General features: G+C 44.3%; 2 protein-coding genes and 3 pseudogenes across 5 annotated transcripts; 3 read left to right on the top strand and 2 right to left on the bottom strand.

The window, feature by feature from the left end:
• Positions 1–7,588: 7,588 nt before the first annotated feature.
• Positions 7,589–8,080, bottom strand: LOC308434184 (proline-rich protein 13-like; annotated as a pseudogene). Its single transcript has one exon. The product of its transcript is annotated as a proline-rich protein 13-like (transcript).
• A 1,583-nt stretch (positions 8,081–9,663) lies between these two features.
• Positions 9,664–20,047, top strand: LOC308433931 (glutathione S-transferase A2-like; the record flags this gene model as incomplete). Its single annotated transcript, XM_080934082.1, has 6 exons — positions 9,664–9,754; positions 11,123–11,174; positions 12,123–12,255; positions 16,893–17,034; positions 18,999–19,130; positions 19,925–20,047. The coding sequence occupies exons 1-6, from the start codon at positions 9,668–9,670 to the stop codon at positions 20,045–20,047; spliced, it is 669 nt and encodes a 222-aa protein (XP_080790208.1). The 5' UTR covers positions 9,664–9,667.
• Positions 12,882–13,871, top strand: LOC308434141 (deleted in azoospermia-like; annotated as a pseudogene). The gene is made up of 2 exons: positions 12,882–12,944; positions 13,003–13,871. The product of its transcript is annotated as a deleted in azoospermia-like (transcript).
• A 13,559-nt stretch (positions 20,048–33,606) lies between the features above and the next one.
• Positions 33,607–34,098, bottom strand: LOC308434183 (proline-rich protein 13-like; annotated as a pseudogene). The gene has a single exon. The product of its transcript is annotated as a proline-rich protein 13-like (transcript).
• A 1,585-nt stretch (positions 34,099–35,683) lies between these two features.
• LOC308434584 (glutathione S-transferase A2-like) lies at positions 35,684–46,909 on the top strand (the record flags this gene model as incomplete). Its single annotated transcript, XM_080934900.1, has 6 exons — positions 35,684–35,770; positions 37,140–37,191; positions 38,128–38,260; positions 40,075–40,216; positions 45,871–46,002; positions 46,787–46,909. 6 exons carry the CDS (start codon positions 35,684–35,686, stop codon positions 46,907–46,909), a joined length of 669 nt encoding a protein of 222 aa, XP_080791026.1.
• Positions 46,910–53,202: the final 6,293 nt, after the last annotated feature.

Here is a 53,202-nt window from a genome sequence, read left to right as displayed (position 1 = left end):
GCATTGTTTGGCCTGGAGACTGGTAGGAGCCTGAGCCCTTTGAGATTAAGCTGGACAAACATGGTCTAATTTCTCCCAAACTCCCAGAGCATCCCTAATGCAGCATCTCTTAGGAAGGTAGACAAGACATCAGCCCTGTCTGGGTGAACTCCACACAAGTCCCCTTTTCTCTCAAGGTCTAGGATTGCTTTTCCTGTGTTAACTGCTTGCTTCCTTCCTTAGGAATACTGCTGACTCAGCACACTTTTCCTTCCCAGATTTGAGGCATCATCTATTAAAGGACTTTGCCTTTACCTACAATGTTTATATTATCCTTGAAGTGACCCTACACGGCTATGTCCTGCAAATCCATGGAACGGCTCGTTATAGGAGGATTGCTGTGTTTCTGATTGTGTCTCAAGCTTGCAATCTCCGGAAGGAACGAAATCGAGGTAAACGGCTTTGTGTACCATGAGACAGGGTATTTTATTTCAGAGGAGAGGAATGCAGGGGAGGGAATGATCTGAAAAAGTTGCTTTTCCAACCTTCTTTGTTTCCCCTAGTTGTTGCATTGCTTAAGGTCCCTGAAATAACGACCACCAAATCTAACAACTCCTAGGTGTGGGTTCTGGTTTCACAGGAAGACTAGCAAGATGCAGCTGGGACAGGAGACAGTGCGTTTGACTCAGATGAGTAAGGTCTGGTCTAGTTAGTGCTTTCCAGGTGTGACGTTGAGTCCCTAGTTAGAGCCCCTCTAGAGGGATGGATTCTATCAACCTGTGTCACAGCCCATCACTTAGATTCACCTGATTGGTCATTTCAGCTGTGAGTCTTGAGGACCAGAAGCTCAAGGTCACCCAGGGAACTGATTTAAAGTTTTTACCAATGTAGGTACACTCTGCATTGACAAAGAAGGTAAAGCTAGAGAGGCAAGGCACAGCAGCCTGTGTTCTAATAAGCTCTTCAGAAGACACTGAAACGGACACAAGTCCAGAATAATTCCTAGAAAATCACCTTTACAAGCATGTACCTGACTAGACATTTTCTCATTAGCCAGAGCCTGGGCCAGAGGTCTGCAAAGTCCTTTCTGGTGGTGCCAGTTGTCCCAGAGTTCCCGGAGGTCCAGGAGTTCCCGGAGGTCCAGGAGGTACATTTAAGGAGGAAGAGGGCTGTTCGGAACCCCATCAGATGTCCTTTGCCATAACTTTAACATAGGGACAGCCTTGCCTGTGGAAAAGCCGGCTTGACCTGGATGCCAAGTTTCGGATCTCTGTGTGCCAAGACAGATAGGCAGGGGTGGGGTTTTTACCAGTGTTCTTAACTCTGTTGTGGTTTTCATTCTTACAATGTCCAGCTTTTAATACGGGGTTTTAAGAATTTTTTTTAATAAAATGTTCGGATGGAATAAAGGACCATGTGTTTGACTTACATGAAGAAAATATAGCCTGTTGGCTTGTTTGATTTACTGGTCTCTCTTGTGGATTTTTAGAGTTGCCTTTCTAAAACACAAATGCTCTCTATCAGGTAAGATGAAGAGGTTAAACAGGTCTTCCCATAGTCCTTTGGAATCTTGTGGAGTTTAGGGTTATGTGTGAGTGTTTTGTTGGTTTGTTTGTTTTTCTGGAGGAGTCAGTCCCTCCTGCCCACTGTGGGAGACCAGGTCCTTACCTGGGCCTGCATCAGAGCAGAGGGTCATGGAGAATGCTGGGAAAGGGGAGAGGAGCCACTGGCATCAGGGTAATTGTGAGGAAAACACCACATGTGAGTTGTGTAGCTTAGGGCTCACTGCTGGCTCTGGCAGGAGTGGTGGGTGAAGATTCAGCCTGAGCCTTTTAGAAGCTGGGTTAGTCTGGGGTGAAGAATTTAAATGAAGACACTTGTGGAACTTGTGGGGATTATCCTCCACCTCCAAATAGAACTGATCGTCTGGGTAGAAAAACCTAGGCATGTTTGGTTGTTTTGTTTGGTATGTTTACTTGTTTGGATTTTGAGTTGGGCCTGGAAATGGAGTGTGGAGGGGGCTGAGGGAATATTGCTTCAGACAAAGCAGCCGAGCAATGTGGCATCTGACAGTCCAGGCACAAATGGAGATAACCTATGGCTTCAAGTCCCAATGACATCAAGAGGGGCAAAATCCAGAGGCTAGGTGGGCTGAGCAGTCTTGACAGGTGCTGAGATCAGGGACAATGATGGAAGACGGGGTGATTGTGTTCAAATATCCTCTTCTCTCCCTGTGTGGTCTGGAGGTACTTTTGTGGGCCCTAGAATTTAGAGTAAAATATGCCTAGTAATTAGAGATCTAGTTTAGCTTCATAATTAATAAGCATATATAAAATGTGTACTAGGGCTCTTGTTGTAAGCCAGTCAGGTATGAAGTTTACTCTCCTGATTCTAGGCTCTCCCGCTGGTACTTTGTTTAGGCACCACAGTGGCTTGCTAACTTGCTTTTTCTTTTTTTTCCATACAGGGTTTCTCTCTGTACCATTGGCCTCCTGTACTTTGCTCTGTAGACCAGGCTGGCCTCATTCTCATAGAGATCCTTCTGCCTCTGCCTCCTTAGTGTGGGGATTACAGGTGTGCTCCACCACTGCCTGGCCAATGGCTGGCTTTTCATGTCTGAGAAAGAGGCTTACTCATTTAACTTTAAGTAAAAATTAAATCATGAACTCTTGACACTGTCTTCAGAGATAAAAATCTTAGTTCATGGCTACAGTTCCTGCCTCTGGATGGAAGAGGACAGAAGACTTTGATCTCTCAACCAGCCTGGGCTACTCTTGGAGGATCCTGCTTTCAAATACAAAACAAAATGGTGAAGTAGTTGTGAGCAGTAGTTAGATATAGATGTGCATACTCATCCACATATGTTGCCACACGTGGGTTAGCAAAGTCTAGGCATTGGAAAGTGAACAAGAGGGGTGTATTGGAGAGTTTGGAACGAGAGAAAAGAAAACTAATATAATTTTATTATAATCTCAAAAATAGTAGAAAAAATTTAGTAGCTGGAAGATTTCAGAGTGGTTTTGGGAACATGGGAGCTTACTTTTCTGATTTTCCAAGTTCTGAACGATCTCCATGAGACTGGTTCTCTGATCACTTCCTTGGTCTTCCATCTCTATTCCTCTGTTAATGACCTGGACTTTGACAGGTTCTCACAGAGGCAGAAGAGGGCATTAATTCTCCTGAGCTAGAATTATAGTTGGGATCCTCCCGGGAATCAACTTCTTATTCTCCAGCAATCTCTCTGCCTCTCATCTACACTCATTTACTTATGTATGTTTCCTCTGGGAGCAGGATTTTGCTGGGCATTTTTGGTGTCTTGAAACTCCTTCTGTAGATCAGATTGTCCTTGAATTGTCTTCTGCTTCCCCAGTGCTGAGATCACAGGCATGTGCCCCTGTTGTGCAGCAGTTTCCTTCCATCTGGAGAGATCGCTCAGCAGTGAAGGCACTTGTCCTAGCAGAGGGCTCAGGTTCATTTTCCAGCGTCCACATGGTGTAACCTCAGTTTCAGTATCTGAAGCCTGCCTCTGACCTCTGTGTGCACCAGACACATGCTGGTCTTCATGCATACATGCAGGAAAACCACTGGTTTTGAAGTAGTTTTATATGAATTAAAAAAAGAAGAAAGGAAGAAAACGAAAGAAAGAAAGGGAATGAAAGAAAAGAAAAAAGGCAGAAGTCTTGAATCTGGAATAAGAAATATAAACCAAGAAAGTAAAGTCACTAGGAAGAATCAAATAGTTATTGCATATAAGGCTGGGAAATCATATGTTGAGGGAGAAAAAGCATTAATTTACTTTATTTTGCATACACACACTAAACATATATACTTATGTAACATACACAGATCACATATAAGCCATGTACATGTTCATACACATATATTTAATCATGTCACCCAGAAATAGCAAGGAGGGCCTGGTTTGGACCAGTTGGTCACTCTTCAGTGTTTGGGCACAGGGTCCTTTGAGAGAGAAGATTCGGGAATCGGAGGAAGGAGACATATATTTGAAATGAGAAAATCTTATACAAGCTATTTCTTATGCCAAAAAATGTTTACTAAAGGATTGTACCCATTGTCTGTGGCACCTTCTTATAAGCAAAGGGGACAGGGGTTTGGGGGCAACATTTGAGATGTAAATAATAAACATACTAATTAACAGAAAAGAAGTAAATCCATGTTGTTTATTGTGTTTAGAAAGAATGAGGACAAGGACAGCAACTTTCATCATAATGGGACAACATCAGCAGGAGGCTAATCACACAATGTTGCACAAAGGAAACAGAAGGGACATTGCAAGAGCACATGGTCTTGGGACTGATAACCCAAGTCTCTTCAAGGGGAATTGCAAATTCCCAGTAACCAAAACCTTAACTCCTTCAAGGCCAGGTCTTCTTCCCAAACTGGCCTCAACAAGTCCTTTCCTCCTCTGCCATAAGCTTACAGCCTGTGACAAGGACTCTTTCATGACAGTGTTCAAGCACAATGCATCTCCTCGGACAAGGCCATGCTGGTCCAAAAGTGTTACCCTGAAAGGCACTATGGCTAGGTTACCATCTGTTTTTAGCAACACAGAACTAGGTTCTTTTCTGTCCTTTCACTGGAGCCTCTGAGAAAGCCTAAGATTAGTCTACTCTTAGCAAGGCCCAAGATACATTCCAAAACATGGCTGACATTCTTCAAAAGCTTAAGCTTTGTTTTTTTCTTTGCACAAATTCTTAAATAACAAAGAGAAATAGCCTCAAAGTGGTGTAATGAAGGGGTCTGGGTGTCTACATTAACTTTCACACTGAGGAACAGCATCTGGAAATTCTATAGCTTTGAACTTGTTTGTCTTTTACACTGTGGGGCTCTACTCCCAAGCTCTTGGGAGCATGCCAGAACCAGCTACACCACCAAGGGGCTCTCCCAGCCCTGTGGAACTTTCCTAGAACCCAAGTAACTTTAAAGAACCCATTTGAAGGACACACTTTGTTTTTTATTGAAGATAAAGTCCAAGAGTTGCACCTAAGAACTTTGACATTATTTTAGTCAAACGGGGACACATCTCTATCCCTAAAATGGAATTGGTCACATGATCATTGTGGCCTCTCTCTGGGCTACACATCTGGCCAGCCGTGGGAACTTAGAACTCTTCTCTCAGGGCTTTGCCCTGTCTGCACAGGGACCTGATGGAGGCAGTGCAGCATGTCCAGAGGGTGAAGAGAAGGAGGTCCAACTGAGGAAACATGAGTGCTGAGCCTGGGCTGCAGAGAAACCCTAACATGCAGGCAGGTTTGAAGAACAGGGACTCAACATGAGCTCTGGCAAATGGCACAGAATGAGCAGGCAGCTGAACTGTCCCTTCCTTCCCAGGCTGGGACAACACCCTCAGCTGTAAGGCAACAGAAGTGCTCACAGCAGGTCTCCTGACTCAGTCCTTGCTGTGACTTAGATCCCCTAGTTCTCTCTGCTGGGTCTGGACATTGCTCTCCTGGGACACTATCCTTTCACCTCGGGTTCCTTTCCTTCTCTGCCATAAGCTTACAGCCTGTGACAAGGACTCTTTCATGAGCAGTGTTCAAGCACAATGCATCTTCTCAGACCAGGCCATGCTGGTCCAGAAGTGTTACCCTGAAAGGCACTATGTTAGGTTACCATCTGTTTTTAGCAAAGGGCCCTTGAAGAGAGAAGAGAAATTATCAGTGTGCATTAAGATAAAAAGAGGCCAGCCCTGCTCACTGTAGGGTAGTCAGGCATGTGACACTCATCCCTGAGGCCAGCCAGATCATTAAGTAATGATTAATAACCAAGACCAATGACCCAACCCTTGTAACTGAAATCACAAATCAGCATGTGGGTGTGTGAGTTATGAACTTGTTGGGGATAAGAGCTCAGTGTCTGAACTTGGCAAGCAGGTTCATTAATTCTCTCTAGCTTGGAAATGACATTACTAATGGTGACAAAGCAACTTTCTCACAGGATTAACTTCAGGGACTCACAGGCTGCACTGAGACCTGTAGCAGGCTGAGAGTGTGGATGGCCATCCAGATAAACTTAAGTGTGAGTTGTAAAATCATTTCTGCCCTTGGGCTCTTGATTTTTAATCAAAACAGGGCAAAGATTAAGACAGATATACTATTGTGAGATTTTAAGGTTTTATGGGTGTCAATGGGAGGTACTGTTCCCTATTGGTCCCCACATCCTGGGTAAGAATTGTCACCTTATCAAAGTAGCTGCACACTCCTCTGGAGCTGCAGTTGGGAGCTGAGTGGAGAAGAGGCCAGGACTCTCACAGGTCAGTACTCTCTTGTATAACCTGGGTAACCTGTTCTCCAGTCTGTGTCACTGGAAGATAGTTCTTCAGTGTTTCCTTTAGTTAGCATGCACTGATTGTATAAAATAACTGGGTTTATTATGCAATTTTCACTCCTGTATAAAATAGACTTTGAACATATTCAATGCCCATAACCATTGATTTACCTGCATTTGGTTCTGGTTCATATGAATTGTTTTGCGTAAACATCCAGTAGCAACCTATTTCCTCTCTATTCCTTCTTTCATTCCTTCTCCTTCCCCTTCATCCCCCTACTTCCCATTTCTTTTTTCCTTTTCTCCTGTCCTTTATTCTTCCCTTCATCTTCTCCTCCTGTCCTGCTCCTCTTACTTCTCCATCTTCTTCTCTATATGTCCCTCCTTCCTGCTTCTCTGTCTGTCCCGCCTTCCTGCTCCTTCAGTGTTACTGGGCCAAATGGTGTGGTTAAGGCATTTGCAAGGGAATCTAAGTTCATGGAACTTAGGACCTTAAGCAGTGGCCTGGTTTGTCCTCTCAGCCAGAATGTAGAACAATAATGTTCTTTTCTTGAATTGCACTTGACAGTCCCACAGAGAACTTGCAGATTCCTTTCATCCACAAACTTAAATTGAGACTCTCTCCCCGGGTCATATTCCTAGCTTGGTTTTCTAGATTCTTTATTCCCACTGCTTTGATAAATCTTTTTGAAAGACCAGCAGGTTTCATACTTAGGATTTCTTACTTTATAACTGTTTTTTTATTTAAATATTCAGCACAACCTGTGTGTTTAATTGTGAGTCTAAGAAAGCAAGTGGGGAAAAAGTGGGACTCTTGATCTATTTTGGAGGATGGACAGCTTTTATGTGACTTAGAGCCATCTGAGACAACACACTGAACTAAGGAATAGGTTGGGATCCTGAAGAGCTCATCAGGTGAAGAACTGTACTTCCCAGCAGCTCCACAGTTACTGTGATCAATAAGGCCTGTGGGAATAGAGTTGGCACTAAATCACTCTTGTGTGCCACCATTACACAAGTGCAGGTCTTTCACTACAAACTGTCATAAACCCAAGTCACAGGTATTACAAAAGAAAGTGGGGAAAGATCACATGGTGCAGATCTTAAAATGGTACTGCACACTTACCACAGAGGTCTCACCATCTTCAAAGACAGTTCCCCACTGGTTCATCAGCTATGGTAATATTAAGGAGGGAGAAGGAAGCTGTGCTAGCCTGTGGCAAAGTCTTCCCATTCTTCCTAGACAGCCAGGTCTGAGCAGTGGGGGTGGGGGTAGGCACAGGTAGAAATGGGGCAGGGAGCAATGGGCTCATTTCCCTCAGCACAAGATGACAGCAAGAGCTTGATGGGAGAGTGGGGCTGGTGAAGGCTGAGGGGAAGAGCTCCAGGCCCTGCCCTCAGTCAGAGACTCACTGCTGGAAGAGGAAGAGGAGGAAGAGTGATTCCCAGGCTTGTAATGTTTGTATGACCTCTTATGAGCTTTCTTCATTTTCTTCCAAGTTTTCTTGTTCATCACTATTTCTGGGCCCATCAGGAGCCTGAGGACTCCCTGGGCACTTGCAAGGAGCAGGTGGTGGGTATTGGGGAGGGGAAGTACTTGAGGGTTTGGTGTCCTAAACACTGATTTTGGTACAGGATAAGGGGGAAAACAGGAAGGGAAAGCTGGGTTGCCCTGGGGAACTCTGGAAGGGCAGGTCCCAGGAGGAAAGGCAGGATTGATAGGTGGTGGACAGGCAGGATCAGAACCTCCCAGGCACACAACATGGGATGGATATGGATTTGGTGCAATTGGATTCCATAAATCCAGAAGTTATTTCAAGCCTTCACCAGATTGCTGGTTCTGCTCCTGTCCCCCTTCCCATCTGAGAATCTTGAACTACTGAGCCTTGGGATAACCAAGGACTGGGGTCTGAACATGACACCATGTTTTTTAGACGAATAGAGAGGTGTGTATAAGGGAATGAATGGGAGACAAGAAAATGGCAATCTTTGGAAACTGTAAATGTTCTATAAATGATACGACTGCAAGAAATCAATCTGTGGAGGAACAAGGCTGATTACAAGTTCCCACAGGCAGAAGCTATGTGGCCAGTCTGGGACTGAGGCTCAAGGCATCCACAATATGGAGAAGGCTAGGAGACTCTTAGGTAGCCTGCAGATCCACATCTGGGAGGTTAAAGAGAGCCACACAGCCCAGCATGGATGTCGGACACAAGGCACATGTCACCAAGAAGGCTGCAAAGGCACCTGATCCAGGTTGTGTGCTGTCTTCAGTGTGGGAGGATAGAGTGAAGGACTTCCCTGAGAGTCTCAGCATCTCAGAGTCACAGTGGACATCCCCCTGATGGAAGTGTCCAGGATAAACTATTGCTCATGGGGAAAGATAAAGAACAGCAAACAGGCAGAAAAGAACAGAAAATGAGCAGCAGGCAGCTGTTAAATGTCCATGAGGAACAGCTGTAATGTGATGTCAGGGAGGCCAGCATCTGATGGTGTGCATGCTGCTGAATCTGGTGATGTGACCCAGCAGGCAGAGGCCACCTTTCTACAGGCACACCCCCCCCCCCACATACACACACAAATAAAAATCGAATTCTTAAAAAAAAAAAAAAAAAAAGACAGACTCAGAAACTTCCTACCCCATCACAATTAAAGACTCTACCTGTGGCTCATTCTGTTGAGTTACATACACTTCCCAGCAGGGACCCAGACTGTCTGCCCACTGTGCAGGAGTTCAGCTGTGCTCACCAGGGCTTCCTCCTCATGGGACTAGACATCAGTCTATTCTCCTGTAAACTTGCAAGAGCAACAGCTCCACACTGAGGAACTTTCTGATTAAACACATTCAATGAGCACCTGCCCAAGATGTGGTGCCCACGGTAGGAAGTTACTTCCTCTATGATGTGAAGTTGATACATCAGTTGCTCTCTTTCTGCAGCAGGCAACACTGTTCAGTCTCACAGCAGGAAACAGAACAGCAGTAAGAGATGGTGCTTTTCCTGAGAACTGGGCATTGTCACAGCCAGGGTGACACAGAGCCAATGGAAGCTTCTGAATGTGGACTCCTGGGAGCATAGAACTGGGGAGGGACTGTACCTCATCCCTTCTGGGGTGGCTCTGCTTTCCATGGCTCAACAGAAAATCAGTGTAGGAACCAGGTACTCTTTATGTCCTCAAGGTGAAGCCTGTGGCCGGCTGAGACAGGTTTGGTGTAACTGCAGGTTGGTTGTCACCAGTGGGGAGACATTAAGGTACAAAGCTCTCTCTAGGCTCTCTGCAGGGCAACCATGGGGGAGGCAGACTGCCCTTCTCTAGTGTGCATCACTAAACAGTGCCCACAGCACAGTTCACCCTGACCCCTCTTTTTCACCCCTAGACACTGAGCCTCATTGCTGCCATGGCGGGGAAGCCAGTGCTTCACCACTTCAATGCCCGGGGCAGAATGGAGTGCATCAGGTGGCTCCTGGCTGCAGCAGGCGTGGAGGTAGGTTGTGCAGTGATCTTCTGCAGCGGGACCTCAGATCCAGTTTAAAATCCTTCTCTAAGTGAGACACACTCACCAGGAGAAGCCTGGGAAGTGTGACATAAACGGCAACTGTCTGGTACTAAAATAAGTGATAATTTTTAAAAGATATAGATACATTTTTACTAATAACTGGAGAGTTCAAACATATTGGAAATATATTTTTGAAGGCTTAGCAAACAGTGAAAGCTATTAACTTATGCAACGATTTTTAAGATATGTAGACATGACAAAGGCAGTTCCTGAGCAAGGAGATATGTTGAAAGACAGCCTGTAACCTTAGGGTGTACTCAGTGTTGGCGCTTATAAACTGAAGACATCAACTTGTAAGAGAACAATCAACAGTTGTGTGGAGGATCTTGAAATAGATGTAGTAAGTTCAAAAAAGCACAGCCTGCAACACTCAAGGATGGCAGAGGTGAACGGAGTATGACTGAGCGTTGGCCAACAATGCCATCCAGGCAGAAGCACTTAAAGAGAAACCCAAGACAGAGGCACAGACAAGGACATAAATTGTTCTTTTCTCCCTGCAGATGAGGTCTCTCTATATAGCCCTGGCTATTCTAGACCTTATTTTGCAGACCAGGATGGGCTTGAACTTACAGAGATCCTGAGTGCTGGGATTAAAGACATGCACTACCATTCCTTGACTGTAACCTGGCTCTTTGTAAGGATAAACTTTGGTAGGATAATACTCATCACGTATATAAAGCACATTGTATGGATGAATCTACTACAATTCCTGAGGTTTCCATGATGTGTTAGGTCTTGTTTACAGCTGAGAAGTACTAAAACAGTTCTCTACCCTTCTTTGGGCAGGGGAAATTATATACTTTATAGATTTTGTTTTTAACAGGGTTTTTCTTTGTAGCTCTGATTATCTGAAACTCTTTTTTACTACTAAAATATTATAAATACAACAAAATAAATCTCAAATTCAAGAAATTTAGATGATAGGGCTGAACAAATGGTGCAGCAGTTAAGAGCACTGACTGCTCTTTGAGGATCCGGAGTTCAATTCCCAGCAACCACATGGTGGCTCACAACCATCTGTGATGGGATCCAATGACCTGGTCTGGAGTGTCTGAAGATTACTACAGTGTACTCACACACACAAAATAAACAAATATCTGTTATAATGAGCAGCCTGGTTGCTCTCAGCCCCTTCTGTTGATGGATCTAATATAAATTTCCAAGGATCCCTGATCAGACTCCTGTGTACCTACTGGAGGTTTTCATTCTGCAGATGAAGTTCCCAGCAGGGATCACTGAGGTTCAGTGTCCACAGTAACAGGATGAGCTAATGAGCTGTTATTGTTCTGCTTCCAGTTTGAGGAGAAGTTCATACAGAGTCCAGAAGATCTGGAGAAGCTGAGAAAAGGTAACGCTGTGTGTCTGTACCAGGTCCCTGGGGGAAGGCTTGTCTGAAGGTGGTGGTGGGTGGAGGGAGGTGGTGGGTGGAGGGAGGTGGTGGGTGGAGGATGGTGGTGGGTGGAGGGTGGTGGTGGGTGGAGGGAGGTGGTGGGTGGAGGGTGGTGGTGGGTGGAGGGTGGTGGTGGGTGGAGGGTGGTGGTGGGTGGAGGGTGGTGGTGGGTGGAGGGTGGTGGTGGGTGGAGGGTGGTGGTGGTGAGAACACTCAGGAGGACAGAGTGGGATGATGTAGACTGTGGAGCTCCCTGAGTGGCCTGACATGGGAACAGTGGGGACAGTGGTGAGGTCAGATGTCTCCAAAGATTTGTCTGGTTCCTTGTGAATGTCTGCATTATTTCTGCATCCTAGTGAGACGATCACTTAGACACACTCACTCCCTGTGTGTTTAACCCACACTGCCCAGCAACCACACAAATGTGGATTAAACCAGGAATTAATCCTGGATGGAGAACCAGCTGGGATGGTTTTCTTTAGCATTTTTATCATAGCTAATGACAAGTTACATATGCAGACTGGGTACCTCGAGGTGGTTCACTACATAGGAAAATGTTTTACAACATCCTGACACCATGAACATAATCAGATTCCAAACACTCTACTTATCTCTGCTACATGGTGGCCCTCGGCTGTCCCTACTCACCTCCTGAATGTACCCAGAAATGTGAACATAAAAACATACATGAGACACAACATGTGTGTGCATAGGAAATGAGGATGAATGAGACATGCTCCAAAGAGGATGAGGAGGGTGAGGCAGAGAGGAAACTGAGGCTGAGATAGAGCAGATTCCCCTTGAAAGACAAACAGCCGCTCTTCTTTCCTCTGCTGGTCCAGACATTCCATGCTTTTCTGCTCTCGGGAAGTGACACTGTCAGACCTTCCTCTTTATCCTTCACAGGGGGGGATTTGATGTTTGACCAAGTGCCCATGGTGGAGATTGACGGCATGAAGCTGGTACAGACCAGAGCCATTCTCAACTACATCGCCACCAAATATGACCTGTATGGGAAGGACGTGAAGGAGAGAGCCCTGTACAGTATATTTCCTGTTACTACCCCAGGGGGCACAAGGGAAGGATCTGGGTCCCTCTTTCAGTGAGGAAGAGAGCGGCAGTGTTTGTGTCTAGGACCAGGCTGGTGCGGGGTACCAACACTTTGGCCAAGTGTGGCAGAGTGTGTGGAGGGAAGGGAGGAGCAGATGGCATGGGGTCAGGTGACTGTGACTACAGCAGAGGATGGTGTCCCCAGCACAGCACAGGGACCCAGCTGCAAACACGTGGGCCATGGTTTCTGAGCACAGTGGTATCATGACCTCAGGGATCAACTTCAGTGACTGGACCTGGGCCACCTGAAGCTTCTTATTCAGGTCTAAAGCAGCCAGGCTGATGGTAGCACCCACACTGGGACCCACTCTGCTGCAGCAGAATCCTTCATTCATGAACCCTGTTTGGGAGTATCACAGGTGCTTCAAGAGCTAAGTGTGGTGGGAGCCAGCAACACTAATGGGGGAGAGATGTGCAGGGCAAACAGAGACTTGGCTTTAATTGTGCTGGGATAGAAATATTCCTAGCAGCATTATTTATAATATTCTAATGGCAGAATTAGTCAGGACCTTCATTCATAGATGAGAGAGGGGTGACCCTCACTAAGGTTGCTTCATGGCTCCGCTGTCTCTGTGGTCCTTGGCTCTTTTTCCAATGCTGCCGCCTAGCTTTTTGCAGGTTGGAGGCCAGGCAGCCACTCCGCTGCTAGCCGCGTGGTGTCTGCTCCACCTTCGAGTTTTTTCCACTGGACCTCCGGCCACCGTCATATCTGCCACACTTTGAGGCTCCAAATTCAGCTGTCTCCAGGGAGACCAGTACTCAGTCTTCATCAGCAACCACCAGTCAAGGATATGTTTTGCCAGAAGGCAAAATCATTCCAAACACCGTGTTTGTTGGTGGAATTGATGTTTGGATGGATGAAACTGAAATCAGGAGTTTCTTTGCCAGATATGGCTCAGTAAAAGAAGTGAAGATAATCATTGATTGAACTGGTGTGTCAAAGGGCTATGGTTTTGTCTCATTTTATAATGACGTTGATGTGCAGAAGATAGTAGAATCACAGATAAATTTCCATGGTAAAATGCTGAAACTGGGCCCTGCAATCAGGAAACAGAATTTATGTACTTATGTGCAGCCACGTCCTTTGATTTTTAATCCTCCTCCTGCACCACAATTTCAGAGTGTTTGGAGTAGTCCAGATGCTGAGACATGCATACAGCCACCAACCATGATGAATCCTATCACTCAGTAAGTTCAGGCATTTCCTCCTTATCCAAGTTCACCAGTTCAGGTCATCACTGGATACCAGCTGCCTGTTTATAATTATCAGGCTTATACAACTGTTAACTACCACTGCAGTGAAGTTGATCCAGGTGCTGACATGTTGCCCAATGAATGCTCAGTTCATGATCTGCTCCAGCCTCTGGAAATGGACCAGAAAAGAAATCTGTGGACCGGAGCAGACAGACAGTGGTCTCTTGTCTTTTTAACCCTGAGAACAGACTGAGAAACTCTCTTGTTACTCAAGATGACTACTTCAAGGATAAAAGAGTACATCACTTTAGAAGAAGTCGGGCAGTGCTTAAATCTGATCATCTCTGCTAACTTTCTCATCTCAGGAGGTTGCTGGTTTTGAATATTAAAAGCAACCGAAAAGTTTCACTATTATAGAAAATTTGGCAAATCACTCAGACTTTCTATAAAAGTTAGATTGCCTAGTTTTATGTTAAATCTGTTCATTAGATGTTAAGATAGAAACTAGTGCTGTGTTCATATAGTTAAAAGAAAAAAGAATTGCAAGGGAAAAAAAGATAAAAAAATAATTGAAAGTAGTTGAAAGGAATAACTTTTAAGATTTACCTTAAGGACTTTTAATTGAAATTGGCATTTTAAGAGTTCAAAAACAAGAAAAGGATTTTATAAGCCTATTTTGAAAGGCCAGAATTTTGACACTGTGACTACAAGCATTTCACTTCTCAACAGGTACCTGGGCAGTACAGTATTTACAGTATTGTACTTTATATTTATATTTGTCTACACTTTTTTCGCCACCAACGCAGAATTTTTAGAACTACATTTTTAATCAGTGGAACTCAATATATAGTTAGCATTATTGGAGTCTTCATTATCTAAACCCAGGAAAACAGATTCTTAACAGTCTAATCAGTGGGTCTTAACATTTATACAAAATATTTTACCCTTTATCTAGAACCCACACATAGGCATATATCCTATTGATTTGGTTGGGATGGTAATTAGGATATCTAAAATTCTGGGTATAATTTTGTTTAAAGAATCCAAGACAAACTAAACTTGACTAGGTGTATAAGCCATTCTTAGTGAGTTAATATTCTTTTTTTTCTTAAAATGCTAAACTCAATGGCTGTCTTAAAATTGTGCAAAATACTTGTATTAAAGAGTGCTGAAAAATTTTTATGCACTTAAAAGTTAATCAGAGTATCTGAAAGAAATTGTTTTTATAAAAACATTCAAAATATTAGTTGTTACAGAGTAAATACATTTTTAGTTTTGTTAGTCTATTGTCTCTTTGTAAAGTAAAATATGTCCAAAACAGTCAAGTAGGCAATTTTGACATTTCTAAACCACAAAATTTGTTTCATAAGTGTATCCCCAAGAATGTGCTAAAGTGAATCTGTTTTTAGATTAGATGGACATTATGCATTGTGACAGCAGAGAACCTTTGTACCCACAGTCTTTTGCAATCTTACTCCCATTCTGTCAGACTTGCTCCTTGGTATAAAGTAGAGAAGAGACAGTTACGAGCAGTTCAGGGGCTAAGCCTTAGGAATATAGCACTGGAATACTACCTTTCTAACCAAAACAATTGGCTAAACATCATCTGACCTGCCAGGGACATGCGTTTTAAAATGCCTTGTTGGTCTATCTTGTTTTAGCCTTTTCCCTCAAACATGGAGATTTATTTACTCAATGGAACCCAATGGTTGATAACACAACTGTCCCAAATGATCTTTAACTCTTAACTTTATATTCTACATTTGAAGTCAAAATTCTTTTATGTCACCAAGTCAGTAAACCAGGAAACTAAGAAGTCTCATGAAATTTGTTTTCTTTACAGTTTGTCCCATTATTTCAGTGTATTTGTAGTGTCTGTCCTTACACGTACCACTCTGTGATTAAATCTCCAACTCACTATGAATGATACCCTAAATTCTGAGGCACAAATGTAATTGTTGCTATATGACTTTAAGGAAAAGTAAGGGAATAAACTTTTGTCTGCTGTTTTGTTGGAGTCAAGTAATTAAGAGAAGGGAGAAAGAAAAGTACTGAACCTTTCAAAATGGAAGATTAATTTTAAACTTAAAAGTGTATTCCTATTACCTATTGTCTTTGCATATATGAATAAAACCTTTTTTTCCAAAAGCAAAAAAAAAAAAAAAAGGGGGGGGGGGCAGAGGTTACAAAGTAGCCAGGCAAATAGATGGTGTTCTGAGGGAAGCAGAACAAAGAAAGAGTCAGCATTGTATTAAGTAAAGGAAGCAGACACAGGTCACATGGTCCATGGGAAATGTTCCTGTCCTTAGCACAGACAAGGAAGTGGAAGGGATGGGGATATAACTCTTCTAGCACTGCAGTATGCTAATATTGTACAATTGCTACAAATGTACTGGAACCCAGAATATTATCTTTCAAGGAACCAAAAACGCTATGGTGTGAAAACGTGACAATGACTATCCCACCCCCAATTATAAAATACAGTTTAGAACCGGGGAAAACATAAGTCCACTGATGTGCTGTGGATTAACAGAATAAAGCAATAGGCAAATTGCCAATTGGCAGTGTGATGATTACCTTTAATCCATGCCAAGCACTCAGGAGGAGGAGGCAGGCAGACTTTATGAGTTCAAGGCCATCCTGATCTCCAGGGACAGCCATGGATACATACATAGTAAAACCCTGCCTTAAAATGACAAGTCTTGACAATGATAATAAGCTCAGAATCTGGCATCAGCATGTGGAAGTCCTGCAGATGTGCTTCCTGAGAAAGAGGTGGAGAAGTTCTCACACTGAGCAAGAGTGACTCTGTGCAGCACAGTGAGACATGAGCAGAGATGCTCTGGCTGCTCAGTCAGGAGCTGTGTTTGAGGGAACAGGGGCTGGAGCTTGTCATCTCTGAGAATAACCCATGTCAGAGAGAGAGAGAGAGACACACACACACACACAGAGACAGACACACACAGAAAGAGAGAAAAGTTGGCCATCTGAGAGTTGCTGTTTTTCTTCTTAGATGCTACCAAGTGTCTCAGGAATGCATATCAGGGTAAGGAAGTCAGTGATAATTTGTCCTTGGGTTGGTCCATGTGTGTGTAACAATTTCTTTTAACTGGGAAGAGTGGAGGGAGGAGGAGAAGCAGTGGTCTAGATGTAATGTATGAGAGAAGACAAATGGAAAAAATTCTTAAAGTTGATCAGGACCAATAGGATGTTCAAGGGGAAAGTTCATATACTTGTTAAATATAAAAGATAATGACCTACAAGAGGCAAATAACTTTGTAGCCACTGTTCAGTGTAAATTTCTCTGGTTTTCAGATTAACATGGAAAACAGGGAACCTTTGAAAAGCCTTGGCAACTTTTTTATCTTTCAGGATTGACATGTATTCAGAGGGTATTTCTGATCTGACAGAAATATTCAATCAAACAAAAAAATCTCCCCCTGACCAAAGAGAAGCCAAGATTTCCTTGGCAAAAGACAGGACCAAAAACCGCTACTTACCTGCCTTTGAAAAGGTAAGTAAACTCTTTGAAGTCTGGGGACATTGAGTTTCAAGGACAAGAGAAAGGCAGAGGCTGGGAGACCAAGACTGCTGCCACACTGGCCTTCACTTCAATGACCATGCTGTGCAGTTCCTGGTCCTGCAGGAAAATGTAAAAAGGGCCTGGAAAAGACACTGCAGGCTCATTCCATCTAGCATCTAGCATGCAACAGGCTTCATGACCACAACCAGAACTGGGCCTGTGAAAGGCTGAGCCACCCAGAGAAGAACATAGTTTCTACAGAAGAAAATGAACTTAGCTTCCAGAGAAATCTGCAGAAAACAGCCAATGGGGAAACATTCTGTCAGGTTACAGAGGGAGGCCTGAGAGCAGCTGCCTGTCAGGAGGACATGATAGAGCTTCAGAGACAGAGGACAAATATCTGAACAAGGACAGTGATGGAGGGCGGAGAGGAGGAGGTGATGAAGAGATGTTGAGGAAACTCACCTGCAGGACTTGGGGTCTCATCTTAGGAGAAAAGTCACACCCACTCAGCAAATGAAGCAATGCACATGGAATGTCTCTAATAGGCTTCTGTTTGGAGGTAAACTGAGAACATATCAGAAGAACGTAAAATTCTGCCAAGTAAATAGTGAGAGACAAGACTATGGTCCTTGAGGAAAAGGGCGTTTTACACATTCCTGAGAGACCTCCTTTTCTGCTCTAGAGAAGGTGGGACTTGGGAGAATGGAGTCCATGAATGGCGAGAACTAAAGTCTCATGGAATAGACAACCTTATCAGACAATTTTTACTCTGAGGTTTACAGTGAGCCATATGAGCAATGTATACAGTCCTGAGAGTAACCACATGTGTGGCCAATTTGAAAGTGACAAAAACATGTTTTTCCATAGGAGCATATATAAAACACAATAGGCAAATGCAATGAATGATCTGAGTTAAACTCACTACTGTCCACTAAATCTGGGAGGGACACAGAAGCGTAATCCAAGAATAATTTCATGGTTTTGAAGAACCTGAGGTCACAGTACTCCTGTCTTGGTTTCTTGCCTTTTCTTCCAAGTGCTCAGAAGTCTCCTCCCTTGACTCCATCCTTGGATAGTGTCTAAGGAGACCTGACTTGACAACCCATTCCTGACCAAGGCAGCACAGTCATTCATCAGGGCCTCCAGGAATGGACTGAGGATTGAAAAGAAAAGACAATTAAACAACATTTTAAAATGACCCCAGCCAGTGTTGAGGCTGAATTAGGGTTATTTTTTCCAGTCTGCTTTTATACCATTGTAGGTACTTTCAAAGAATAGGGTGTCTTCTTAGATCAAAGAAAAAGCAGTTGGAAAAACAAACAAAGCAAAGACAAAGTAATCAAACAAGGCAATAAAGTCCCATTGTCACTGTGTCTAGGGGTTTATCAGGGTGACCAACATAAAAGAAATACAAAATATTCATTGGCTGTATTAGCCAATGTTAAACATCATATCTGAGTTTACTCCCTGTCCTCGAAACCCAATTTAAGTATTCTTGTCAACATTCTTGAAGCTCCCCACACATTTCATGAATTATTACATTTTTTTCATTCATTTGCTGAATGTTGTCAGTGCTGCTTCTGTTCTGTGGAATCAGGGAGGGTTTAGGAACCGCCTGGTCCTAACACACCTGGTTCCTGAAGCCTGTGGTTATGACATTCAAGGGCCTGTGTCATAGGACAGACTTTCCAGCCATCATAGCTGAAATTGTCTCTGATATGAGATTCATGCACTCCATGTACACAGTGAGCTGTGTACTAAGAACACTTGCTTGCTTTTGATTTGAATGTGGTAATTATAATTATTTTATCTATATGTGGACAATGTAAAAGCAGTTCAGTGGATCTTTACTGGAAGCTGAGTAGAGGCCCTGTCCCCTTGAGAGACTTGGGGAGAGCGAGCGCCTCAGCCCACGTGTTTCTGTTCATAATCAGGCTCTTCTAATTTTGCAGGTGTTGAAGAGCCACGGACAAGACTACCTTGTAGGCAACAGGCTGACCAGGGTGGACATCCACCTGCTGGAACTTCTCCTCTATGTTGAAGAGCTTGACGCCAGCCTTCTGACTCCTTTCCCTCTGCTCAAGGTGAGACCACCTCAGAGCAGCAGCCACACACAAGCCTCTGACAATAATAAAATGGTTGGCCTGGGGGCTGAGGTCCACCCTCTGGCCTGGAAACTGAGCTACTAGACCCTCAGGTTGAAGCTTGAAAATAATCTTGTTATGTGTGGAGATTTGAGGATGGTATCACTGGAAAAGTATTTTGTCTTTTGCAATGAGAAAGATGCAGGACCCTGAGGCTCTCTCCTTGACCCTGTGCCTGGCAGGATGCCTCTGGCCTCTTTTTCATCTTCAGTCTGGTGTGGTTTTGTCTCATCTTGGCTCACTCAGTGTCTGAGCAGGGCTTTGTCATGTAAATCCCTTACCTCAGCTCTGTTTCCTGGCCTCTATTCTTGCTTCTACACAGTCCCCCTCATGTTCTCCCTACCCCCACGCCAGTGACCCCAACTTAGTCTCCCAGTGTGAAAACTGGCCAAGTTACTTCTCCTTAGATTGGACATTTCCTGTCTCCATTTGCTCCATTCAGTTTTTCATGTCTTCCTTTTTCTTTTCTTCTCTCTCCTCTCATACCTGAAAGTCAGTGCCACAGAGACAGACCTACAGGACATGTCTAGAGGAGATGGTCATTAGATGTCAAAGGAGCTCTTAAGACAAACTTAAGCTGAGCTGTGGTTTCTGGCTCATGGTTTTTCATGCTTTTCATGACTACACTGGGGCTGTTGCAAGGATGAGGTTGATGGTGTTGTGGAAGGTGCTGAAATTCCTGGGTTGTGCACATGAGGACTACCAACTCTCAAGCTGTGGTTTTTGGTTTGCAGGCTTTCAAGAGCAGAATCAGCAGCCTCCCCAATGTGAAGAAGTTCCTACAGCCTGGCAGCCAGAGAAAGCTTCCTGCAGATGCAAAGAAAATTGAGGAAGCAAGGAAGATTTTCAAGTTTTAGTGAAGTTGCATTGACCAGTTCTTTGTATTCCGGTCTGTGATGTTTCGCAAAAGTGAGAAGCCATTGTTGATCCTGGGCATTTTGGAATAATGAACATGATGAAATACCATATGGAAGTAGTGTTTGAAGTGTGATCTGGGATTCCTGGTTTTGCATCTAAAGAGGAGGGCAAACTAAACTCCCTTCCAGGACAAGCTAGTCTGAATGGTAACCCATCCCAAGCCATCCAGCCAGGCTCCTCCTGCAGGCTCAGGCCCAGGAGTTGTCATCAATCCTGCATTAACCTACAATCCAACTTCTCAGCAGTATTGCCTGTTCATCCTTGAACGTCCTGTATGTCAGAGCTCTCTTGGTGACTCACACTGAATCCCCCCCCCTCCCCCCCAGTGTTTTTCCAGTTTGATCAGGCTCAAGCAAGAATTCATTCTTCACACTATTTTCCTGAATCTGACCCAGAACCCATTAATACCCAGCTAAGCTAGTCCTCCTGCCCCATGCTCAGCCCCAGTTGGGAGCCACATACTTGACATGTCTTGCCTAGTCTGAGCCAAGACCCTTACCCGAGTTGCCTCCACATGCTGCCCCTCCAGTGCAGGCTAAAGCCAGATTCATGAACTCTCTTGGTGTGTCTGTTTCAGTTCCTTCATTACCCAATGCTCCTAAGGCCCAGGCCCAGGCATAAGCAACATCAGCTCACTCTTCTGATGGGTCTGACCTGGGACCCTCACCTAACTCTGCTCCTTCAGGTTCAGGCCTGAGCATCAGCATCCTGCTATCTTGATCAGTGTGAAGGACCCTGTGCCACCTGTTCATTTATCTTTATCATGCTCCGATGCAAGATCTATCCCTGTCCAGGATATAGAGCTATAAAAATATTACAATGTCATATTCGGTACTAATTAGAAATGTAAAATAATACATGCAAAGGTTAAAAAAGGAAACAACATGTACTTTCACTCATGAAAGAGTCAAGGTCTTTCTCTGAAAATCAGCACGGGATTGGAGGGAGAACAGTTGATACATAGCTGGTAATTATTATTCTGATTTTTGTGTAGTGTGCATGACACTTGACTCTCACCCCAGCTTGGGCACTGATGACAAAACAACACAAACTACTAAACTTCCTTACAACACGTTGGTGAACTGCTGCTTGTGTTCTTGGGAGTTTCTATAGGAAGGTGACTCTGCAACGCCTAAGTGGGTCTCAGCCACACCAGCCTGCAGGTGAATGTCCCATCTCCAGAGCAGGGAGAGATTTTTTTCTTTTCTTCTTAAGATTTATTGATTTGCATATGTATGAGTGTTTTGCATGCACATATATGTCTTTCTCGTGTGTGTCTGGTGCCTATGGTCACCAGAATAGGGTGTCAGATCCCCTGGAACTAGAGTCACAGATTTTGATCCATCATGGGTGCTAGAAATCAAAGCTGCATCCTTTGAGAAAGTATCCATTTATCTTAGCAGAAATGCCATGTCTCCAGCCCCTTTCTCGATAAGATTGTTTGTGGGAAGAGTCACCATAAATGTAGGTAACACCTGTTGGTAACAGCCCAGACAGAAGAACACTGAAGAAGGAATCTTGGCTTTTTTTCCTGCTTTGTCCCACTCTTGCTGACAAGTCATGTGCCCTGTGGCTGTGGTATTCCTTCACTGCTATTAAGACCAACTGTATTGTGGTACATTTACACAATGGGGTACTAATCACCTATTAAAAACAATGACTTTATAAAATTTTTAGGCAAATGGATGGAACTAGAAACTATCATCCTGAGTGAGGTAACTCAGTCACAAAAGAACACACATGGTATGCACTCACTGATAAGCAGATACCAGCCCCAGAAAGCTCTGAATACCTGAGAAATATCTCATAGACTTTCTAAAGCCCAAAAAGAAGAAAGGCCAGAATGGGGATGCCTCAGTCCTTCTTAGAAGGGAGAACAAAACACTCATGGGAGGAGGTACAGTGTCAAATAGAAAAGCAGGGATTGGAAAAAAGAACAGAGACTGCTTCACATGGGGAACCACCCTATATGCAGCCACTAAACCCAAGCACTATTGCTGATGCCAAAAAGTGCTTACTGGCAGGAACCAGATAGAGGGAATGGGAGTGGGGTGGGGGTTAGGGGACAACATTAGAAATGTAAATACAGAGAATAGCTAATAAAACAATTTTTAAAAAAAGACTAACTATATTGGGAGTCCAACACAAACTGAAGACAAGTAGCTTTCTAGGAATTTCCCCCTTCCAGTTCCAGACTAGATTGTTAATATATCCAGATTTGTGAACTGAACTTCTGCTTTATTCTTGGTCTCTGAGTATGAGACAATCATTGTTGGAATACCCAGACCACATCCAGTGAGCCAGTCTATTAAATCTCCTTTGAATAAACACACACACACACACACACACACACATACACACACACAAAATCAATCACTTCAGAACATCTTGACTAATATAGAAGAGATGTTTCAATACTGTGGAGATTGTCTTAGGGCTTCCATCACTGTGAAGAGACACCATGACCAAGACAACCTTTACAAAGGACATTTCATTGGGGTTGTCTTGCAGGTTCAAAGGTTCAGTCCATTATCATCATAGTAAGAAGCATGGTAGTGTCCAGGCAGATATGACTTTGGAATAATTCAGGATCTTGATCCAAAGACAGCCTGGAGAGGACTGGGTGGAGCTGAGACATTGGACCTCAAAACCCACCCCCACAGTAACACACTTCCTCCAAAATGGCCACACCTCCCAATAAATAATGCCACTCCTATGGACAAGCATATTCAAACCACCACATTGTTATAAAACAGTGAGTCTTTTAAAATACAGTGTAGGACCAGGGACATAGCTCAGTGGCATGAATTTTTATTCAGGGTGTCATGCAATGTTTAAGGTCTTGGTATCCAGGCAGTGGAGAGCCTTGTAGGAAGCTTCATGAGCTTACTATAAAACCTCATCCTTGCTTGCTCTGGGTTGTTGAACCCCCCAAGGGATTTGAATCAGGGGCAACATGAGGCCCAGGGTCAAGCTACAAAGTACTTAGTTTGGAACACAAGAAGAGTATCTTTACTTCTTCCTGGTAGGGAACTGTTTGCTAGACACATGTTTAAAATCCCAAAGAGTAAGAGAATGTTCCACAAGGGTCCCTCTGAGCTAATGAGGGTTTACAGCCCAATTCTGGAACCAACTGTATCACCGCTGAACCTCTACAACAAGTGAGGACAAAGTATGGCCACCTGGCACCAAGCAATGTGACTTCCAAGTTCCCTTCCAGCAAGTGAAAAGTAGGGTCTGGCCTACTATCAGGCTGAAGATGGTGCATCTCAGATATCTTCCTGAGTCCTGACCACCAGCTCTGTCCTCTAACCTACAAGCCTGGGACACTGGCCTTCACCTCTGGTGACAGTCTTATCATTCCTCCTGGGAGGCTGGTCATGTGACCTACCAGGCATGAAAAAGGAATGGAAGAGTGGTTGACCTATAGGTTGTCAATTCTTACAAGCCACTAGATATCGTCATACCCAGGTTCCAGTCCCAGCCTTTGCCTTTGCTGAGGCTGGGTAGGCCAACAGTAAAACTTTTCTACCTGTAGGAAACTCTTGACAACGTGGAATGATCACTGTTGCTCCCTCAATTGGTTCTGCTATGCAACCTCAAGGTACCGTGGTTGTGGTTTACATTTATCCAGGCCCACGAGCTGCTCTAGGGACTCTGGAATAATCCTGGGTCGGACAGTAACTGAACCTGGGCCCTGGCCTTGTGGCTGCAGCTCTCCACACCAAGGCCTCCCTGGGGCTTTCTGCCCTCTGCACTGATCTTTCCACACAGACTCTGAGGCCTGCTGGCCACCAGAGCAATGAATGTGTGAGGCCCAAGCCCTTTTGTAGGCAGGTTCTGGATGGAGGTTGATTGAATGGTCAGAAATTTTGGCACTCGCTCTCCGTCCCGATTGCATTAATTATTGTGCCCAACCAGGGCACCTGTTAGAGTAGCAACCTCTTGAGTCCCTGCTGTCAAGGCCACACTAGAGATAGCCTGCCCCAGTTTATGGGTCATCTGCACATTTGTGAGTTGCTTTTGCCAACTCAAGGATGGGCCAGTTGCTACAGATTCTTCAAAGATGCAGGGGGAAATGTGGGAACCACAGAGACTTCTGTTTGTCTGGTTTTCTATTGCCCCAAGGGAACACCATGGCAAGCACAGTCAGTATCTAATGGAAGCCAAGGCAGGAATCTTGAGGCAGAAACTGAAACAGAGGCCCTGAAGAAATGCTACTGACTAGGTTTCAATGTGTGCACATGGACAGCACACACACACACACACACCACTCACACCCCATACTAATGAATTAACAATTATGATGAAAGCAAAGATTTAAGACAAGAGAGTCTTTGTAGCCACCTGTCTCCTTCCTTACAGGCAAGAGTAAGCCTGGGGCAAAGAGGAAGCCTCATCTGCTGACACACCCACAAGAAAAAGAACCCAGTAGTAGCTCAGGCCTAGGGACACTGGAACACTTAGAGTCTCTTTCCCATCCTGATACTTATTTTCCCTTCATGTATCTGAAACCATGTTTATTAAGTAATTGCCCATTATCACATATGTATTTGTCAAACCAGGACTGTGCTCAAGATAGGATTCTGTGTACCACCTCCCTGATTGCTTCAACCTCTGAAGAATTCTGTCAGAACTCATATCAGTCTTTTCAGGATGGCGTCAGGACCCAGAGACCTATGTCAGGGGCTGCAATATCTTCTGGTGTTTGTACCTCAGGCTCTTGAGGGCAAGACAGACAGTCACAGGTGTGCCAAGGTATTTAATCCCTGAGGCATGCTAGAGAGGTTTGGGAAGCCTGGAACTGCCTACAAGGTAGGGCGATTTGGAAGCATGAGGTTTAGGTCTGGCTCCCCTTCCCTTGTAGACCCTACCCTGCTCTGCAAGACTGCCAACCTTAAGAGGGTGTGGTCAGTGCCACAAGAGAGACTAGGGAGCACTGGATGGGAAGACACAGATAGGAACAAGAAGTATGTCTGATTGTGCTCGGATAAGAGAGGGAGGCCAGGGGGAGAGCCACCTGTGAGCAAGCAGGCTGCTTCCTGTAGGTGTCTGTTGTCTTAGGGGATTTAGATTCCCCAGTAGACAGAATCCTGCATTCTCATCTCTACTCAGACCTTGGGCCCAAATTCAGGCTCTTTTACCTCAGGGCTTGGGGCATCAGGTTCCTCCTTGGCAGCCTTGATTATAACCAGTAAGTAGATAAATGTCTGGAGTGAGCCTGAGGTCTGTGTCTGGAATCTACCTTGTAAGATCCTGGAGGTTAAGTGCAGTGTTGAGGCTTCAAGACGGGGCATATGGGAGGTGGAGATGGTTCTCAAGCTATGGATTCTTTGGGGATAAGAGAATCCTCGGAGGAGGTGTGGGCCTCATTGACAGCAGCCTCCCCTGACTCCAGATTCTTTCTCCTTGGCATGTGGTGCCCTTGGTCAGAGAGAGTGCTGCATGGCTAGTTTGTTGGCAGAAGCTCCAGCCAATGTCCATGCTTTGGAGATTTTAGTAATTGTATGGATTTTACTGGGCAGGAGTGGAAACAATTGACTGAAAGAAATGTAGTATTGGCTAATAGGACAGTGATCCTGGAACCATAGGGTGCCTCAGGGGAGTGCTGGGGGCAGAGAGAGAGAGAGAGAGAGTGTGTGTGTGTGTGTGTGTGTGTGTTTGTGTGTGTGTGTTTGTGTGTGTGTGTGTGTGTGTGTGTGTGTGTGTGTGTGTGAAGAGACCATGAAAACAGACAGAACGCAGCATTTAAAAGAAGGTGGATCTGAACAGTATCTTCTGCTCTTTTGCAGGGCAAGGGTGAAGATGTCTGATTTTTATACACATTATGGGTCCTCCCTCAATTATTCTCCAGACTTCTTTGAGCCTGTGATTTTTATGAATGTTTTCCTGGAGTCCTGGGTCTTCAAAGCATTGTTTGGCCTGGAGACTGGTAGGAGCCTGAGCCCTTTGAGATTAAGCTGGACAAACATGGTCTAATTTCTCCCAAACTCCCAGAGCATCCCTAATGCAGCATCTCTTAGGAAGGTAGACAAGACATCAGCCCTGTCTGGGTGAACTCCACACAAGTCCCCTTTTCTCTCAAGGTCTAGGATTGCTTTTCCTGTGTTAACTGCTTGCTTCCTTCCTTAGGAATACTGCTGACTCAGCACACTTTTCCTTCCCAGATTTGAGGCATCATCTATTAAAGGACTTTGCCTTTACCTACAATGTTTATATTATCCTTGAAGTGACCCTACACGGCTATGTCCTGCAAATCCATGGAACGGCTCGTTATAGGAGGATTGCTGTGTTTCTGATTGTGTCTCAAGCTTGCAATCTCCGGAAGGAACGAAATCGAGGTAAACGGCTTTGTGTACCATGAGACAGGGTATTTTATTTCAGAGGAGAGGAATGCAGGGGAGGGAATGATCTGAAAAAGTTGCTTTTCCAACCTTCTTTGTTTCCCCTAGTTGTTGCATTGCTTAAGGTCCCTGAAATAACGACCACCAAATCTAACAACTCCTAGGTGTGGGTTCTGGTTTCACAGGAAGACTAGCAAGATGCAGCTGGGACAGGAGACAGTGCGTTTGACTCAGATGAGTAAGGTCTGGTCTAGTTAGTGCTTTCCAGGTGTGACGTTGAGTCCCTAGTTAGAGCCCCTCTAGAGGGATGGATTCTATCAACCTGTGTCACAGCCCATCACTTAGATTCACCTGATTGGTCATTTCAGCTGTGAGTCTTGAGGACCAGAAGCTCAAGGTCACCCAGGGAACTGATTTAAAGTTTTTACCAATGTAGGTACACTCTGCATTGACAAAGAAGGTAAAGCTAGAGAGGCAAGGCACAGCAGCCTGTGTTCTAATAAGCTCTTCAGAAGACACTGAAACGGACACAAGTCCAGAATAATTCCTAGAAAATCACCTTTACAAGCATGTACCTGACTAGACATTTTCTCATTAGCCAGAGCCTGGGCCAGAGGTCTGCAAAGTCCTTTCTGGTGGTGCCAGTTGTCCCAGAGTTCCCGGAGGTCCAGGAGTTCCCGGAGGTCCAGGAGGTACATTTAAGGAGGAAGAGGGCTGTTCGGAACCCCATCAGATGTCCTTTGCCATAACTTTAACATAGGGACAGCCTTGCCTGTGGAAAAGCCGGCTTGACCTGGATGCCAAGTTTCGGATCTCTGTGTGCCAAGACAGATAGGCAGGGGTGGGGTTTTTACCAGTGTTCTTAACTCTGTTGTGGTTTTCATTCTTACAATGTCCAGCTTTTAATACGGGGTTTTAAGAATTTTTTTTAATAAAATGTTCGGATGGAATAAAGGACCATGTGTTTGACTTACATGAAGAAAATATAGCCTGTTGGCTTGTTTGATTTACTGGTCTCTCTTGTGGATTTTTAGAGTTGCCTTTCTAAAACACAAATGCTCTCTATCAGGTAAGATGAAGAGGTTAAACAGGTCTTCCCATAGTCCTTTGGAATCTTGTGGAGTTTAGGGTTATGTGTGAGTGTTTTGTTGGTTTGTTTGTTTTTCTGGAGGAGTCAGTCCCTCCTGCCCACTGTGGGAGACCAGGTCCTTACCTGGGCCTGCATCAGAGCAGAGGGTCATGGAGAATGCTGGGAAAGGGGAGAGGAGCCACTGGCATCAGGGTAATTGTGAGGAAAACACCACATGTGAGTTGTGTAGCTTAGGGCTCACTGCTGGCTCTGGCAGGAGTGGTGGGTGAAGATTCAGCCTGAGCCTTTTAGAAGCTGGGTTAGTCTGGGGTGAAGAATTTAAATGAAGACACTTGTGGAACTTGTGGGGATTATCCTCCACCTCCAAATAGAACTGATCGTCTGGGTAGAAAAACCTAGGCATGTTTGGTTGTTTTGTTTGGTATGTTTACTTGTTTGGATTTTGAGTTGGGCCTGGAAATGGAGTGTGGAGGGGGCTGAGGGAATATTGCTTCAGACAAAGCAGCCGAGCAATGTGGCATCTGACAGTCCAGGCACAAATGGAGATAACCTATGGCTTCAAGTCCCAATGACATCAAGAGGGGCAAAATCCAGAGGCTAGGTGGGCTGAGCAGTCTTGACAGGTGCTGAGATCAGGGACAATGATGGAAGACGGGGTGATTGTGTTCAAATATCCTCTTCTCTCCCTGTGTGGTCTGGAGGTACTTTTGTGGGCCCTAGAATTTAGAGTAAAATATGCCTAGTAATTAGAGATCTAGTTTAGCTTCATAATTAATAAGCATATATAAAATGTGTACTAGGGCTCTTGTTGTAAGCCAGTCAGGTATGAAGTTTACTCTCCTGATTCTAGGCTCTCCCGCTGGTACTTTGTTTAGGCACCACAGTGGCTTGCTAACTTGCTTTTTCTTTTTTTTCCATACAGGGTTTCTCTCTGTACCATTGGCCTCCTGTACTTTGCTCTGTAGACCAGGCTGGCCTCATTCTCATAGAGATCCTTCTGCCTCTGCCTCCTTAGTGTGGGGATTACAGGTGTGCTCCACCACTGCCTGGCCAATGGCTGGCTTTTCATGTCTGAGAAAGAGGCTTACTCATTTAACTTTAAGTAAAAATTAAATCATGAACTCTTGACACTGTCTTCAGAGATAAAAATCTTAGTTCATGGCTACAGTTCCTGCCTCTGGATGGAAGAGGACAGAAGACTTTGATCTCTCAACCAGCCTGGGCTACTCTTGGAGGATCCTGCTTTCAAATACAAAACAAAATGGTGAAGTAGTTGTGAGCAGTAGTTAGATATAGATGTGCATACTCATCCACATATGTTGCCACACGTGGGTTAGCAAAGTCTAGGCATTGGAAAGTGAACAAGAGGGGTGTATTGGAGAGTTTGGAACGAGAGAAAAGAAAACTAATATAATTTTATTATAATCTCAAAAATAGTAGAAAAAATTTAGTAGCTGGAAGATTTCAGAGTGGTTTTGGGAACATGGGAGCTTACTTTTCTGATTTTCCAAGTTCTGAACGATCTCCATGAGACTGGTTCTCTGATCACTTCCTTGGTCTTCCATCTCTATTCCTCTGTTAATGACCTGGACTTTGACAGGTTCTCACAGAGGCAGAAGAGGGCATTAATTCTCCTGAGCTAGAATTATAGTTGGGATCCTCCCGGGAATCAACTTCTTATTCTCCAGCAATCTCTCTGCCTCTCATCTACACTCATTTACTTATGTATGTTTCCTCTGGGAGCAGGATTTTGCTGGGCATTTTTGGTGTCTTGAAACTCCTTCTGTAGATCAGATTGTCCTTGAATTGTCTTCTGCTTCCCCAGTGCTGAGATCACAGGCATGTGCCCCTGTTGTGCAGCAGTTTCCTTCCATCTGGAGAGATCGCTCAGCAGTGAAGGCACTTGTCCTAGCAGAGGGCTCAGGTTCATTTTCCAGCGTCCACATGGTGTAACCTCAGTTTCAGTATCTGAAGCCTGCCTCTGACCTCTGTGTGCACCAGACACATGCTGGTCTTCATGCATACATGCAGGAAAACCACTGGTTTTGAAGTAGTTTTATATGAATTAAAAAAAGAAGAAAGGAAGAAAACGAAAGAAAGAAAGGGAATGAAAGAAAAGAAAAAAGGCAGAAGTCTTGAATCTGGAATAAGAAATATAAACCAAGAAAGTAAAGTCACTAGGAAGAATCAAATAGTTATTGCATATAAGGCTGGGAAATCATATGTTGAGGGAGAAAAAGCATTAATTTACTTTATTTTGCATACACACACTAAACATATATACTTATGTAACATACACAGATCACATATAAGCCATGTACATGTTCATACACATATATTTAATCATGTCACCCAGAAATAGCAAGGAGGGCCTGGTTTGGACCAGTTGGTCACTCTTCAGTGTTTGGGCACAGGGTCCTTTGAGAGAGAAGATTCGGGAATCGGAGGAAGGAGACATATATTTGAAATGAGAAAATCTTATACAAGCTATTTCTTATGCCAAAAAATGTTTACTAAAGGATTGTACCCATTGTCTGTGGCACCTTCTTATAAGCAAAGGGGACAGGGGTTTGGGGGCAACATTTGAGATGTAAATAATAAACATACTAATTAACAGAAAAGAAGTAAATCCATGTTGTTTATTGTGTTTAGAAAGAATGAGGACAAGGACAGCAACTTTCATCATAATGGGACAACATCAGCAGGAGGCTAATCACACAATGTTGCACAAAGGAAACAGAAGGGACATTGCAAGAGCACATGGTCTTGGGACTGATAACCCAAGTCTCTTCAAGGGGAATTGCAAATTCCCAGTAACCAAAACCTTAACTCCTTCAAGGCCAGGTCTTCTTCCCAAACTGGCCTCAACAAGTCCTTTCCTCCTCTGCCATAAGCTTACAGCCTGTGACAAGGACTCTTTCATGACAGTGTTCAAGCACAATGCATCTCCTCGGACAAGGCCATGCTGGTCCAAAAGTGTTACCCTGAAAGGCACTATGGCTAGGTTACCATCTGTTTTTAGCAACACAGAACTAGGTTCTTTTCTGTCCTTTCACTGGAGCCTCTGAGAAAGCCTAAGATTAGTCTACTCTTAGCAAGGCCCAAGATACATTCCAAAACATGGCTGACATTCTTCAAAAGCTTAAGCTTTGTTTTTTTCTTTGCACAAATTCTTAAATAACAAAGAGAAATAGCCTCAAAGTGGTGTAATGAAGGGGTCTGGGTGTCTACATTAACTTTCACACTGAGGAACAGCATCTGGAAATTCTATAGCTTTGAACTTGTTTGTCTTTTACACTGTGGGGCTCTACTCCCAAGCTCTTGGGAGCATGCCAGAACCAGCTACACCACCAAGGGGCTCTCCCAGCCCTGTGGAACTTTCCTAGAACCCAAGTAACTTTAAAGAACCCATTTGAAGGACACACTTTGTTTTTTATTGAAGATAAAGTCCAAGAGTTGCACCTAAGAACTTTGACATTATTTTAGTCAAACGGGGACACATCTCTATCCCTAAAATGGAATTGGTCACATGATCATTGTGGCCTCTCTCTGGGCTACACATCTGGCCAGCCGTGGGAACTTAGAACTCTTCTCTCAGGGCTTTGCCCTGTCTGCACAGGGACCTGATGGAGGCAGTGCAGCATGTCCAGAGGGTGAAGAGAAGGAGGTCCAACTGAGGAAACATGAGTGCTGAGCCTGGGCTGCAGAGAAACCCTAACATGCAGGCAGGTTTGAAGAACAGGGACTCAACATGAGCTCTGGCAAATGGCACAGAATGAGCAGGCAGCTGAACTGTCCCTTCCTTCCCAGGCTGGGACAACACCCTCAGCTGTAAGGCAACAGAAGTGCTCACAGCAGGTCTCCTGACTCAGTCCTTGCTGTGACTTAGATCCCCTAGTTCTCTCTGCTGGGTCTGGACATTGCTCTCCTGGGACACTATCCTTTCACCTCGGGTTCCTTTCCTTCTCTGCCATAAGCTTACAGCCTGTGACAAGGACTCTTTCATGAGCAGTGTTCAAGCACAATGCATCTTCTCAGACCAGGCCATGCTGGTCCAGAAGTGTTACCCTGAAAGGCACTATGTTAGGTTACCATCTGTTTTTAGCAAAGGGCCCTTGAAGAGAGAAGAGAAATTATCAGTGTGCATTAAGATAAAAAGAGGCCAGCCCTGCTCACTGTAGGGTAGTCAGGCATGTGACACTCATCCCTGAGGCCAGCCAGATCATTAAGTAATGATTAATAACCAAGACCAATGACCCAACCCTTGTAACTGAAATCACAAATCAGCATGTGGGTGTGTGAGTTATGAACTTGTTGGGGATAAGAGCTCAGTGTCTGAACTTGGCAAGCAGGTTCATTAATTCTCTCTAGCTTGGAAATGACATTACTAATGGTGACAAAGCAACTTTCTCACAGGATTAACTTCAGGGACTCACAGGCTGCACTGAGACCTGTAGCAGGCTGAGAGTGTGGATGGCCATCCAGATAAACTTAAGTGTGAGTTGTAAAATCATTTCTGCCCTTGGGCTCTTGATTTTTAATCAAAACAGGGCAAAGATTAAGACAGATATACTATTGTGAGATTTTAAGGTTTTATGGGTGTCAATGGGAGGTACTGTTCCCTATTGGTCCCCACATCCTGGGTAAGAATTGTCACCTTATCAAAGTAGCTGCACACTCCTCTGGAGCTGCAGTTGGGAGCTGAGTGGAGAAGAGGCCAGGACTCTCACAGGTCAGTACTCTCTTGTATAACCTGGGTAACCTGTTCTCCAGTCTGTGTCACTGGAAGATAGTTCTTCAGTGTTTCCTTTAGTTAGCATGCACTGATTGTATAAAATAACTGGGTTTATTATGCAATTTTCACTCCTGTATAAAATAGACTTTGAACATATTCAATGCCCATAACCATTGATTTACCTGCATTTGGTTCTGGTTCATATGAATTGTTTTGCGTAAACATCCAGTAGCAACCTATTTCCTCTCTATTCCTTCTTTCATTCCTTCTCCTTCCCCTTCATCCCCCTACTTCCCATTTCTTTTTTCCTTTTCTCCTGTCCTTTATTCTTCCCTTCATCTTCTCCTCCTGTCCTGCTCCTCTTACTTCTCCATCTTCTTCTCTATATGTCCCTCCTTCCTGCTTCTCTGTCTGTCCCGCCTTCCTGCTCCTTCAGTGTTACTGGGCCAAATGGTGTGGTTAAGGCATTTGCAAGGGAATCTAAGTTCATGGAACTTAGGACCTTAAGCAGTGGCCTGGTTTGTCCTCTCAGCCAGAATGTAGAACAATAATGTTCTTTTCTTGAATTGCACTTGACAGTCCCACAGAGAACTTGCAGATTCCTTTCATCCACAAACTTAAATTGAGACTCTCTCCCCGGGTCATATTCCTAGCTTGGTTTTCTAGATTCTTTATTCCCACTGCTTTGATAAATCTTTTTGAAAGACCAGCAGGTTTCATACTTAGGATTTCTTACTTTATAACTGTTTTTTTATTTAAATATTCAGCACAACCTGTGTGTTTAATTGTGAGTCTAAGAAAGCAAGTGGGGAAAAAGTGGGACTCTTGATCTATTTTGGAGGATGGACAGCTTTTATGTGACTTAGAGCCATCTGAGACAACACACTGAACTAAGGAATAGGTTGGGATCCTGAAGAGCTCATCAGGTGAAGAACTGTACTTCCCAGCAGCTCCACAGTTACTGTGATCAATAAGGCCTGTGGGAATAGAGTTGGCACTAAATCACTCTTGTGTGCCACCATTACACAAGTGCAGGTCTTTCACTACAAACTGTCATAAACCCAAGTCACAGGTATTACAAAAGAAAGTGGGGAAAGATCACATGGTGCAGATCTTAAAATGGTACTGCACACTTACCACAGAGGTCTCACCATCTTCAAAGACAGTTCCCCACTGGTTCATCAGCTATGGTAATATTAAGGAGGGAGAAGGAAGCTGTGCTAGCCTGTGGCAAAGTCTTCCCATTCTTCCTAGACAGCCAGGTCTGAGCAGTGGGGGTGGGGGTAGGCACAGGTAGAAATGGGGCAGGGAGCAATGGGCTCATTTCCCTCAGCACAAGATGACAGCAAGAGCTTGATGGGAGAGTGGGGCTGGTGAAGGCTGAGGGGAAGAGCTCCAGGCCCTGCCCTCAGTCAGAGACTCACTGCTGGAAGAGGAAGAGGAGGAAGAGTGATTCCCAGGCTTGTAATGTTTGTATGACCTCTTATGAGCTTTCTTCATTTTCTTCCAAGTTTTCTTGTTCATCACTATTTCTGGGCCCATCAGGAGCCTGAGGACTCCCTGGGCACTTGCAAGGAGCAGGTGGTGGGTATTGGGGAGGGGAAGTACTTGAGGGTTTGGTGTCCTAAACACTGATTTTGGTACAGGATAAGGGGGAAAACAGGAAGGGAAAGCTGGGTTGCCCTGGGGAACTCTGGAAGGGCAGGTCCCAGGAGGAAAGGCAGGATTGATAGGTGGTGGACAGGCAGGATCAGAACCTCCCAGGCACACAACATGGGATGGATATGGATTTGGTGCAATTGGATTCCATAAATCCAGAAGTTATTTCAAGCCTTCACCAGATTGCTGGTTCTGCTCCTGTCCCCCTTCCCATCTGAGAATCTTGAACTACTGAGCCTTGGGATAACCAAGGACTGGGGTCTGAACATGACACCATGTTTTTTAGACGAATAGAGAGGTGTGTATAAGGGAATGAATGGGAGACAAGAAAATGGCAATCTTTGGAAACTGTAAATGTTCTATAAATGATACGACTGCAAGAAATCAATCCGTGGAGGAACAAGGCTGATTACAAGTTCCCACAGGCAGAAGCTATGTGGCCAGTCTGGGACTGAGGCTCAAGGCATCCACAATATGGAGAAGGCTAGGAGACTCTTAGGTAGCCTGCAGATCCACATCTGGGAGGTTAAAGAGAGCCACACAGCCCAGCATGGATGTCGGACACAAGGCACATGTCACCAAGAAGGCTGCAAAGGCACCTGATCCAGGTTGTGTGCTGTCTTCAGTGTGGGAGGATAGAGTGAAGGACTTCCCTGAGAGTCTCAGCATCTCAGAGTCACAGTGGACATCCCCCTGATGGAAGTGTCCAGGATAAACTATTGCTCATGGGGAAAGATAAAGAACAGCAAACAGGCAGAAAAGAACAGAAAATGAGCAGCAGGCAGCTGTTAAATGTCCATGAGGAACAGCTGTAATGTGATGTCAGGGAGGCCAACATCTGATGGGGTGGATGCTGCTGAGTCTGGTGATGTGACCCAGCAGGCAGAGGCCACCTTTCTACAGGCACACCCCCCCCCCCACATACACACACAAATAAAAATCGAATTCTTAAAAAAAAAAAAAAAAAGACAGACTCAGAAACTTCCTACCCCATCACAATTAAAGACTCTACCTGTGGCTCATTCTGTTGAGTTACATACACTTCCCAGCAGGGACCCAGACTGTCTGCCCACTGTGCAGGAGCTCAGCTGTGCTCACCAGGGCTTCCTCCTCATGGGACTAGACATCAGTCTATTCTCCTGTAAACTTGCAAGAGCAACAGCTCCACACTGAGGAACTTTCTGATTAAACACATTCAATGAGCACCTGCCCAAGATGTGGTGCCCACGGTAGGAAGTTACTTCCTCTATGATGTGAAGTTGATACATCAGTTGCTCTCTTTCTGCAGCAGGCAACACTGTTCAGTCTCACAGCAGGAAACAGAACAGCAGTAAGAGATGGTGCTTTTCCTGAGAACTGGGCATTGTCACAGCCAGGGTGACACAGAGCCAATGGAAGCTTCTGAATGTGGACTCCTGGGAGCATAGAACTGGGGAGGGACTGTACCTCATCCCTTCTGGGGTGGCTCTGCTTTCCATGGCTCAACAGAAAATCAGTGTAGGAACCAGGTACTCTTTATGTCCTCAAGGTGAAGCCTGTGGCCGGCTGAGACAGGTTTGGTGTAACTGCAGGTTGGTTGTCACCAGTGGGGAGACATTAAGGTACAAAGCTCTCTCTAGGCTCTCTGCAGGGCAACCATGGGGGAGGCAGACTGCCCTTCTCTAGTGTGCATCACTAAACAGTGCCCACAGCACAGTTCACCCTGACCCCTCTTTTTCACCCCTAGACACTGAGCCTCATTGCTGCCATGGCGGGGAAGCCAGTGCTTCACCACTTCAATGCCCGGGGCAGAATGGAGTGCATCAGGTGGCTCCTGGCTGCAGCAGGCGTGGAGGTAGGTTGTGCAGTGATCTTCTGCAGCGGGACCTCAGATCCAGTTTAAAATCCTTCTCTAAGTGAGACACACTCACCAGGAGAAGCCTGGGAAGTGTGACATAAACGGCAACTGTCTGGTACTAAAATAAGTGATAATTTTTAAAAGATATAGATACATTTTTACTAATAACTGGAGAGTTCAAACATATTGGAAATATATTTTTGAAGGCTTAGCAAACAGTGAAAGCTATTAACTTATGCAACGATTTTTAAGATATGTAGACATGACAAAGGCAGTTCCTGAGCAAGGAGATATGTTGAAAGACAGCCTGTAACCTTAGGGTGTACTCAGTGTTGGCGCTTATAAACTGAAGACATCAACTTGTAAGAGAACAATCAACAGTTGTGTGGAGGATCTTGAAATAGATGTAGTAAGTTCAAAAAAGCACAGCCTGCAACACTCAAGGATGGCAGAGGTGAACGGAGTATGACTGAGCGTTGGCCAACAATGCCATCCAGGCAGAAGCACTTAAAGAGAAACCCAAGACAAGACACAGACAAGGACATAAATTGTTCTTTTCTCCCTGCAGATGAGGTTTCTCTATATAGCCCTGGCTATTCTAGACCTCATTCTGCAGACCAGGATGGGCTTGAACTTACAGAGATCCTGAGTGCTGGGATTAAAGACATGCACTACCATTCCTTGACTGTAACCTGGCTCTTTGTAAGGATAAACTTTGGTAGGATAATATTCACCACGTATATCAAGCACATTGTATGAATGAATCTACTACAATTCCTGAGGTTTCCATGATGTGTTAGGTTTTGTTTACAGCTGAGAAGTACTAAAACAGTTCTCTACCCTTTTTTGGGCAGGGGAAATTATATGCTCTATTGATTTTGTTTTTAACACAGGGTTTCGCTTTGTAGGTGTGGTTATCTGAAACTCTTTTTTACTAATAAAATATTATAAATACAATAAAATAAATCTCAAATTCAAGAAATTTAGATGATGGGGCTGAAGAAATGGTGCAGCAGTTAAGAGCACTGACTGCTCTTTGAGGGTCTGGAGTTCAATTCCCAGCAACCACATGGTGGCTCACAACCATCTGTAATGGGATCCGATGACCTGGTCTGGAGTGTCTGAAGATTACTACAGTGTACCCATACACATAAAATAAACAAATAGCGGTTAGAATGAGCAGCTTGGTTGCTCTCAGCCCCTTCTGTTGATGAATCTAATAGGAATTTCCAAGGATCCCTGATCAGACTCCTGTGTACCTACTGGAGGTTTTCATTCTGCAGATGAAGTTCCCGGCAGGGATCACTGAGGTTCAGTGTCCACAGTAACAGGATGAGCTAATGAGCTGTTATTGTTCTGCTTCCAGTTTGAGGAGAAGTTCATACAGAGTCCAGAAGATCTGCAGAAGCTGAGAAAAGGTAACGCTGTGTGTCTGTACCAGGTCCCTGGGGGAAGGCTTGTCTGAAGGTGGTGGTGGGTGGAGGGAGGTGGTGGGTGGAGGGTGGTGGGTGGAGGGAGGTGGTGGGTGGAGGGTGGTGGGTGGAGGGTGGTGGTGGGTGGAGGGTGGTGGTGGGTGGAGGGAGGTGGTGGGTGGAGGGTGGTAGTGGGTGGAGGATGGTGGTGGGTGGAGGGTAGTGGTGGTGAGAACACTCAGGAGGACAGAGTGGGATGATGTAGACTGTGGGGCTCCCTGAGTGGCCTGACATGGGAACAGTGGGGACAGTGGTGAGGTCAGATGTCTCCAAGGATTTGATTGGTGCCTTGAGAATGTCTTTGCATTATTTCTGCATCTTTGTGAGAAGTTCACTCAGACACACTCACTCCCTGTGTGTTTTACCCACACTGCCCACCAACCACACAAACATGGATTAAACCAGGGATTAATCATGGATGGAGAACCAGCTGGAATGTTTTTCTTGAGCGGTTTTATTATAACTAGTAACAAGTTACTATCCCTGACAGATAGAAGCTGGGACCACGAGTTGGCTCACTACATAGGAAACTGTCTTACTGCACCCTGATGTCATGAACATCATCAGATTCCAAACTCTCTACTTAGCTCTGCTACATGGTGGCCCTCGGCTGTCCCTCCTCACCTCCTGAATGTATCCAGAAATGTGAACATAAAAACATACATGAGAGACACAGCATGTATGTGGATAGGGACTGAAGATGACTGAGACATGCTCCAAAGAGGATGAGAATGGGGAGGCAGAGAGGAAACAGAGGCTAAGATAGAGCAGATTCCACTTGAAATACAGTCACTCTTCTTTCCTCTGCTGGTCCAGACACTTCCATGCTTTTCTGCTCTTGGGAAGTGACACCTGTCAGACCTTCCTCTTTATCCTTCACAGGGGGGGATTTGATGTTTGACCAAGTGCCCATGGTGGAGATTGATGGCATGAAGCTGGTACAGACCAGAGCCATTCTCAACTACATCGCCACCAAATATGACCTGTATGGGAAGGATGTGAAGGAGAGAGTCCTGTACAGTATATTTCCTGTTACTACCCCAGTGGGAAACAAGGGAAGTATCTGGGTCCCTCTTTCAGCGAGGAAGAGAGCAGCAGGGTTTGTGTCTTGGACCAGGCTAGTGCGGGGTACCAACACTTTGGACAAATGTGGCAGAGTGTGTGGAGGGAAGGGAGAAGCAGATGGCATGGTGTCAGGTGACTGTGACCACATTAGAGGATGGTGCCCCCAGCTCAGCACAGGGACCCAGCTGCAAACCCGTGGGCCATGGTTCCTGAGCACAGTGGAATCATGACTTCAGGGATCAACTTCAGTGACTGGACCAGGGCCACCTGAAGCTTCTTATTCAGGCTAAAGCAGTCAGGCTGATGGTAGCAGCCACACTGGGAACCGCTCTGCTGTAGCAGAATCCTTCATTCATGAACCCTGTGTGGGAGTATCACAGGTGCTTCAAGAGCTAAGTGTGGTAGGAGCCAGCAACTCTAATGGTGGAGAGATTTCCATGGAAAAGAGTGACTTGGCTTTAACTGTGCTGGGATAGAAATATTCCTAGCAGCATTATTTATAATATTCTAATGGCAGAATCATCAAGAATGTCAGGATTTTCTAGCATAGATGAAAGAGGGGCAGAGTTTAAAAGTAGCCAGGCATATAGATGGTGTACTGAGGGAAGCAGAACAAGAGAAAGAGTGACCATTGTGTTAAGTAAAGGAAGCAGAAACAGGTCACATGGTCCACAGGTCAATTCATGGGAAATGTTCTTGTCCTTAGCACCGACAAGGACATGGAAGAGATTGAGATCGAACTCTTCTAACACTGCGGTATGCTAATATTTTTCAACTGCTACTAATGTACTGGAACACAGAATACTATCTTTCAAGGGGCCAAAAATGTTATTTTGAGAAAATGTGACAATGACTGTTTCACCCCCAATTATAAAAAACATTTAAGAACCAGTAAAAACCGAAGTCCACTGATATGCTGTGGATTAACAGAATAAAGCAATAGGCAATTTGCCAATTGGCAGTGTGATGACCACCTTTAATCTAAGCCATGCACTCAGGATGAGGAGGCAGGCAGAGTCTATTAGTTCAAGGACAGCCTGATCTCCAGGGACAACCATGGCTACATAGTAAAACCCTGCCTTTAAATGACAAGTCTTGATAATGATAATAAGCCCAGAATCTGGCATCAGCATGTGGAAGTCCTGCAGATGTGCTTCCTGAGAAAGAGGTGGAGAAGTTCTCACACTGAGCAAGAGTGACTCTGTCTGTGCAGCACAGTGAGACATGAGCAGAGACGCTCTGGCTGCTCAGTCAGGAGCTGTGTTTGAGGGAACAGGGGCTGGAGCTTGTCAGCTCTGAGAATAACCCATGTCAGAGAGAGAGACACACACAGATACAGACACACAGAGAATGAAATAGAGAAAAGATGCCCATCTGAGAGTTGCTGTTTATCTTCTGAGATACCACCAAGTGTCTAAGGACTGCATATTGGGGTAGGTAGGCCAATGGATGTTTGTTTTTGGGTTGGTCCATACGTGTGTAACAAATTTTTTTAACTGGGAGGAGTGGAAGGAGGAGGAGAAGCAGTGGTTTAGATGTAATGTATGAGAGAAGACCTTTGGAAAAATTTCTAAAAGTGTATCAAGCCCTTTAGGATATCAAGGGGAAAGTTCATATATCTGTTTAATATAAAAAATAATGACCTACTAGAGGCAAATAACTTTGCAGCCACCTTTCAGTTTATATTTCTCAAGTTTTCAAATTAAAATATAAAATAGGGAACCTATGCAAACCCTTGACAATTTGGATACTTTTATCTTTCAGGATTGACATGTATTCAGAGGGTATTTTAGATATGAGTGAAATAATCTTGCAACTGGTAATATGTCCCCCTGACCAAAGAGAAGCCAAGATTGCCTTGGCAAAAGACAGGACCAAAAACTACTACTTGCCTGCCTTTGAAAAGGTAAGTAGGATCTGCCACCAGGAACATCGAAGATTCAGGGACACAGGCCTGGAGAGAAGGCATTTCGAATAGCCAGGGAGCAGAGAGATCTCTGCCGAGCACATGGAAAGTGTGCCTGCCCCCTGCTTGGTCAGGGAAGCAGGAACCCTGCATTGGGCTGTCTGTTATTAGCCGGTGCCCCATGCATACAGAATGGATGTTAAGGCCATCTGCTACCAGGAAACCACAGAGAGGCAAGAACCAATCACTGACAACAAGACCACATATAAACATAGACAACGAGATGGCAAGAGGAAAGCGAAAGAACATACCCCAGGGAAACCAAGATAACCTGGCAACACCAGAACCCAACTCTCCCATCAAAACAAACAACAGAGTGCCAAACACTCCAGAAAAAGAAGACTCAGACACGAAATTATACCTCAAGATGATGATAGAGATCCTTAAACAAGAACAGGAGGAAAAGCATAAAAAATTAGAAGCTTTTAAAGAGAAAACAAGAAAAACACTCAAAGAATTCAAAGAACTAGAGGAAAACAGAACCAAAGAGATGAAGAGATGGAAAAAGAAATTTAAAACGGAAATGAATACAATAAAGAAAACACTAAAAGAGACAACTCTAAAGGTAGAAAACCTAAAAAAGAAATGAGGAGTCACAGAAGCAAGCATTTGAACAGACTACAAGAGATGGAAGAGAGAATCTCGGGGGCCGAAGACAACATCGAAAACATAGAAAAAACAGTCAGAGAAGTTGCAAAAACCAAAAAGCTCCTAACCCAAATGTCCAGGAGATCCAGGACAGAATTAGAAGACCAAACCTATGGAAAATATGAATAGAAGAGGGGGAAGAATATCAACTAAGAGGCACAGTAAATATCTTCAACAAAATCATAGAAGAAAACTTCCCTGCCCTTAAGAATAAGATGACCATGAGCATAGAAGAAGCCTACAGAACTCCAAATAGGTTGGACCAGAAAAGAAATTCCTCCTGACACTTAAAAATCAAAACACCAAGTACCCAAAGCAAAGAAAGAATACTAAGGCAGTAAGGGAAAAGAGGTCTTGTAAGATATAAAGGCAGACCAATCAGAATCACACCCGATTTCTCAACAGAGACTATGAAAGTTAGAAAATCCTGGACACACATCATGCAGACCCTAAGAGAGCACAAGCGCCAGCCCAAGCTGCTATACCCAGCAAAACTCTCAATCACCATAGATGGAGAGACTAAGATATTCTAAGACAAAACTAAATTTACACAATATCTGACCACAAACCCAGCACTACAATGAATTATAGGTGGAAAACTCAATACAACAAGGGGAGCTACATCCTAGTAAAAACAAGAAAACTCCTAAGCAAGAAAACCTATAGAAGAAAGACACACAGGCACAATGCGACCTCCAAAAGCAAAAATAGCAAGAAAGAGCAACCACTATTCCTTCATAGCTGTTCACATAAATGGACTCATTCTTGGCAAATGGCCCCAAGAAGCAAGCTGGAGTGGCCATTCCAATATCGAATAAAGTAGATTTTCAACCAAGAGTTATCAAAAAAGATAAGGAAGGACACTTTTTACTCATTACAGGGGAAATTTGTCAGGAGGACCTCTCAATCCTTAACATATATGCTCCAAATACAAAAGCACCCATATTCATAAAAGAAACCCTACTAAAGCTCAAAAAATACATTGCACCCCACACAATAATAGTGGGAGACCTAAACACCCCACTCTCACCAATGGACAAATCATGAAAAAAGAAACTGAACAAGGACACAGTAAAGCTAGCAGAGGTTATGAACCAACAGTAATTAATAGATATCTACAGAACATATTATCCTAAAACAAAAGAATACACCTTCTTCTCAGCACCTCATGACACCTTCTCAAAAATTGACCACATAATTGGTCACAAAATGCGCCTCAATAGATATATGAAGATTGAAATACTCCCATGCATCCTTTCAGATCACCATGGTCTAAGGCTTGTCTTTAATAACAACAAAGACAACAAAAACCCCATATACACAAGGAAACTAAACAATGCTCTATTAAACGATAGCAGGGTCAAAGAAGAAATAAAGAAATTAAGGATTTTCTAGAATTCAATGAAAACGAAAACACAACATAGCCAAACCTATGGGATGCAATTAAAGCAGTACTGAGAGGAAAACTCATAGCTCTGAGTGCTTCCAAAAAGAAACTGGAGAGAGCATACACTAGCAACTTGGCAGCACAGTTTAAAGCTCTAGAACAAAAGGAAGCAGATACACCCAAGAGGAGTAGACCTAAAGAAATAATCAAACTTAGGGCAGAAATAGACCAAATAGAAACAAAAAGAACCATTCAAAGAATCAACACAACCAAGAGCTGGTTCTTTGAAAAAATTAACAAAATTGATAAACCCTTAGCCAGACAAACTAGAAGGCAAAGAGAGTATCCAAATTAATAAAATCAGAAATGAAAGTGGAGACATAATAACTGAAACTGAGGATATTCAAGAAATCATCAGATCCTACTATAAAAGCCTATACTCAACAAAGCTGGAAAATTTCGAAGAAATGGATGAATTCCTAGACAAATACCAGATACTAAAGTTAAATCAGGAATAGGTAAACCATATAAAAACATCCCATAACACCTAAAGAAATAGAAGCAGTTATCAAAAGCCTCCCAACCAAAAAAAGCCCAGGTCCAGATGGGTTCAGTGCAAAATTTTATCAGACATTTATTGACAACCTAATACCAATACTCTCCAAACTATTCCACAAAACAGAATCAGTGGAACACTACCTAACTGATTTTTTGAGGCTACAATAACCCTCGTTCCTAAACCACACAAAGACCCTACAAGGAAAGAGAACTTCATACCAATCTCAGTTAAGAACATTGATGCAAAAATACTCAACAAGATCCTTGAAAACCCAATCCAAGAACACATCAAAGCGATCATTCAACATGACCAAGTAGGCTTCATCCCTAGTATGCAGGGATGGTTTAATATAAGGATGTAATCCACCATATAAACAAACTCAAAGAACAAAATCACATGGTCATCTCACTAGACGCTGAGAAAGCATTTGACAAAATTCAACACCCCTTCATGTTAAAAGTCCTGGAAAGATCAGGAATCCAAGGACCATACCTAAACATAATAAAAGCAATATACAGCAAACCAATAGCCAACATCAATCTTAATGGTGGGAAACTTGAAGCAATCCCACTAAACTCAGGGACTCGGCAAGGCTGTCCATTCTCCCCCTACCTATTCCACATAGTACTGGAAGTCCTGGCCAGAGCAATTAGACATCAAAAGAAAATGAAAGGGATATGAATTGGAAAGGAAGAAGTAAACACATCACTATTTGCAGATGACATGATAGTGTACTTAAGTGACCCCAAAAATTCCACCACAGAACTTCTACAGCTGATAAACAAGTTCAGCAAAGTGGCTGGATATAAAATTAACTCAAAAAAATGAGTAGCCTTCCTTTACTCAAAGGACAAACATGTGGAGAATATCATCCTTAGTGAGATAACCCAGTCACAAAAGAACAGACATACTATGCAGTTACTGATAATTGGATACTAACCCTAGAAAGCTCTTAACACCCCAGAAACAACTCATAGACTGTGTGAAGTTCAAGAAAAGAAAAAAGAAAAGAAAAAACCATTATGCTTAATCCTTACACACCAGGAAAACTTTGACTAATTCCAGGTTACATCCTGTTCTACATGTACTTTATGCTCATTCTAACTAGTAAGATCTTAATGCACACTATCAAACCTTTAAAAAAAAAAAAAAAAAACAAGCACTGACAAAAATGTATTCATATACTTTTATGCAAAAATGCTTAAAATTTGTATATTAAAAAAAAAGAAAAGGTAAGTAGACTCTTTGAAGTCTTGGGACATTGAGTATCAAGGACAAGAGAAAGGCAGAGGCTGGGAGACCAAGAATGCTGCCACACTGGCCTTCACTTCAATGACCCTGCCTTGCAGCTCCCGGCCCCACAGGACACTGTGTGAAATGGCCTGGGAAGGACACTGCAGGCTCATTCCATCTAGCATGTAGCATGCAACAGGCTTCATGTCCACAACCAGAACTGGGCCTGTGGAAGGCTGAGCCACACAGAGAAGGACATAGTTCCTACAGAAGGAAATGAACTTAGCTTCCAGAGAAATCTGCAGAAAACAGCAGATGGGGAAACATTCTGTCAGGTTACAGAGGGAGGCCTGAGAGCAGCTGCCTGTCAGGAGAATATGATAGAGCTTCAGAGACAGAGGACAAATATCTGAACAAGGACAGTGATGGAGGGCGGAGAGGAGGAGGTGATAAAGAGATGTTGAGGAAAACTCACCGCAGGACTTGGGGTCTCATCTTAGGAGAAAAGTCACACCCACTCAGCAAATGAAGCAATGCACATGGAATGTCTCTAATAGGCTTCTGTTTGGAGGTAAACAAATGAGCAATGTATACAGTCATAAGAGAAACCACACGTGTTGGCTAATTTGAAAGTGACAAAAATATGTTGTATTTCATATGAGCATATAGATAAAAACAACAGCCAGACATAATGAATGATCTGAGTTAAACTCACTACTGTCCACTAAATCTGGGAGGGACACAGAAGCGTAATCCAAGAATAATTTCATGGTTTTGAAGAACCTGAGGTCACAGTACTCCTGTCTTGGTTTCTTGCCTTTTCTTCCAAGTGCTCAGAAGTCTCCTCCCTTGACTCCATCCTTGGATAGTGTCTAAGGAGACCTGACTTGACAACCCATTCCTGACCAAGGCAGCACAGTCATTCATCAGGGCCTCCAGGAATGGACTGAGGATTGAAAAGAAAAGACAATTAAACAACATTTTAAAATGACCCCAGCCAGTACTGAGGCTGAATCAGGTTTAATTATTACTGTCTGATTGTATACCATTCTAGGTACTTTCAAAATATAGGGTTTGTTCTTAGATCAAAATAATAAAGAAAGAAAGAAAGAAAGAAAGCAGTCAAGAAAACAAAGCAAAGACAAAGTAATCAAACAAGGCAATTAACAAAGTCCCATGGTCACTGTGTCTAGGGGTTTATCAGGGTAAACAACATAAAAGAAATACAAAATTTTCATTGGCTGTATTACCCTGATTTAAACATCATATCTGAGCTCACTCCCTGTCCTCCTAGCCCAGTGCAACTATTCTTGTCAATATTCTTGAAGCTCCCCACACATTTCATGAATTATTACATTTTTTTTCATTCATTTGCTGAAAGTTGTCAGTGCTGCTTCTGCTCTGTGGAATCAGGGAGGGTTTAGGAACCGCCTGGTCCTAACATGCCTGGTCCCTGAAGCCTGTGGTTATGACATTCAAGGGCCTGTGTCATAGGACAGACTTTCCAGCCATCATAGCTGAAATTGTCTCTGATATGAGATTCATGCACTCCATGTACACAGTGAGCTGTGTACTAAGAACACTTGCTTCCTTTTGATTTAATGTGGTAATTATAATTATTTTATCTATATGTGGACAATGTAAAAGCAGTTCAGTGGATCTTTACTTGAAGCTGAGTGGAGGCCGTGTCCCCTTGTGGGACTTGGGAAGTGCAAGTGCCTCAGCTCACGAGTTTGTGTTCATAATCAGACTCTTCTAATTTTGCAGGTGTTGAAGAGCCACGGACAAGACTACCTTGTAGGCAACAGGCTGACCAGGGTGGACATCCACCTGCTGGAACTTCTCCTCTATGTTGAAGAGCTTGACGCCAGCCTTCTGACTCCTTTCCCTCTGCTCAAGGTGAGACCATCTCAGAGCAGCAGCCACACACAAGCCTCTGACAATAATAAAATGGTTGGCCTGGGGGCTGAGGAAAACTGAGCTACTACACCCTCAAGTTGAGGCTTGAATATATAATCTTGTTACGTGTGGAGATTTGAGGATGGTATCACCGGAAAAGTATTTTGTCTTTTGTAATGAGAAAGATGCAGGACCAGAGGCTCTCTCCTTGACCCTGTGCCTGGCAGGATGCCTCTGGCCTCTCTTTTCATCTTCATTCAGTCTGGTGTGGTTTTGTCTTGTCTTGGCTCACTCAGTGTCTGAGCAGGTCTCTGTCATGTCAATCCCTCCCCTCAGCTCTGTCTCCTGCTTTCTATATTTGCTTCCCCACATTCACCCTCATGCTCTCCCCACCCCCACCCCTGTGACCCCATCTTAGTCTCCCAGTGTGAAAAATGGCAGAGTTGCTTCTGGTTAGACTTGGACATTTCCTGTCTCCATTTGCTCCATTCAGTTTTTCATGTCTTCCTTTTTCTTTGCTTCTCTCTCCTCTCACACCCAAGAGTCAGTGCCACAGAGACAGACCTACAGGACATGTCTAGAGGAGATGGTCATTGGATGTCTAAGGAGCTCTTAAGACAAACAATGCTGACCTGGGGTTTCTGGCTCATGGTTTTTCATGCTTCTCATGTCCACACTGGGGCTGTTGCAAGGATGAGGTTGATGGTGTTCTGGAAGGTGCTGAAATTCCTGGGTTGTGCACATGAGGACTACCAACTCTCAAGCTGTGGTTTCTGGATTGCAGGCTTTCAAGAGCAGAATCAGCAGCCTCCCCAATGTGAAGAAGTTCCTACAGCCTGGCAGCCAGAGAAAGCCTCCCATGGATGCTAAACAAATTGAGGAAGCAAGGAAGATTTTCAAGTTTTAGTGAAGCTGCCTTGACCAGTTCTTTGTATCCGGTCTCTGATGTGTTGCAAAAGTGAGAAGAAATTGTTGATCCTGGGCATTTTGAAATAATAAACATAAAGAAATACTATATGGAAGTAGTGTTTGAATTGTGATCTTGGATTCCTGGTGTTGCATCTAAAAAGGAGGGCAAACTAAAATCCCTTCAAGGAAATGCTAGTCTGAATGTAACCCATCCCAAGCCATCCAGCCAGGCTCCTCCTGCAGGTTCAGGCCCAGGAGTTGTGGTCAATCTTGAATTATACAACAATCAATTTTCTCAGCAGTACTGCCCATCCATCCTTGAATGTCCTGTATGTAAGAGCTCTTGGTGACTCACACTGAATTTCCCTCCCTTTGTGTCTTCCAGTATGATTAGGCTGAAGCCAGAATTCATTCTTCACACTCCTCTCCTGAATCTGACCCAGAACCCATTAATACCCAGCTGGGATACTCCTCTGGCCTCGTGCTCAGCCCCAGATGGGAGGCACATGCTTGCCTTGTCTTGCCTAGTCTGAGCCAAGACCTTCACCTGAGTTGCCTCTCCATGCTGCCCCTCCAGCCCAGGCTGAACTCTCTTGGTGTGTCTTGTTCTCTTTCTTCATTTCCCTATGCTCCTAGGAGCCAGACCCAGGCCCAGGCAAGAGCAACATCAGCTCACTCTTCTGATGGGTCTGACCTGGGACCCTCACCTAACTCTGCTCCTTCAGGTTCAGGCCTGAGCATCAGCATCCTGCTATCTTGATCAGTGTGAAGGACCCTGTGCCACCTGTTCATTTATCTTTATCATGCTCCGATGCAAGATCTATCCCTGTCCAGGATATATAGCTATAAAATATTACAATGTCATATTTGGTACTAATTAGAAATGTAAAATAATACATGCGAAGGTTAAAAAAGGAAACAACATGTACTTTCACTCATGAAAGAGTCAAGGTCTTTCTCTGAAAATCAGCACGGGATTGGGGAGAGAACCGTTGATACATAGCTGGTAATTATTATTCTGATTTTTGTGTAGTGTGCATGACACTTGACTCTCACCCCAGCTTGGGCTTTGACAAAAACAACACAAACTACCAAACTTCCTTACAACATGTTGGTGAACTGCTGTGTGTGTTCCTGGGAGTTTCTATAGGAACGTGATAAGGCAGCGTCTAAGTGGGTCTCAGCCACACCAGCCTGCAGGTGAATGTCCCATCTCTGGAGCAGTCAGAGCCACCACAGGCCCCTCCTCCCCAGCAGCCTTGAGAACCTGAGGAGCCTGGTGAAAACCCTCAGGTCCCTGAGTAATGAGCTCCTCTCCCTCCATGTGGCTTGGATCTGCCCTTCAGCTTGGCTGCACCTGGAGGAAGCAAATCATGACCTCTGGGCACTCCTGTGAGGGACTTTCTCTTTTCTTCTTAATATTTATTGATTTGTATATGTATGAGTGTTTTGCATGCACATATATGTCTTTCTCGTGTGTGTCTGTTGCTTATGGTCACCAGAATAGGGTGTCAGATCCCCTGGAACTAGAAACAAAGATTTTGAGCCATCATGGGTGCTAGAAATCAAAGCTGCATCCTTTGAGAAAGTATCCATTTATCTTAGCAGAAATGCAATGTCTCCAGCCCCTTTCTCGATAAAATTGTTTGTGGGAAGAGTCACCATAAATGTAGGTAACACCTGTTGGTAACAGCCCAGACAGAAGAACACTGAAGAAGGAATCTTGGCTTTTTTGCCTGCTTTGTCCCACTCTTGCTGACAAGTTCATGTGCCTTGTGGCTGTGGTATTCCTACACTGCTATTAAGACCAACTGTATTGTGGTACATTTAGACAGTGGAGTACTAATCACCTATTACAAACAATGACTTTATAAAATACTTAGGCAAATGGATGGAACTAGAACCTATCATCCTGAGTGAGGTAACTCAGTCACAAAAGAACAAACATGGTATGCACTCACTGATAAGCAGATACCAGCCCCGGAAAGCTCTGAATACCTGAGAAATATCTCATAGACTTTCTAAAGCTCAAAAAGAAGGAAGGCCAGAATGTGTAAGCCTCAGTCCTTCTTAGAAGGAAGAACAAAACACTCATGGGAGAAGGTACAGTGTCAAATAGAAAAGCAGGGATTGAAGAATAGAACAGAGACCTGGGGAACTACCCTATATGCAGCCACTAAACCCAAGCACTATTGCTGATGCCAAAAAGTGCTTACTGGCAGGAACCAGATAGGGGGAATGGGAGTGGGGTGGTGGTTAGGGGACAACATTAGAAATGTAAATACAGAGAATAGCTAAAAAACAATTTTTTAAAAAAGACTAACTATATTGGGAATCCTATATATTCTGAACTATATTATAATTATATCCTATATATTATAAACAAACTGAAGACAAGGAGCTTCATAGGAATTTCCCCCTTCCAGTTCCAGACTAGATTGTTAAAATATCCAGATTTGTGGACTGAACTTCTGCTTTATTCTTGGTCTCTGAGTATGAGACAATCATTGTTGGAATACCCAGACCACATCCACTGAGCCAGTCTATTAAATCTCCTTTGAATACACACACACACAAAATCAATCACTTCAGTACATCTTGACTAATATAGAAGAGATGTTTCAATACTGAGGAGATTGTCTTAGGGCTTCCATCACTGTGAAGAGACACCATGACCAAGACAACCTTTACAAAGGACATTTCATTGGGGTTGTCTTGTAGGTTCAGAGGTTCAGTCCATTATCATCATAGTAAGAAGCATGGTAGTGTCCAGACAGGTATGGCTTTGGAAGAATTCAGTATCTTGATCCAAAGACAGCCTGGAGAGGACTGGGTGGAGCTGAGACACTGGACCTCAAAACCCACCTTCACAGTAACACACTTCCTCCAAAAAGGCCACACCTCCCAATAAATAATGCCACTCCTATGGACAAGCATATTCAAACCACCACATTGTTATAAAACAGTGAGTCTTTTAAAATACAGTGTAGGACCAGGGACATAGCTCAGTGGCATGAATTTTTATTCAGGGTGTAATGCAATGTTTAAGGTCTTGGTATCCAGGCAGTGGAGAGCCTTGTAGGAAACTTCATGAGCTTACTATAAAACCTCATCCTTGCTTGCTCTGGGTTGTTGAACCCCCCAAGGGATTTGAATCAGGGGCAACATGAGGCCCAGGGTCAAGACACAAAGTACTTAGTTTGGAACACAAGAAGAGTATCTTTACTTCTTCCTGGTAGGGAACTATTTGCTAAACACATTTAAAATCCCAAAGAGTAAGAGAATGTTCCACAAGGGTCCCTCTGAGCTAATGAGGGTTTACAGCCCAATTCTGGAACCAACTGTATCACCGCTGAACCTCTACAACAAGTGAGGACAAAGTATGGCCACCTGGCACCAAGCAATGTGACTTCCAAGTTCCCTTCCAGCAGGTGAGGAGTAGGGTCTGGCATACTATCAGGCTGAAGATGATGCATCTCAGATATCTTCCTGAGTCCTGACCACCAGCTCTGTCCTCTAACCTACAAGCCTGGGACACTGGCCTTCACCTCTGGTGACAGTCTTATCATTCCTCCTGGGAGGCTGGTCATGTGACCTACCAGGCATGAAAAAGGAATGGAAGAGTGGTTGACCTATAGGTTGTCAGTTCTTACAAGCCACTAGATATCGTCATACCCAGGTTCCAGTCCCAGCCTTTGCTTTTGCTGAGGGAGGGTAGACCAACAGTAAAACTTTTCTACCTGTGGGGAACTCTTGGCACCATGGAACGATCACTGTTGCTCCCTCAATTGGTTCTGCTATGCAACCTCAAGGTACGGTGGTTGTGGTTTACATTTAACCAGGCCCACGAGCTGCTCTAGGGACTCTGGAATAATCCTGGGTCAGACAGTAACTGAACCTGGGCCCTGGCCTTGTGGCTGCAGCTTCCTACACCAAGGCCTCCCTGGGGCTTTCTGCACTCTGCACTGATCTTTCCCCACAGACTCTGAGGCCTGCTGGCCACCAGAGCAATGAATATGTGAGGCCCAAGCCCTTTTGTAGGCAGGTTCTGGATTGAGGTTGTTTGAAAGGACAGAAATTTTGGCACTGGCTCTCCGTCCTGATTGCATTAATTATTGTGCCCAACCAGGGCACCTGTTAGAGTAGCAACCTCTTGAGTCCCTGCTGTCAAGGCCACACTAGAGATAGCCTGCCCCAGTTTAGGGGTCATTTGCACCTTTATGAGTTGCTTTTGCCAACTCAAGGATGGGCCAGTTGCTGTAGATTCTTCAAGGATGCAGGGGGAAACGTGGGAACCACAGAGACTTCAGTCTTTGTTTGGTTTCTATTGCTCTGAGGGAACACCATGGCACACACAGTCCATATCTAAGGAAAGCCAAGGCAGGAATCTTGAGACAGGAACTGAAACAGAGGATCTGAAGAAATGCTGCTCATTAGGTTGCAATGTGCGCACACAGACAGCACACATACACACACACAAACACACACACACACAAACACACACCACTCACACCTCATACTAATGAATTAACAATTATGATGAAAGCAAAGATTTAAGACAAGAGAGTCATTGTAGCCACCTGTCTCCTTCCTTACAGGCAAGAGTAAGCCTGGGGCAAAGAGGAAGCCTCATCTGCTGACACACCCACAAGAAAAAGAACCCAGTAGTAGCTCAGGCCTAGGGACACTGGAACACTTAGAGTCTCTTTCCCATCCTGATTGTTATTTTCCCTTCCTGTCTCAGAAACCCATGTTTATTAAGTAATCGCCCAAGATCACACATGTAACTGTCAAACCAGGACTGTGCTCAAGATAGGAGTCTGAGTACCACCTCCATGATTGCTTCCAGCTTGAAGAATTCTGTCAGAACTCATATCAGTCTTTTCAGGATGGCCTCAGGACCCACAGTCCTATGTCAGAGGCTGCAATATCCCCTGGTGTTTGTACCTCAGGCTCTTGAGGGCAAGACAGAGAGTCACAGGTGTGCCAAGGTATTTAATCCCTGAGGCATGCTAGAGAGGTTTGGGAAGCCTGGAACTGCCTACAAGGTAGGGCGATTTGGAAGCATGAGGTTTAGGTCTGGCTCCCCTTCCCTTGTAGACCCTACCCTGCTCTGCAAGACTGCCAAACTTATGCGGGTGTGGTCAGTGTCACAAGGAGACTAGGGAGCACTGGATGGGAAGACACAGATAGGAACAAGAAGTATGTCTGATTGTGCTCGGATAAGAGAGGGAGGCCAGGGGGAGAGCCACCTGTGAGCAAGCAGGCTGGCTTCCTGTAGGTGTCTGTTGTCTTAGGGGATTTAGATTCCCCAGTGGACAGAATCCTGCATTCTCATCTCTACTCAGACCTTGGGCCCCAATTCAGGCTCTTTTACCTCAGGGCTTGGGGCATCAGGCTCCTCCTTGGCAGCCTTGATTTCAACCAGTGAGTAGCTAAATGTCTGGAGTGAGCCTGAGGTCTGTGTCTGGAGTCTACCTTGTAAGATCCTGGAGGTTAAGTGCAGTGTTGAGACTTCAAGACGGGGCATATGGGAGGTGGAGATGGTTCTGAAGCTATGGATTCTTTGGGGATAAGAGAATCCTCAGAGGAGGTGTGGGCCTCATTGACAGCATCCTCCCCTGACTCCAGATTCTTTCTCCTTGGCATGTGTTGCCCTTGGTCAGAGAGAGTGCTGCATGGCTAGTTTGTTGGCAGAAGCTCCAGCCAATGTCCATGCTTTGTAGATTTTAGTAATTGTATGGATTTTACTGGGCAGGAGTGGACACAATTGACTGAAAGAAATGTAGTATTGGCTAATAGGACAGTGATCCTGGAACCATAGGGTGCCTCAGGGGAGTGCTGGGGGCAGAGAGAGAGAGTGTGTGTGTGTGTTTGTGTGTGTGTGTGTGTGTGTGTGTGTGTGTGTGTGTGTGTGTGAAGAGACCATGAAAACAGACAGAAGGCAGCATTTAAAAGAAGGTGGATCTGAACAGTATCTTCTGCTCTTTTGCAGGGCAAGGGTGAAGATGTCTGATTTTTATACACATTATGGGTCCTCCCTCAATTATTCTCCAGACTTCTTTGAGCCTGTGATTTTTATGAATGTTTTCCTGGAGTCCTGGGTCTTCAAAGCATTGTTTGGCCTGGAGACTGGTAGGAGCCTGGGCCCTTTGAGATTAAGCTGGACAAACATGGTCTAATTTCTCCCAAACTCCCAGAGCATCCCTAATGCAGCATCTCTTAGGAAGGTAGACAAGACATCAGCCCAGTCTGGGTGAACTCCACACAAGTCCCCTTTTCTCTCAAGGT

Source organism: Micromys minutus (assembly GCF_963924665.1).
Source record: "Micromys minutus genome assembly, chromosome: 21".
Taxonomy (NCBI): domain Eukaryota; kingdom Metazoa; phylum Chordata; class Mammalia; order Rodentia; family Muridae; genus Micromys; species Micromys minutus.
Note: the sequence above shows the minus strand (reverse complement) of the source record. Positions and strands in the feature narration are given on the sequence as shown.